The following is a 72089-nucleotide window of genomic DNA, read 5'->3' on the forward strand; positions in this document are numbered from 1 at the left end:
GGCATTTTTACCGAAAGTCGATCTAAACCCCTAAAATATGTCAAATTACTCTGAACACCTTAGCCGGTTTAGATCAAATATAGTTGTAACAAATTATCAGGTCCCTGTGATCTTAAGCAGCGATGCTACAGTTCAAAGTCAACATATATACAAATATGAAATGGTCAATAGTTCCATGAGAGGGAGTTTTATTTTAAAGATTCCTCATATAATATAGATGGCCTTGGCTTTGGCTTTATTTCTCAGATTAGAATCTAATTAAGGCTCACTTGAATTGTTTCAGAGTGCCAAATGATTTTTTTTAAATTCCAATAGCTACTTAAAATTCAGAAATTAAAATATAAATTTGTAATTAAACTCCTTAGGCCGTTTTCGTTTAAACGGTTGAACCGATCAGACCACAGTTGTTCCTTTATTAAATAGGTCGGACCTAGTAATCTGACAGAAGCTGCTTTCAGGCGAGCCTTGACAAAGCCTTGCAAGGCCTGCATTAACATGTGCAGGTCCGCCAACATTTATATCCGAAATTATAACATTTACAAACGGACAAACCGGTTGTTCCGCATAAACGAACAGGCCCAGCCTGTCTTGGACCGGTAGAAAAAAAAATCACCGGAAATTGTCTGACTTGTCTCCCTTATGCCGTCTTCCGTCAAAACATCAAGTTGAAAAAGGCGGGGCAGACAGGTATGTATTCGTAAGATTCATTGCGATATTAAATGAAATACGCTTCTCAAACAACTTTAGTAAAGTTCCTTCGATATTGCTAGACAAGTAAATAGGATGATTAATTAATGAAAAATTAGCTAAAAGCTTCACGAAGTTGAAAACGTGATGGAATGCTACAGTTGTTTATTCGGACAAACCTGTTGAGGGCGCGTCTAATTACCCAATACTACCCAATACCACCCAATACTCCCCAATACTACCCCATACGATCCAGTTATGAACCAAATACTTCTTTATTACTGTGAAATATCACCTTTGTAGACGTTATTTACTTCCATCTGCCATATTTATCGGGAAATATGCGATTTGGTGCCGAAAACATCACCGAATTGCCGTGACTATGACCCAATACTACCCAATACTACCCCATACGACCCAATTATGACATATTCCTCTGCTGTCAGGTCTTATACAACAGGCACCTCCAAATTGTTCGGGGTTCATTTCCTTCTTTCTGTAAATAACCAAGGATGGGAGATTGAAGTATGACCTGGATTGAGACATCATAATAAGATAATCTCTTACCAAGTTTCATGTTTGGCAGTATCACATTGATGTTATGAACTTATAAATCTCACAAAATTTGTGTTCAATTTATTTAAATCTAACAAGATAAAAAAATAATACAACAATTTGTATCAGGTGATTCTATTATTCAAATGCATCCATATTTTGATTTTATCATTTTCCCTTGCAATAAATGATCTATCTGCATCTCATCCTTACCAGAATAGGCCAAACTTAAACCTATGTTCTAGTTCTAGTTATAGTTATTTTCCAGTACAGGAATCGAACAATATGTTCCTCTACACCGGACTCTATTATACATGTAATATGTTCTCATGTTTAAATATTAGAGTTCACTTCCATCTATGGTTGCCTTATAATTATAAAGTATTTCCTGATTTTTCCATATGTCCAGTCTATTCTTGAAAGTGTTTATATTAGGTGCCGATACAACGTCCTCGGGAAGAACGTTCCACATTTTTACAGTTCTAATACCAAAGCTGTTTTTCCTTAGTGTAGTTTTGAATTGTTGCGGGAAGATTATTTTTGAATTCCCCCTACTGCTGTGACGCCTTGTTACATCCTTCCAAAGTTTAATAAAATTACAGGATTCCCTGTCGTATATTCCGCTTATTATCTTATATAGTTCAATCATATCCCCTCTAGCCCTTCTGTATGATAGTGTTGGGAGTTCCAGCTTTTGTAGTCTTTCTTGGTATGTTAAGTTTTTCATCCCCGGTAAACTCCTAGTTGCTCTGCGCTGCACGGCTTCCACTCTATCAATATCTTTTGCTTTATACGGTGCCCAAACAGAACTAGCATAGTCAAGTTGTGATCTTACTAAACATTTGTATAACGGGGGAAAGGTGGTATAATTCATAAAATTAAAAGTTCTTCTTAACAGTCCGAAAATTTGGTTTGACTTTTTTACTTTTTCGCTGATATGGTTTTCAAAACTCAATTCCGAGTCTACAGTAACGCCAATATCTTTTTCTTGTCTGTTTTTTGTAGATTGTTCCCAAGTAATTGATACGATCCCGTTGTTCTGCTTCGAAGTTTGTATTTCTCTAAATACAAATTATATATATATATTGTAATTGAAACCTTGAAGATTAAATTCAGTTTATAATAGAGGTGTATGTGTTGAAACTGTCGTTTCAGTTTATGGGTATACATACTTCTTGCATTCGGCATAGAAGAACTGCTCCCGGTTTCTTTCAAGAGCAACATATACCAAGGGAATTAACTCTGTTTTGCCTTTACCTTTATATATAAGCATGTTTATTACCTTTAAAGAACTTCATTCGGTTACATGTGGCATCCTAGAGCAACACTCTTAAAACATACAAGTACCCTGTACGTATTTAAGCTTCATTGTCAAGCAGTAACAAATCAACTATTGTATTGGAAGAACCTATAGGAAGACTATATATATATAGCTATATACCAGTTAACAAGAGTGTAACTGAATCCTCCCTGTTACAACAGCTCCAAGGCCGTAAAAAGGGCAGGTTCTTGATGCATGTATTAATTTCTAATTAATTTCCATATACTTCTACTTTTCAGATCTGAGCTTTGTTTGTAGATCTGATTGAGTAGTCTCCCCTTTTGGCCTGATTGAGAAGTCTACCAGTTGAACTCACAACAACAAGCATCAGGATGAACATCTTGCCTTGTTTTGGTTCCATGAAGAAATATAAAAACCAAGACTATGTAAAGCTGAAAAAGGAAAGCAAAGCTAAAGGAAATTTATTTATAGATTTGGAATTCCCACCAGATGACCGTTCCTTATTCTATAGTCAGGGGAAGTTGGCTGATGTGGTGTGGAAAAGACCGAAGGTAAATTAGCGATGTTGTATGCACATACACAGGCCACCAGCCAGCTTACTCAAGTGTTAATTATGCACTTCAACATTCACAGATATTTTTTGGACATCTTGTGCAATTTTTCAAAGGGCTTCATGTATTATTTCACATATAGACCTTCTGACCACATGTATTTTACTATATTGTACTAGTTAGATATCCAGGGTTCCAGATGTAGTCCATTTTTTTCCTGCAAAGTTGATATGTTTTGTATTTCTTTAACTTATATACAAATATAAATAAAACTTTGACAAACAAAGCAGTTTGTGTGAGAGTACCTATGTGGTAGTAAATGCGCATCTGTTTCCCTGCCGGGGAAGCACATGTACAGGGGACAATGGTATAATTTCAGCAGCTGTTGTTCATATATACTGATATCTATCTCATACTGTCATTAAAATGATAAGGATTAGTGTTACACATCATTTCACACTAAGCCTGTGCCACGGATAAATTATATATTAAAAAATGTATGCAACACAAATACACTCTCCCAACACAATGATTCTTTGATTGACCTAATCATTACAGGATTAGTGTAAGATGGTATCAATATGTTTCAGTTTATGCACATGTATATAAAACCTTTGTCTTACATGTGCATGTTTATATGTTTGATAAAGCTGGCGCTTTAATCATTAAAAATCAAGCTGAAACATTTGTGGTATTGCAATACACGGAAATTAAAAAATTTATTGAATTTAATATTTCAGTCATAAGATCTAATAGATTTTTAGGTCACCTGAGCTTTAGCTCAAGTGACCTATTGCTATCCGTTTTCGTCCGTCGTCGTCCGTCGTCCGTTAACATTTTACATTTCAAACTTAAAGTCAAGTTCTGCTGGGCCGATTGAACTGAAAGTTGGTAGGAATGATCGCCTCATGGTCCTGACAAAGTGTTGTTATTTTTTGGGTCGATCAGAAATCCAATATGGCCACCACGGCCGCCATTTTGAAAACCTATTTCAAACTTAAAGTCAAGTTCTGCTGGACCGATTGAACTTAAAGTTTGTAGGAATGATCGACTCATGGTCCTGACAAAGTGTTGTTATTTTTCAGGTCAATCATAAATCCAATATGGCCGCCACGGCCACCATTTTGAAAACATATTTCAAACTTAAAGTCAAGTTCTGCTAGGCCGATTGAACTGAAACTTTGTAGGAATGATTGACTCATGGTCCTGACAAAGTGTTGTTATTTTTCAGGTCGATCAGAAATCCAATATGGCCACCACAGCTGCCATTTTGGAAAACTATTTCAAACTTAAAGTAAAGATCTACTTGGCCGATTGAACTGAAACTTTGTAGGAATGATCGAATCATGGTCCTGACAAAGTGTTGTTATTTTTCGGGTCAATCAGAAATACAATTTGGCTGCCATGGCCGCTATTTTGCTACTAAGTTCTAATAGGCCGATCTCACTTAAAATTGGTCTAGGAATGATCAGCTCATGGTCCTGACAAAGTTAAGTTAACATTATACTTTTTTTTACTCAAATTGGTACATATTTCAACAACAAAAATAAATACTGTAGACTCAGGTGACCGTTAAGGCCCATGGGCCTCTTGTTAACTTCACTATTTATATATTTTAGTATTAATTGTATTACAAATACCAGATATATATGTTACCAGGTACTATAGCACATGATTGGTAGGTTATTACTTCATGCCTCCAACACTGTACAGATGTAGCTATATGTTTTGGTACAGTTTCTACAAAATACAACACTGTTTATTTATTCTTAATTTTCTTGCATATTTCATAACACAAAAATATTGGCCTGAAGATTCTGTACAGTAAAAGCTTGATATAAAGCCACTCATTCCATTTGCCACAATTCCCTTCACTTAATTGCCTAACCCCTTATAATGCCAAACTTTATCTTGACAAATGGTGGCCGTATAATGAGATTTTACTGTACTCTGTAGCTAAAACTTATTGTTATTTTCACTGCCAAGTGCTGATTTTACGTGCGGCTACCTGTCTGACGGCAACAATCTGAGTCAAGTCAATGTTTTCCTTCACACAGGGGGCTACAATCACAATTGATTTAAATACAAAGGAGACAACAGGCCACACTTACAGAGTGGGAATAAGGCATACTCAAATGTAACAGCTGGTCACACTATTATCATATATAGTAGTCTTACGTTAGATAACTATACTGAAGATCAGAAATAGTGATAACCTTACTACATCTATTGAGGAAGATCCAGAAAGAATCTCCATTATTCATAGTCACCTTTCCAGTTTTCTTAACATGTAATTTGTAGATTTCCCTCAATACATTGACATTTTAGCTGCCTTTATAACATCATCATTTTAACCAACAAAACCCCAGCTTTATAAAAATGAGTATTGTTTTTGGTTCCTGTTTGATGTATGTTTTGTACTGTTATATTGTATAACAAATTACACAAAATTTGATATCAACAGTCACTCTTTATCCAAGATTTCAGGCTTTCATCAGAGATTTAATGGTTCTGACCCTTACGTCACATCCAATCCCTGATAAAGGGCTATAAGCCTTGGATCTAGAGTGACTGTTGATATTTATTTTATTATGTTTCCTGTATTATGAACATTGTGATAGATATTTAGGAAAATTGTTTTTTTGTATATTGACAGCAAATCACTGACAACCCCAAGCTATTTGTGGAGGGAGCCAGTGCTGGGGACGTTACTCAGGGTCGCCTTGGTAACTGCTGGTTTGTCGCCGCCTCCTCTTGTCTATCAGCAAACAAAGATGTCTGGGACAGGGTGAGATAATGTTTTATCACATAATTCTTTGCTTAAGAAGTTAAGACCTATGTATACCTATATGTACACATACCAGGGACTTATCACACACCTTTCTAAGCCAGTTAACAAACACTTTCACACTTATTCACAGTGGCGAAAAATGTTTTAATCAACTTTGTGAAAATAACTCGTATGCTTATGATGTACTTACTAAATCACTTTAAAATCACTTTTAACTAACTAGAACCTCCCATTAAGATTTGACATTTTAAAAACTGATAAAACCTTTTGTTATTTGTTATCAACATATGAAAATTATCAATTTTCCCAGTTTTGTTGTTGAATTTCATATTCTCATCTATAAGATGTCATGACATATTGTGTTATGGTATTTTCAACCTGAACGGCTGGCTGGCTGGCTGACTGGCTGGCTGGCTTTGTGTTGATACATATTTTGAATATGATTATCAGAGTTTAATTAAATCGGAAAAGGGAGACAATCCCTATACAGAATTTTATTGTACTTTTGCTTGAAGTTTTGACCCAAGATCAATTTTCTAACATTCCAAAAAATCACAAATGTGAGAATATTTTGGGTAAGGGAAATTGTTCTCCTGTGCTTGAAGTGATCTGTTGTTCGTACTCTGATTTTACATGTGATATTTCTGTACAGGTAATCCCAGACTGGCAAGACCAGGAATGGGATGACAATGATACTGACAAGTATCAGGGAATATTTCATTTCCGGTTCTGGAGGTATGGAGAGTGGATAGACATTGTCATTGACGATATGTTACCCACCATCAACAATGAACTGGTCTTTATTCACTCCCAGAGTAAGAATGAATTCTGGAGTGCCCTGCTGGAAAAAGCCTATGCGAAGTAAGTGCTAACAACCTAGTTCTATTAAGGGTCCCTGCCCCACTGCAGGCAAAACACTAGAGAGTTCCACTGTAGTTTTTCGTATGTACCGTGACCTCCCTATAATTTTGTTTTGGATATTATAATTGTAGCACGAGTGGGCCAGGGTACTACACCTGACTAGGTAGTTCAATTGGTTAGAGTGACAGTTTAATGATTGTAGCTAGAGTCCAGGCTTTGGATCTTGGTCTGGCTCTTATTGGAAATGATTTATCAAAGCTATAGTCATGCAGAAAAAAATGGTTTCAAATGCACTGCCAAGTTCCATTTTTCAGCATAATTTCTATGTTGTAGGCTATTTGGTTGGTATGTTGAGAGTTTGGTTGGTATTTATGGGTTTGGTTGCTATGTAAGGATCAGGTTGCTATGTTGAGAGTTTGGTTTCTGTTTGTGGGTTTGGTTTCTATGTATGAATCTGGTTTCTATGTTGAGAGTTTGATTGGTATGTATGGGGTTGGTTTCTTTGTATGGATCTGGTTGCTTTGTTGAGAGTTTGATTGGTATGTATGGGTTTGGTTGCTATGTAAGGATCTGGCTGCTATGTTGAGAGTTTGGTTGGTATGTATGGGTTTGGTTGATATGTAAGAAATATGGTTACTATGTTGAGATTTTGGTTGGTATATATGTGTTTCGTAGCTATGTAAGAATCTGGTTGCTATGTTGAGAGTTTGGTTGGTTTGTTTAAACATATTTTATTGACAACATATTAACAAAGGGATTACTGTTTTAAATTATTTAATTTCTGTTTTGTAGGCTGTTTGGTTACTATGCTACGAGTTAATTACTGTTTCACATTATTTAATTTCTGTTTTGCAGGCTGTTTAGTTGCGATGTTTTGAGTAAATTACTGTTTTACATTATAAACTCACCTGGCCAAGCGAGCTTATGTCGTGGTGCAACATCCTTCGTCCGTCTGGCGTCCATCTGGCGTCCGTCGTCAATATTTTACTTTAAACAACTTTTTCAAAATAACCAAAAGGCCTGGGTGATGATATTTGGCCAGAAGCAAACTGGGATGAAGGCCTAGGGCTTCCAAGTTTGTTCAAATAAATGACCTTCACCTATTTTCAAGGTCACGGGGATCAAATGTCTTAAAAAATCTTTAAACAGTTTCTACTGAATAACTAAGAGGCCTTGGCTAATAAAATTTGGCAAGTAACATGCTGTGATACAGGACAAACAAGTTTGTTCAAACGAATGACCTTGACGTATTTTCAAGGTCACAGGGGTCAAATATGTTTGAAACCTTTAAACAACTGAATAACCAAGAGGCCTAGGATAATGATATTTGGTCAGTAATTTGCTAGAATGAAGGGCTACCAAGTTTGTTCAAATGAATGATCTTTACTCATATTTAAGGTCACAGGGGTCAAATATGTTTAAAACCTTTATACAACTTCTTCTGAATAACCAAGAGGCCTAGGGTTATGATATTTGGCAAGTAGCATGCTGGGATAAAGGGCTACCAAGTTTGTTAAAGTGAATGACCTTGACTTATATTCAAGGTCACAATGGTGAAATATGTTTTAAACCTTTAGATGATTTCTTCTAAATTAGCAAAAGGCCAAGGGTGATGATATTTGGCCATTGACAAGTGAGATTAATACCAGGAGAGCGATTCAGGCCCATTGGGTCTCTTGTTTAATTTCTGTTTTGTAGGCTGTTTTGTATGTTGTGAGTTAATTACTGTTTTACCGTTATTCCTTTTCTGTTTTGTAGGCTGTTTGGTTGCTATGTTGTGAGTTAATTACTGTTTTACCGTTATTCCTTTTCTGTTTTGTAGGCTGTTTGGTTGCTATGTTGTGAGTTAATTACTGTTTTACCGTTATTTAATTTCTGTTTTGTAGGCTGTTTGGTTGCTATGAGGCCCTAGATGGGGGAGAGCTGGGTGAGGCTCTGGAGGATTTTACCGGTGGTGTTTCTGAACAGGTTGACCTAAAAGGTCTGGACCTAGCAAACAAACCAGAAGAGCGTGCTGACTTGTTTGAACGAATGAAGAAACAGATGGACAGGAAATCCTTGATGGCGGCCTCTATACCAGTATGTATTTTATCCTGTAACGCTAATCTTTTGTAATATTTGTCTGTCCAGTCCCTCTTTTATATTGTTTATATGAGAAGAAAATTTTCAGTTAATTGTGAAGGCAAATTTTGTAAATAATTATTGTAGAATATCTATGGTTAAATGTCCTTTGAATGCCAAGGTTTTTTATTAGCTCACCTGGCCCGAAGGGCCAAGTGAGCTTATCCCATGGTGCAGTGTCGGCGTCCGGCGTCCGGCAACTTTTTCCTTTAAAATGCTACTTGTCCTGAATGGCTCAGAGGATTTTGACCAAATTTGGTCAGGAGCATCATTGGCCAAAGGGTTCTCAGTTTTGTATAAACGGAGGGTATAACCCCCCTGGGGGCAGAGGGGCGGGGCCAAATAGGGGGAAAATAGGTAAATCTTTAAAAATCTTCTTCTTCTCAACCAATAGAAGGATTTTGACCAAATTTGTCCTAGAGCATCTTTGGACAAAGAAGACTCAAGTTTGTATAAACGGAGGGTGTGGCCCCTCTGGGGGCGGAGGGGCGGGGCCCAATAGGGGAAATAGAGGATTTTTTTTCTCCTGCTATACAAGTGAAGGGATTTTAACCAAATGCAGTCTGAAGCATGATTAGGGACAAAAGAATCAATTTTGTATAAACTGAGGTGTGTGGGCCTCCTTCTAAGGGCAGATGGGTGGGGCCCATTAGGGGAAATAGAGGAAAACATCAAATATCCTTCTCCTTTTGTACCGATGAAGGGATTTTGACCAAATTTGGTCTGGAGCATCATTGGCCAAAGGGTTCTCAGTTTTGTATGAACGGAGGGTATGGTCCCCCTGGGGGCAGAGGGACGGGGCCAAATAGGGGAAAATAGGTAAATCTTTAAAAATCTTCTCCTCAACCAATTGAAGGATTTTGACCAAATTTGTCCTAGAGCATCTTTGGACAAAGGAGACTCAAGTTTGTATAAACGGAGGGTGTGGGCCTTCTGGCGGCATAGGAGCGGGGCCCAATAGGGGAAATAGAGGATTTTTTTTCTCCTACTATACAAGTGAAGGGATTTAAACCAAATGCAGTCTGAAGCATGCTTAGGGAGAAAAGAATCAATTTTGTTTAAACTGAGGTGTGTGGATTCCCCTTCTTTGGGGCAGATTAGTGGGGCCCATTAGGGGAAATAGAGGAAAACATTAAAGATCCTTCTCCTTCTGTACCGTTGAAGGGATTTTAACCTAACCAAACTTGTTTTAGAGAATCTTTGGGCAAAGGGAATTGAATATTTATAAATGGAAGATGCAACTTTGTTACTTGTACTCCTTTGATAAACCTGAATGGTACTCAGCAGGTTTTAAATTGAAAAATAAAATACCAGATGAGCTATTAAGGCCCCTGGGCCTCTTGTTGAATATTGTGTTCACTATAAACATATGCTTACTGGACTTATTTATGTCACTGTAAATTGAATTATCATGTGTAGAAATATTCCCATGGTGATTCTTTAAGCTGATTATGGTATGAACATTTTAACAATGACAATGTTTTTCGATCAATACATTCTTTACATCTCTAATCTATAAATTAATATTTCCAAATGGATATTTTTGTGCTAATTTACTCAACACAAGAAATAGCATTTCCACACCACCAAAATGTCCACTTTTAAAATACAATCTGGACTTGGTAAAGAGAAACTTTAAAAAAACAAAACATTATGCAGTTGTCTGCATAAAAATGTTGGTACCAATTTGTTTTGTTCAATTCAAGTAAAATTCTTTTTGTATTTGTGCCTCAGGCAGAGAGCAGTGAGGAGATGGAAGCATCGACAGACATTGGATTGGTAAAGGGCCATGCTTACGGAATTACTGCTGTCAAAAACATTCACCTTGAGGGGTCTTCTGGTCTGTTCAACTTTTTCAGAAGGGAAAAAATCCCCATGGTCCGTCTAAGGAATCCCTGGGGAGAGAAGGAGTGGAAAGGAGCGTTCAGTGATGGGTAAGCAAGTGGAAATGTTGGGGCCCTCAATGATTTGGGGGGAGGGGGGTGTTGCAGGTGGCCCACAGTGATGGGTAATGATGAAAGAGTAAGCCTTCTATGATAGGTTGGTGGGGAGGGGATAGGGCCTGATGTAATGAGGAAAGAGTAGGCCTTCTATGATAGGTTGGTGGGGAGGGGATAGGGCCTGATGTAATGAGGAAAGAGTAGGCCTTCTATGATAGGTTGGTGGGGAGGGGATAGGGCCTGATGTAATGAGGAAAGAGTAGGCCTTCTATGATAGGTTGGTGGGGAGGGGATAGGGCCTGATGTAATGAGGAAAGAGTAGGCCTTCTATGATAGGTTGGTGGGGAGGGGATAGGGCCTGATGTAATGAGGAAAGAGTAGGCCTTCTATGATAGGTTGGTGGGGAGGGGATAGGGCCTGATGTAATGAGGAAAGAGTAGGCCTTCTATGATAGGTTGGTGGGGAGGGGATAGGGCCTGATGTAAATAGGAAGGCTGTAGGTCTTGGTAATTGGTAGGGGAGGGGGGAGTGGTGGGTAAAAACTGTAGGACTTGGGACTTCAATGATAGGCAGATTGTGAGAGATTTAGGAGGAAAGCATTTCAGTGAAGATTACATAGCAGGATTAGCTCCTTTCTAGAGGCAGATATACAGAAGGAGTAGCCAGGTCCTGATATTTTATGGGAAGTGAAGGGGTACCCATATAAATTTACTAGTAACACTGAAGTAGGGTTTTATGGGAAGTGAAGGGTTACCCATATATATTTACTAGTAACACTGAAGTAGGGGATGGAGTGAGGACTTCCAAAGGGATGAGGAGAGAACACATAGCTAGCTATTTATAGACATTTATATACAAACTTGAGCTTTGGTGAGATGCTATCATTGTGTCTCAATGTTAGAGTGAGAAACTGGATTTTTCTGTTTAGCACAGCTACTGCCGACTTTTGGCAATTTCTGATACTTTTATTAGTCACCATTGGTACTACATATATATAGCTAACAGAGGGGACCATAGTCCTCTAGTTTTCATCTGGATTGGCCTCTGTCTGTTCGCAGGCTATCTTAAATATTTATGGACCGATTTGTATAAATCTTTGCCGTAAGATATGTCATTTGAGATGATACAAACTGATACTGATTTTGAAGATTGCCTCGATCTGCATGAATTGGTAATTAATGTTGCTGAAACAGGAAACAGATTTGTAATTCGTTGATCATTTTGTTGGCTAACTTAGATATAAACTGACTAGAAGACTTGATATAAAGTTCTTGCAAAGATGTCATGGATCTTTGCATGATTAATCTAATCATGTTAACTTGCATAGCTAGCTGATTTTTGATTGACAATGTCAAAAAAGTTTTATCATCATCAATGTCTGATGTATTTTTGCGATCTTGATCCCTTCTAAATTTTACATTCAGCTCTGCAGAGTGGAACAAGATCTCTAAGGACGACCGACAGAAGATCGGGCTTACATTTGAGGATGATGGAGAATTCTGGTAAAATTTGGTACAAAATAACTAACAAGAAGTTGAGATTATAAATATTTGGCTTCTGAATGTTTTAAAACTTTTGAATGTTACAAAGAAGCATTTGTTGATGCAGTTCATCAGAAAAATCTGTTGATCTTCACATAATTCCTAAGTGATGTAATGTACTTATTTGTATTCAGGACCACTGAGGTTCTGTTAGTGCTTTGTGTATGCAGGAAAGCATTGATGCACTTATTGTTAACTTCAAAATGACAAATTTTGTGTCCTTCCCAAGAGGTGTCTAGGGACATGAAAACTCTTCAATAAATCACCAACACCTATAAGGTCCTCTGGGGTTCACTATAAATCACAAACACCTATAAGGTCCCTTCGGGTTCACTCTAAATCACAAACACCTACAAGGTCCTCTGGGGTTCACTATAAATCACTAACACCTATATAAGGTCCTCTGGGGTTCACTCTAAATCACAAATACCTACAAGGTCCTCTGGGGTTCACTATAAATCACAAACACCTATAAGGTCCTTTCGGGTTCACTATAAATCACAAACACCTACAACGTCCTCTGGGGTTCACTATAAATCACAACCACCTTAAAGGTCCTCTGGGGTTCACTCTAAATCACAAACACCTCTAAGGTCCTCTGGGGTTCACTATAAATCACAAACACCTATATAAGGTCCTCTGGGGTTCACTCTAAATCACAAACACCTATATAAGGTCCTCTGGGGTTCACTATAAATCACAAACACCTATAAGGTCCTCTGGGGTTCACTATAAACATGTTTACTACATCTGTATTTTGGTTAGACCAGATCAATTTGTTCTGTTAACAGGATGCAGATGGAGGACTTCTGTCGGTACTTTGTAAAGGCGGCGATCTGCTGTGTTGTCAACACGTCCATATTTGCCTTCAGTAAGACCTGGCACGAAGGTCTGGCCCACAGTAAATGGGTGAAGCCAAACAGGGCTGGCGGCTGTCTCAACCACAAAGACACATTCTTGAATAACCCACAGGTAACTGAATCATTATTGGTCGATTATATCGGTAGATAAATAACACCAGCCTTTCAGGTAATCTTTCCCTATGGAGTATATGAGATTAATCGAACACCAGCCTTTCAAGTAATCTTTCCCTATGGAATATATGAGATTAATCGAACACCAGCCTTTCAGGTAATCTTTCCCTATGGAGTATATGAGATTAATCGATCACCAGCCTTTCAAGTAATCTTTCCCTATGGAGTATATGAGATTAATCGAACACCAGCCTTTCAAGTAATCTTTCCCTATGGAGTATATGAGATTATTTTATGGGTCACCTCAGCCAACTCCATGAGTTCCTCTTGTGACAATGGATAGTAACTTTCAGAAATCAGGTCTTATGCCTCATATTTTATAGAGTAATGGCCCTTTGTTTAAGTTAGATACCAAAGTGGATCTGAAGGTAAGCATTAGGGACAGTAACATGAGATTTCTCACAAAACTTATTTTAACTATTTTAACTAGTCACAGATAGAGGATTTTTTTTCTCCCAAATGCAAATTATATTAGACTTGTCTGTGTTTTCCTGAGATTAGTTGACTCATGTCATTAGTATTTATGATATAAGAAATTGAATGAATGTTTTTACTCAACCAAAAAATTACAGCATTCCTGGGAACAAATGTCTCATAAACATCAAATTTTGTTTATCCTGAGAATTCATTTATCCCAAATATTTGATGAAAACAAAGGTGTCTCCTTTTTAAAAAGGTTCGCCTGTACAAGAGACCAACTGTTAATGTGTGATATGCTCTCTGCTCTCTATATTGTAGTTCACATTTGAGATCACGGACAAGGAAGATGAACCAATGTTCCAGCTAACACAGAAGAGTACTCGTGGGTCAGGTGGCAGTCGTAACATGACCGTTGGCTTCTCCATCATTAAGGTACAGCAGTATATATATATATTGACGTTCTGTGTTGGATTTGCCTATGTGTCGTTAGTAAACCAAATTCCAGTATATGAGACTGTATACTGCAATTTACAGTGATTCGGTCAGTGTAGGAACATAGTATATACATGGCCACCAGATACTTTCGGTATCAATAGGCCTATAGTCAGATAACTTTCTGGGTTCGTTATAGCATTAAGCAATAAAGGTCATCGCAAAAAAAAGCAACTTCACAAATAATGACAATATCAATTTATTATAAGATGTGTAGGTACCACAAAATTATTGTAAGTGCCATTCTAGATATGAAATTACCAAGTTTGTCAACGTCGTCACACAGGGGCTCGGTTTCGAGATTTTGAGTTATGCATAACATCAGTGAATAACCACAACACTAAAATTCAGCATTTATAAAACCTTGTAAAAGTCGAGGGTATTGACAAGGTTTTAAAATGTGTATAAATACCTTTTTAAGTGTTTTGGTTCTTCAGTGATGTCATCCATTACTCAAAATCACCAAACCGAGCCCCTGTGAACGTCGTCTGCTAGCGATGCTAATCTTACCGATAAGACATGGAATCTGTTTCAAACGAAATGTCCTTGGAGTCGTTATCACCTACTGAAAGGACCACTTTAATTATAAAAAGATATGCTTCCGAAAATAACGTAATATTCCAGTTGATGGAAACATAAGCGTTTTTGAGGAAACAATCAAGTCCGTTCAGCGCCGCATCACTTCCAAATACCCCCGGTACATGTAATCTATCAATGCGCGAAAAACAGCTTTAATTTTAAACAAGCAGAAGTTATGCAATTATTAACAATTTTTCAACATATGTACACTCATACGAAATAAATAATAAAGTTAAGTTTGTGTTAAAACCATTTTATGTGCGTGTGGTTTGCAATGACACGAGGGACTATATTATTTCTTCTGAAAAATTTGGCTGTTCTGGGATTTGAACTTACTGACGTCACTGATATGATAAGCGGGAAATTCAAACGTATTTTTGCTTCAGTTACTATACAAAACAAACTTTATAAATGTAAATATAGGCATTGAACTGTTACAAGATGCAGTATACAGTCGACATTCTATTTGTCTGTCACCCAAATTGCACTCATATCGACTGTATACTGCATCTGGTAACAGTTCAATGCTTAAATAAACTCTACGTGTAAATCATAATATGCATGTAATACATTTATTGCTCTTGTAGTAGGGAATTTTTTGTTTCCCTTTGATTAAAAATTATGTTTCATTAGGGCACACCACAGGTGAAACAAGATTGATCAAGGGGAAACTAAGAAGTATGTTTCCCTAAGACAAGGGTTTTAAACTTGTTATTACATTGCAATAGAAAATTCACACAGCATTAAACATCACCAGTCAGGCTTACATCCCATTGCTACAATCTGCTACAGCTACTCAGAACTCAGATGTGATACCTCTCGGTTTTAGAAAGGACCAAAATGAGGGAAATATGAACAGGGAAACTAGAGCATGAGAGGGAAGCACAAGTATTTAGATCTCCTTATGTTCATCTCAATCCAATCAGATATGTCTTTATATAGATACTTGTAATAAAATTGGTAGGTAGTGTAAGTTACTCTTAATAGGGTGAAGGATTAATTCACAGGGTTATGAGAATCACTATTTACAGTTAAAGAGGTATCTATTATATTCTCTACATTTCTAGTGAAAATGCAAAAAGAGAAGCTCGCATCCCATTCATTTTCTCTACCAAACAGGAAAACAAACTAAATACGATGAGAACATAGTGATAGATAGCTTAGTTTTAAAACAACTGGAGAAGAGTCCAACAAAGAGTGAATTCATTTTAAAAAGTAAGAGGGTAAAAATTGTAATATTTACAGTATCACTTGTGTAAACTTAGGTGGAGGAAAACCGACGCTATCGTATGCATGACATGAGTCAGCAAGAAATGGTCACCTCTAGTGCATTCAGGGACAGCCGGGCAATCTTCCTGCGCCACAAGCTTACTAAAGGTCGTTACGCTATTGTGGCCTGTACGTTTGACCCTGGGAATGAGTGCGACTTCCTTCTGAGAATGTACACAAGCTCTGCTAACAATTTCAAGTAAGTTCTCTGATTACCAAAATAAAATAAGTAAAACAGACAATGGCTCATCTAAAAATGAATACATGTATTTTACATCATAAGTAACATAATTTTTACCTGGCTTGGCCTTCATTGTCAGGTTTCAGGCTTTTCTCATATGTAACTCTAGATAAGGTCATGATGCTATATTACTTTGTCATCAACTCGGGGTACATATAGATATCTATAATAATGTTATGTTGTCATTGTTACAGGCCCCTGATCTATGAAAAGCCACAGAAAAACTGGTGGCACTGTTGCGGTGGTAGCATACAGTTGGTGACGAGGGTCAAGGTCATGAGGGCAGAGGGGCTAGAGCGCCAAGAAAGGACAGGTGAATGAGGATTTATCTTGCACATTTCTTATAATGTAGAACAATACCAGTCACATCATTTCGTAAACTTGTCAGCACCAGTGAATTCTTGTGTGGAGTGACTCCTCAGCACCAGTGAATTCCTGTGTGGACTGACTCCTCAGCACCAGTGAATTCTTGTGTGGACTGACTCCTCAGCAACAGTGAATTCCTGTGTGGAGTGACTCCTCAGCACCAGTGAATTCCTGTGTGGACTGACTCCTCAGCACCAGTGAATTCCTGTGTGGACTGACTCCTCAGCACCAGTGAATTCCAGGGTGGACTGACTCCTCAGTACCAGTGAATTCCTGTGTGGACTGACTCCTCAGCACCAGTGAATTCCTGTGTGGACTGACTCCTCAGCAACAGTGAATTCCTGGGTGGCCTGACTCCTCATTTGTAAAACAACAATGCTGTAGTGTGGTAGAGAGAATGTGACTGTTGTCTTTTATGTTTTTATAATTTACTCCTGTTAATTTTCAAGTTTTAAGATAACAAACTTAAAGAAAAATTTGGTAAATATGATAAGCAATTGTATTCTTTACATTCATTATATAAACTGTAATTGAAGGACAATATCTTAGGTGACTTTCACTTTATATACCTGGTAATAAAATTAATATCATACAGATGGTTAGACTTACAGGGAAACAATTGTGGATGGAAGCACTTCCCTTTCTCCTCTCGGCGCTCCCCACCACTCACAAATATTTCCAAAACGACTGTTGTATTCATTTTGTATGTTTGAATGTTGTACACAATAATTTTTGATATTTAATATTTTATTTTGTGTTTGAAACGTTTCAGGTGCTGACCCTTACTGTGTGATCTCGTGTGAGGGTGAGAAAGTCACTACCAAGGTCGTAGATGATACCACATGTCCTGAATGGAACTCTTCTGCCATCTTCTACCGAAAAACAGCTCTCAAAAAACCTTTAAAGATCCAGGTCAGTTCATCTAATAAAACAAGCATTTTCTGTGGGTGATCAGTTGATTCTTTGACAGATTTTCACAATGATGTGCCTTAATAATGACGGTTTAGAACCATATTGCATTACATAGTTAGGGCCCCGTATCGGAGATCTATATGGGTGCCCTATAGTAATCACTCTGTCTGTCTGTCGGTCTGTCTGTCTGTCCGTCCACAAATTTTGTTCCTGGCTGATATCTTTAGTATTTATTGACCGATGTGCATGAAACTTGGTCAAGATGTTCAGTTCATAAAAAATACACATTGAGGTAAAAAGTCAAGGTCAAAGGTCAAGGTCATTAGGTTCAAAGGTCAAGGTCAAATTTTGTATCTTTTCACTGGTGAACATTTCGCTATGACACTTTGAAGCAATGTTGCTCAGAATTAAACAAGGAGTTAATTGACCAAAGGTCAAGGTCACTTTGTCAAAGGTCAAGGTTAAAATGTTGTACCTTTTCCCTGATGAACATTTTGTGTTGACATTATGAAGCAATGTTGTTCAGAACTTAACACAGAGTCAACAGACCTTAGTTCAAGGTTACTGGGTCCAAAGGGTCAAGGTCAAGTTTTATTTTTTTCACTGATGAACATTTTGTTATGATATTAAGAAGCAAAGTTGGTCTGAATTAAAGAATAAGTCAACTGACCAAAGATCAGGGTCACTGGGTTAATGGTCAAGGTCATTTGGGTCCAAAGGTCAAAGACAAAGTGGATCTCTGACTTTGACCCTGGCTCTTGATGGAGAAGGTATATAAGGTGAAATAAAAAAAATCAAAGCTAACAAATGAGTATTGCACCGGTAATCATATTTCTGTTAGCCCAGCAAATATGGAGGTGGAAGGAAACACATCACATCATAGTACATGTAAAATGTATATTTTTCTTCCTTGCGATTCTTTTTGAAGTCCAAATGTCAAACGTCAAGCTCAGCTATATGGGCAGATTGCTTCTTGATGATTATGGGGGATATAATTGCCACAAGACGGGGCCCTTACTGACCTGTCAGTGTTCTAGTTTGATTATGCCTGGCAGTGAAGCCAGCTACTTGATTCTGTGATATATTTTTACCAAGTATTTTATTCATTATTTTTAGATCTGGAACAGCAATGTGCTCCGGGACACCTACATGGGCAAGCACGTGTTCACCAGCGTTGACGAGTGTCGCGACAAGATCTCCGCTGTTGGATTGGTACAGCGTGGGAAGCAGGGAGACAAGGTCGCCAGTGGACAGCTCTACGTACAGATAACACAGACAAAGAAAGTCATGTCGCTGTAAATAAAGGGAGATAAGGTCGCCAATGGACAGCTCTACGTACAGATAACACGGACAAAGAATGTCACGTCACTGTAAATAAAGGGAGATAAGGTCGCCAATGGACAGCTCTACGTACAGATAACATGGACAAAGAATGTCACGTCACTGTAAATAAAGGGAGATAAGTCACAGTAATAAACAGATCAGGCATACGAAAGAATGTCATGGTGTTACCAATAAAGGGTGATAACTCACAACTACGCATAGTCACAGTGACAGTTTTACTGGTCAGACAGTATTGACCTCTTGTAATATATATAACACATTGTAATACAGGATCATTGCAGATTTTGGAGGGTTTGAAAGTATCTCAATTCAGGAAAGGTTTTCTAAAAACCATTCCTAGCGTTTTATAAATATCAATATTAAAACTTTATTTCCCAAATAAAGATATTTCTTAGATGAAATTTTCCATCTAGGAAGGAAAATTTATATTTTAAAATGTCAAATTACCTGTAAAATGGAGAAAAAGGAAATAGGTTTATCAACTTCTTCGGATTATCAAGGGTAAAATAATGGTGACCTTAAAAAGTTTACTGTCTTTAATTTCTTACAAAATGTTAGGTATCCTAGGTTACTGGATACAACTGTACACACAGGTCCTAGGCCTGGCTGCCATGTATGATTTAGATACAGAGAATAGTCTATGCCTATCGATGTATTGTCCTTTACATTCTTCAAAATTGATGTTTCGCGAAAGAAGTTGATACCTGTTGATATTAATAGGCTTTAGAATGCAATAATTAGGTTGTATGGTGGATATTTAGATGTTTAACATATTATTTACAGCTTAAAGCTGAGTGTGTTCATGAAAGGTATTTTATAATGAATTTTGATTCACTATGTGAATTTATTGATCTTCAAAAGTCTATTCATTTATTATGAATCTTCAGTAAAATATTAATATTTCAAATACTTTTCGTGTGCTTGCTCTATTTGTGTGTCACAGCACCTTCTATAATAATTTCCTTGGATATAAAATTAAATTAAATGCTAATGTCAATCTTTCAATTTTTTTCATAATTTTACATGTAATTTGTTTTAATAATGTGTGATACTCACATTTACATTTTGATGCTGCTGAATTGGAATATTTTCCTGCTGTTGAAGATATTTTGTACAGTACATGTTTGTGTTTTTAAAAATGCTCAAGGAAAGATCAAATAAAATGAGATATATTTTATTAAATAATAGATAGAATGTTTTTAAATAGATTTTGGAAATGAACAAACTTTTTTTGAGGCTATTTTCTGTGTGATCTTTGGTGATGCGTCTGGTGTACTAGTTATAACAACATGTATAATGACCTTTAAGAGGTCAGACTCCTAGAGCATTCATATCATCTTACATAGATCATTTAAAATCACCAGGGATTAACAAATTAATAATAATAATTGGAGGTCCTTATATACCGCTTTATCACAGCCTAGTTTGTAGGTCGTCTCAATGCGGTTCACAAATTATTATCCATGGAATATAGCGCTTTGCAACCAGCCAATATCTTTCTCAACTCCCTAGGGAGCATGCAGGCGGTGCTGCCATTTTGGCGCTCACAGCTAGCATTCAACAATTCTAGCACTGCCCAACCACGTACTCTTTACAGCTTAGTAGACTGGAACAAGCGGAGTAAAGTATTAACAATAATATGAAGCCTTGAAGTGTAATGATAACTTGAGTTCACATCCTCAATTGTCATTTAAACATCCAGTCTTGATGTGAAAATGAAATAAAAGATTTAAAGTAAACAAGACTAGGAATGTAACTATTTCACAAATGTCTAGTTAAGATCATTTCAATAAAAGACATGTTTCTGCCAGTATTCTTATCATGGGTTAAAATACATTTGTACTAGCAAAATATGCTGTTTGACGAAAAGACCTCAAAAAAATTACATATATCATTATGGATAATAAAACGGTTTACAATGAATCTCTTTGTATACATATAAAGATCAGAAATCAAGTGTTCAATTTTACTATGCAAAGTATTTTTAGAGGAAAACATGTTGCATGTTCTATGTTCTTGCCTACAATGATATTTTTGTATAATGTCTCAACTATGATTTTCCTATTCAATCGAAATAATAATTTTGAAATATAATGTCTGCATATATGTACATATATTTTGTGACATTATTGCTGATTCTGTGTTTTAGTTTAACCAGTTTAACGTTTCATGCTTCGTACCTTGCATATACCTACGCTACCTTACCCATTGTATATACTTACCAGGTGTGATTTGTATTTGAGTTAAGGTTGTATGGTACCTTAGAATAAAACATATAATTTGTACTTGAGTTAAGGTCGTACATGTATGCTACCTTAGAATTATACGTATAATTTGTGAAACAACTTAAGGTGGTATGCTACCAGCTGATACTCCCGGTGATCAGTAAGAGAGTTAAAGTCATATATGTTACCTTACATATTATACCTATGATTTGTTTTAGAACTTTTTCCCTTGAATGAAGTCAGGCATTGATGTTTCTGAATTATTGTAATGTCATCAATGAATTCAATTATAATAAAATAAAAATGTATCATTGATCCGTGCCAATTGCTTTTTACGATAGACCTGTAGTATGGTACTATCTTGGATGTAACAGTCAAGTAGCATATATCCTGAAGTTGTTAGAATTATAACAAATTAATAAAATATCTTATATTCTTTTTATCATCTGATTCTGGAGAAAAAGGGGGATATTAATTTGGGTGCATCCGTTTGCCATGCATGTCTTCCGTGCCATAACCTCTTAAAATGGTTCATTTTCAATCAAATGAAGCCTGCATATTCATAATTGTATGTATCAAGCCAAGTTTGATTGACAGATCAATGCATATTTACACATAATGAATGAAGTTACAATTTGATGCGTGAATAATTTAATTGGTTTACATGCAATAACTCCCCGAAAAATGTTTAATATTAACCAAATTTGTTTATGTATAATTGATGAGGCTTATGACCTCTGGTTGGTTTCTGTTCAATAAATCCTCTTACAACTGATCAATTTCAACCAAATTCAACATGCAAATGCTGTTCACTTGGTGTCAAGAAACGCCCATGACTGTTTGCCAGTTTATACGTTTTTGATAATCATACATACAATTTCCTTAGAAAACTGGATATTTCCTCAGCATGTCTGCTTAAGATTCTCAATTGAATAGTATGTCTACACCAAATCGCAATAATGAACATTGTAACGTACACAGCAGGTCTTGCAAGCAAGGGATAGAATCAGAATTTGTTGATATGGCTTTGACGTTTAATTTGATTATGTTCAGACATGTATATCAATAACAAACTAAAAGTAGTGTAAACGTTTAGGAAGGAAGTGTTATTTTTTCTAGGAAGCAGTTAAAAAAGATGTTCTAGTTGATGATGAGATGACATATAACAGCTTTTGAAATACTTCCAGAATAACCTAAAATATAATCAACAGTCATGTCTTGTTGGTGATCCTCTAGCTGGCTGTACATGTACATGAGGATCTCTTGGTACTGTGTTTTTTGCACCATCTTGCTGCTCTTGATATTTGTGCATGATTTGTTGTATTTTTTTATCATTGGTTTCCATGTTTCTTTAGTAAGATTTTGTAAATTATATACCAAATTTTATTTTATTTTTAATGTAGACATTAATAATTGTATACATGAGTTAACTGGTAGAGTGTCTGCTATTTGTAGAAGCATAAGATTTGGTGTCAGAATTTGAAATGGTTGACCATAAAATTTGCTTGTCAGAAGGAGTACCTGCATTTATCTTGAATTGATTGCTTTATGTTGAACTTCCTATTAATATTAATTTTTTAATTTTAATTGCCTGGTACATATTGCTGATTTGTATTTAAAATTGCTTGATATGTATGGACTACTTTGTATTTACTACAAAATGTATGAATAATTATATAACTCCTTTGTCATTTATGTATTGCTATATATGTATTATTTTTCCCACTTTTGTGAACATTTTTGTAATACTACGTTCATACCCTTTTACCTACAGCATGCTATTATATTTATTTTTACAATAATATCCAATTTATTTATCAATAATTTCTGCTTTCCATTATAGTTCAAACACAATGTCCCTATGTTTAAGTGAGTGACAAAAGAGAAATTTCAAAGAATTTTTGGATGCCCTTCTTTCATTTCAACAAATTTTATTAGATGGTACATTGTCCTTGAAAATATTGTTCAACACACTGACCCTATCAGTTCTCAGAGGTGCTTGTTCACTATCTAAAAAATGCTTTTTATGTTATTCTCCTTTTCGTGAAGTTAGTTGTAATCTTTGTTTACCAAACAATAACAGTGGCACCATAGAGAAAGATCCTATTACATATAAAAGCAGGGTTTGCTTCCCCTCTATAAAAGTAGAGTAAGTCAGCCTGCCGGGATAACTGTAACAACATGTAGGGCCGCTGTACCAGTGTATGGTGAACAAGTATGAAATGGAAAGAAAAGCTTTTACACAACAGCTCTGAGACTTGTACGAATTGTATGTTAAATTTGATGTTGAATATTTTGGGTCATTAAAGACCGCTACTATAGCTGTACAATATGTTTACTGAAATGTTGTATTCATAGTTTGGGTAAATAGCAGTATTTAGAATTTTTATATCAGACATCATACAATGTGGATAACTAAAGCACAACCTTATTGCTGACAAAGTGCAGGTCACAAGGATGACATTTGATGATAAGATGAAAGTCATAATAATGACATCATTTTTGACAATGTGAAGGTCACAGTTATTACCTTTAGCCCGAGGTCCTCTGATTCTTATAGATGTCTACACCAGACATCTATTATTACCTAATACTTGTGTAAAATAACCTTGTGTTAAGTGACTTCGGACTTCTGTGTTGTGCGAGAAACAATAGATCTAACTTGTGATAGACGATTTTGACTTGTATCCATTCTAACTAGTATAGTCTACATGCAGCAGTGATGCTGAATCTTGTAGGTATAATATTTGATAACTCGGTCGAATGGATTCAAATCAGAATCGTCCCTCACTGGATATTATCTATACACAAGAATATATATTTATAAACTTCAGTGTTTTATTTGAAACGTTATACCACGGAATTAGATTAGGTCTAAGTCCGTGGTTATACCTTCAAGACAAAAACAAACAATTACATGAATGTAGGATATACAGTGTATTAAATTTGTCAATACTATATTATAGCTAGTAGTTGTTAAAACACATTAAATAATGTCCATTTAGATTTATACTTATTTATTGTAAGTCTATGGTGTGTTAAATCAGAACACATATAACAAGTATGCTTTGATAGAACTGTATAACAAACATACCGTATGAGAATTATATAGCAATAACTTTATGGAACAGGGTAAAAATATAATTATCTGTACCTCTAGCAGTTATACGTACATATTATAAGCTATAGCATGCTGAAGTCATTCTGATTTGTAAATACTAGTCGTAACTTAAACAAGAGTTGTTCAGTCGTCTTTGTTTCCTAGTTTATGTATTAACTGTAGTAGTTTAACCCAAAGATGGGCCAGATACACCTCCTAACTCAAACATGTTGTTTATCCTGGCTGTTTCCCTGTATAAACTTTGTTGACCCAAACGAAAATGAAATTACACCTGCTAACTCAAAGAGGTACTGGTAATGTGGTCCTAACAGTTTCCGTGTTTTTCATTCCAAAACTCTAATATATAATTTACCTGGTTTTCAAATAATGAATGAAAAAATGTGCAATATGTGAAATTTGTGAACAAAATAACTGCATTTTTTTTTTAGATTTAAACTACAATGCAGGACATGTTTACAGTCGGGTTGGTATAATCTATTTTGTTAATATGTTTATGAATTACAAATTTTGAAGTTTAATCCACTAGTGTTTAACGTATATTGTAGGAAATTTCCTGTATCATTATCTTCTACCTCTCATTTATCTAGATTATATCTCCCTTTTTTTATACAAATCCAGTTACCATTGGTATTGTCAAGTTTGAGTTTTGCTTAACAAAGGCTTTCTTGATATCTATTGTTAATTTAAACAGTAATTTTACTTTATTAAGACATGACATTGTTTACTAAATACAGATACGTCCAATTGAACATTATTGTGATAAAACGTTGACATAAATCATATAATTACTATTTGTTCTCAATTCCTTTTATAAGAATTAAATGGAAGATTTACACAAACATTGCATTGTGATTTAAATACTATTATATAACCTGTGTTTGAGAGTTGAGCCCATCATTACTAGGAGTTTTATTGGTATTTTGCTATGGAATGTATAACAGATATATATATCCCATGCTTGGATGAAGGGCATCTAATTTCTTTGTTCATAAGCTTCTTTAATAAAAAGTTACAATTTTCTTACGTCTTGCTTCTGATTTCATCGTTAACAAATTATCAGGAGGTACTGTACAGTATCATATGAAGGATCTGTATAAGGAGACAATAATTTGACATTAGTAATTCACATACTTTGTTTAAATTATAAGACCCAGTAGTAAAATATGTAAAGAACCATGAGTGAAGTAGAATTCTGCATTTACCCATACTCATGTGAATGTCACACAATTGAAAGTCTTTAAGAGAAGAATTATATATAGGTTAAATTGTTTTTGTCCAATAAAATTTGTTGGAATAAAAAAATGTCACAAAATCTGTAGTCTAGACATTTTACTTATAATCATGTGTATGTCACACAATCTGTAGTCTAGACATTTTACTAATAATCCTGTGAATGTCGCACAATCTGTAGTCCAGACATTTTACTTATAATCCTGTGTATGTTGCACAATCTGTAGTCTAGACATTTTATAATCCTTTGTATGTTGTACAATCTGTAGTCTAGACATTTTACTTAAATCATCCTGTGCATGTCACACATCTTTAAATGTAAATGATTGGTAATCATGATAAGTTTCTTTTGTCTCTGATTCCCATGTCATTGTCATGGTTACTAGATATACTAGTTGTTTGGTTACAGCCGTCACACATGGCTTTACTGTAGTAGTTTGACTTTCTTACCCGGTTCCCCAAACGCTACCCATAAAACATCCTCCCTGTCTATACCTACAGCCCATGTATAGTCTGGGTCAGTGTGTATGACCCTGAGGGACTCGCCACCTCCACTGATGAGTAGGACCCTGTTGTTGTTACAGTCCCCTATGATCAGGTTCCCCACACTGTCATACACCACACCACAGGGGTTAAATGGTTCACCTCTTGGTTGTGGTGTTGGTTGATATCTACTGATGGGGATGTCACCTCTAGATCTATATACAAATTGTTCCTTGAAATCAGAGTTCATGACAACAACACCTCGTTTTCCATCACCACCATCTGTTTCACTACTGAAATCAGCGACTGCCACATTGTGAGTGACAGGACACTCCGAGATGCTGCGTGGTGTACACACTAATGGTTTCTCAGTCTCTTTAGCCATAGTAGTAGACACCATTTTACCATTTGTGGTAAATTTAGAGAATTTGGAGATGTGTTTGGTCATCCCTACAATGACATGGTTACTGGCTGCAACACATATACACCAGGGTTCCTCCTTGGTACTGAATCTGTGTGTCAGTCGTCCCGATACCAGCTCTGTGATGTTGTTGTTATGATCACAGACCCACAGTGTGTGTGTGGTGGGCGACAGACTGATATCATTGATACAGACATTGTGTGTGACCTCCTGTATTACTTTGCCCTTCCTGTCAAGGAGAGTTAATTTGTTTCTGTACTGGGTCCACACCTGACCATCAGTGGTGGGACATATAGAATAAATGGCACATGGAGACTTCCACTCCTCCACCACCTTGGTCTGTGGCAGTAGTTTGTACGTTGTCACTGCTTTCTTCCCTTTTGCTCCTGACCATTCTTGTGTAGAGGATCGTCCTTGATCATCTGACCAATACTGGTCAAAAGTTTGACCTTGACCTGAAGTGATAACTTTTCCCAAGGCTTCGTTCAAGTGATCTTGAGGATTTTCATTCTGAGTGAAGTTGGCAGTACCCAGGACAGGTTTTACAGGGAGACTTTGTGTAGGAGAATGGATCTCACAAAATGCATCATAAACCTGTATATGAGAACCAAGCTGGAGAGCTGCTTTACATTCCTGAATTTGCTGTTTGAGTTGTTTCTCATACATCTTCAGGTCCTGTTTGTATTTCTTTATCAGCTTGGTATTATCCTCTTCCATTTTGTGATAGAGAGAGAGTGTCTGTGCTGTAAGTATGTCCAGCTCTTGTTTTAATTTATTCGTTTGCATTTTTAACTTTTGTGACAGCTTCTCAAAACTACTGGCATTGTCTTTAAGGAGCGTATCAGTAGAGTTGATGTATTTCCCAATTTGCACAAGGTCATTTTTTTCTGTTCTGTCTATAAAGTTTCTTATGTCTGGTTCTTTCTGAGAAGTGATTTCACTGAGCTCACAAACTGCATGGATTTTGTGAATAGAAGAAAGGCATTTTGGACAAATCGGTTCCCGACATTTTTCACAATAAAATTCTAATCTTCTCCCATTGTGGTGAATACATGTAGTTTGACCTTCGATACGGAGAGGCATTTGGCTATTAGGGGTTGCCATTTTGATGAAGAGCTAAATTATTTGTTGAAATCTTGCAAGATGTTTGCTGTTCTTGTATAAATATATTGTTATCAGTTAACACTCGCAAATAAATACATGTAAAAACATGAAAACTGGACTAATAACTGTCCATTCCAGTAGTATATAATTGCAAAGTAATGCAAAACATTATAGAATAACTACCTTATGATCACCGTCGCATGGCTACTGTGATGATGGATCCAGTTCCACACTTCTCAATGTTCACTAACTTTAATTTGTCCATATTTATTCAGCATTTGTAGTCACAATCACATGATGAATTTCCGTCTTACTTTGTTGATAAATCTGTCATTTTCCTGCTGACATTGTATGTTTTATCAGAACTTGAGTATGTTCAGCGGAATTTGACAATGCTGCTGACTATTTAGTAATAACAACAAATTTCTGCGCTGGATACCATCAATGCACAAGACCTGCAGTTGTACGTAGTAAATAACTTCCCCGTTGCGCGAGGTTACCAACAGATATACAGTGATAATAAAGAAATAGATAGTAAAGTAGGTCAGTGGAGGTTGTGTTTTAAAGCCATAGCATTTACATACCTGGTGTGTTTGTCTAAACGCTATGTAAAATCAATAATGTGATTCCTGTTCCTTGGGTAGGTACACCGGTGTATTTGGCAACATGACATACCAGTTCTGTGGGTAGATATACCTATATATTGGGTTACTAAGATATACCACAATAACACCATATATGACGACTCCAGCACACATGCAGGCATTCATACATAGGGAGATATTAGCCAGGTGGCAAATGGGCTATTAGTTAGTGACTGAAAATTGTATTGATTAATGTATATGCTAATTTTATCGATTGTATAGATTATATATCCATGTACCAGGAAGTGCTCAAGAGTGGCTTATTCTAGCTAGATAAGGCGCTATATCAAATAATTATACCGGGTAGTAAAAAAAATTTAGAATACTACTACTACATTGTACTGAAGTAGAATTCCACATTTCGTAGTTGAATTTAACTTATTACATGTATTTGACTTCAATTAGCAGTACCATGCATGAATAATAATTTTCAGACATAACGCATAGGGCATAGATTTTGATCTTTATGTAGAGCACATTGACTAAAGTAATAAGATTCATATGTATTTTGACATTGACTCCAGCAGTACATAATTCATCCCCGATATCCAGGCGTTACGCTCACTTTCGCTCTCTGCACCCCTGGAATATGTCATGGCAAAATTGAAGGCAGGAAGATAGCTGTTCGATTTGTCTCGGGTAAAAAAACCTCACCAATCGCTAGGCTGATACCTTTCCTTTGAAGATTACAAAGGAGAGACGCCCAACTTCAAAGCCCGTTAATTTTTACCTATGACCGCCAGATTCTTTTGATGTACATCAAAGGATCGAACTAGTCTTCTCGTCTCATCAACAAGGTGGCGCACACCGAGCCTTCAATTTTTCCATGACATATTCCAGGGCCCAGGGGTGTAGAGAGCGAAAGTGAACGTAACCCCTGGATATCGAGGATGTACAGAATTTGACCCTTATGTTATTCTCATTGATGTCAAGAGTTAGACTATGGCTTGACCTCGGTAGGCAAATTCTATTTTATCATTCCTTTACTGATACAGTAAAAGTTTTCACTCTTTTAGTCCTTTTCATTTTGAGACTGCTTAGAAAACATGATGGCTACTAGGTAACCATCTTAAAAAGGACTTAGGCAGTTCATGATTTTTATATTTCCCCAAATTAACTTGCAGGTCTTTCTGAAAAATCATCTGTTGGTTCCAATCAGTTCTTAGTTGTGCCTGTATTTTTCTATATTGATGGAAAAAGATGTTTTTTTTAATTTTGAAAGTTCAGATTTGTCATGTTTTTCCTTTGACCTTTAACACAAGGTTAAAATTTAAATAGATTTGCACTGCTGACCCACCACCTTAATAGTCATTAACATAAGGAAACATCATAACTTATTGTTCTGTGAATATTGCAGTCCAAGCTATACCTGCTTCAAACTAACATGTTGGATCTGTATTTTTAAGTATTCAGTTGAAATATGTCTGTTAGCAGTTTTGGTCTACATTTAACTCAACCAAGATACATTGTGTATGTTAGAGTATAAATAAAATATCAAAGTGTCATGATTCTAGACCTTATGGTTATCCAAATGTTAAGTTCTTAATAGACTTGAGACCTCCAAGCTTCAAATTAGGTCAAGGTCAGCAAAATCAGAAGGATTAATATTGGAATGGTTTCAATGGTGAATAATCCAAATTTAGGAAATGAGGAGTACACAGAAATAAAAGACTAATGGATGATGAGATTATCTTCTGAAACAGAAGTGTGGACGGACGGATGGAACACCATGATCACTATAGGGCACCCTCACCTCTAACGTGGGAGCCCGAATTAAAAACAAAAATTATTTTAGATTTTTATTTTTTTTAATGTACATACATGGCAGAGAATTAAACACTGGATGGGTACAGCATCTGAAAAGAGAAGAAAACCATCATCAGTAACATTACAGGTATTTAACATTATGTTCTAGAACAAGTTATTTAAAATACTGACCAAATCTTTCTATTGATTAAGTATTGATATATGTGAATATTTCTGAGACCTGTTTGAGCATTTAACATAAACATTCAACACAATTGTAAACATTTTTCATAAAGTAATTGTAGGTGCTTGCATATTAGCCACCTAATAGGGTAATTATTAGAATGGGAGTATTTTTTCAACATTTGTCACTTAATAAATTGCAACTAAGAACCGAGTTCTGATTGAATATTTATAATCTTGGAACAGTCTGAAACATTCTAATAGATCTATTGAATGTAAGCAGTCTTTGTTGATATGCAGTATCAAACACTTTTCTACTAAAGCACACCAATAAATTTAAAATTATAATCTTGAACTACTTTCACTTTTTTGGGGAAATGTACCCGTGACTTTGGACTTGGAAAGCTGCGTGTCAAGATATTTTTAAATCCAAAAAGGAAAGTTTCAGAATTTCAATAAATTAGATGATTTCAAAAGAATTCGGGGAAATTTACCACTATGTCCAAAGGGAGTATGGCCAAAATAAGACTACAAAACAAACTAGCAGTCTATGTGCTTCAACCGTTAAAACTTAAAACTTTGAACAATCATTCTTATTCCACATTAGTGTATACTTACAATTCTGATCCTGCGACCCATGGCAGTGGCTGGCAAATTCTTCCTGAACTTGGCTCTTACAGATCCGCTGTTACCGTGTGGTCGTGTGACCTTCCCCCAGACAACACGGATACGGCTAGCATTTTCATGACCGGGACATGCAGTCTTCCTGCAAAATCAACAATAATGTGGCATAAAATCTAGAAGGTTATCACTGTGACACACCATGTTATTCCATCCGAATAAGTTAGGGTAATATATTATAAATAAAAGTTTTTTTATAGAAGAAAATATGTATCTATTTGTGAATGTGATAAAAGATCCTTTATTGTCAGGCTTACAAAATGTTATTTTCGGATAGTGGATTATTATATCCGTGTCTACTAATACTAACTGCAGGCAAGTAACTGGGGAAAAACCTTGAACACCCCTGACCGGTATGGGTATTTGTTACAAATGGTTTGTAGACGACTGTTTAGTTCCAAGCTTGGCTTTAAACTCTTAACATCTTCTATATCCACTTTCGGGTAAAACTTTGCAATCTAATATATTCACTATTAGATTTACCTACAAATATTTTGCGTATGTATATACTATTAGATTTACCTACTTACAAGTACTTTGCGATCTAATATGTATACACTATTAGATTCACCTACAAGTAAGCATCCTACAAATCTATGTTCTAGTATGTGACTGTACCTAAGACATAAATATTTGCAGAGCTCAACAAAAATCTGAATGCAATTTGTAACTGTATTACATTAACTTTAATAACCTCTACCATAAATGGATCTGGATGATTCCATTACGGTCTACAGTGTTGAAAGGGTTAAGCAATCCAAAACAAGAGCATGGAAGATTTTATGATATATTTCTTTAAAATGATAAATATATTGATCATTGGTTACTGTTCAGTAAATATTAACCAATGATTGATCATAAAAATCTCAAACGATTCCCACCACTACAGTTAAGGTAATGAATCGGACATGTTTTACAAACCTCTTTGCCTTGTACACATATGCACATCTCTTTCCAAGGTAAAACCTGGTATCCTTGAGGTTAGTCACACCTTCAATCTTCAGAAGAGCTGTGTTTTCATGCTGATTTCTTAAACCTCGCTTGAAGCCAGTGAACACAGCTTTGGAGTAAAGCCTGGAAGATAATCATTGTAAGTTAACCCAAGCGAGATTTGTTTATTCAGGAAAGGAAAAATGCTTGGTCAGAGTAAGATTGGAACATGGGACTAGGGCTTCAACGGAAAGAAAAAATGCCACAGAGATAATCTTGTGTGCTTATCCAAACTGAAACTGGGTAACCATGTTTTTTTGTGCAAGGAAATATTAACAGCAACGGAATTTAATTTTCGATCAAAATAGAGGCATCACAATCCACTGTACCATGATTATTTATGTTCGATTTGATTCACAATGCATTTTTCCGGATTTTCGGTGCGTTACAATCTGGATATTAGTGTATGCCACTTCGGCCAAAATGTCTGCGAGAAGTTCTATTTCATTGACTGATCTCTAAACCCTCAACCAATAGGCTGCGAGGAAGCATTTTTTCGAAGAATTCATAACAAAATGGCAGACTGCCGAAAGGAATTGAAAATTTGTGATGCTCCAGCAAGCTTCAAATCAAAAGTGGAAACACTGCAGGTTTCCGTGTATCAACGGCTTATATATCTCATTTTTTATAATTTAAAATAAAGGTGTATCGAATCGAAATAATCGAATCGTGGTACAAATATCGAGATACGTATCGAATCGTGGCTAAAGTGTATCGTGACAGCTCTAGATAAAAATATCATTACTTAATTCATGAAATGCTGATCAATATGCCTTGTGTATACTTTGTTCAACAGAATGTCAGTCGATATCATACTTCTATTCAAAGTTTATTGTTTACATGCAATCAATAGTAAAACAACTATACTGATCACAAGTGTTTTCGAGGTCTGTCAAATAGCAATCATGAGCGACATTTCTGCTCGGGAAAATAAAAAATATTGACCTACATTTTGGGACAGTTTTGGGTCTTGTACATGTATCTTGCACTTAATGCAGACTCAGGGGTTTGTTACAAATGTATGAAATACACATGCTATACTGTATTTCAGACATTTGTAAATTGAACCCCTGTGGTGTAGGTTAGGAAGGCAACTTAACTTAATCTTCAACCAAAGTTTTCATCAGACTGGTGTTTTTTCAACAACCTGCAGCAGTAATTAGGGCAAACACTTTTCCTGACCACATGTGAGCCATATTGGGCACAATCATGTCGGATTATAAATAAAATAGTTGACCAACAGTCTCCAGTACCGTATGCAGACCCCAGATTTGGACACGACTATGTTCCGGAAATACATACCTCCCAGACTTCTTCTGTGGGTTAGCAGTTTGGTTGGCCTCTGCCATTATGAGCAGATCTGCAAAATCACAAAATATTCAAATTTCATTAAATTAAAGAGCATCAAAACTCTGACGATGAACGCAATTAATTCGCTTTACAAATGCGAATAAATTGTAACGTGGAATTGCTAGCTCAAGTTGATTTCAGTCGGGATACCCTTAAAGACAATTTGTTCATTACTAGCTTGCAGGCCTCTTGTTCATTACTAGCTTGCAGGGAGGCCAGTGTTCGATTTTAAACGTGTTCCGTATGAGCTAGGAATGAGATGCCCCGTGTAATGAGCGTGGAGGTGGTTAGATAAACTGTTAACAAAGTGACAATATCATAATGGTACCGGGTATTTATACTTTCACACATGAAAACATACTAAATGCACGAAATTTCTTCTGTCAACATGAGAAGCATCGATGACCAATCTATCAATATCGTAACTAATATAGTTCATCAAATACAACAAAATGGCAACATGTGTAATTGTGTTATTGTTTAAGACGAACAGTTGAAATTCGTGTACGCAGACATCCCTATGTTGATGTAAACAATAATTTATTTTGGTTCATATGAACAAATCAGCACCTTGTAATCGTGATGGCCGAAAAAGGAAGCGGAAATGAGTCTTCGCCGGAACTTCCGTTTCACATGCGCATGTGTCATAGCAACAATAAACAATATGGAGTATCGCCTGTAAATTTATTTTCACTGTGAAAATTGCATTATAAACAGGTGAGTCAGCTAATTTAGGGCGATTCTTTCTCCAGTTTTGTTATTGTCGTACCAGGTGTACGATATATTTAAAGAAACAATGTGAAAATAGAATACTTGAGTACAAAGGAATGCGAAGTTTTGAAGTTGGTGTAAATTTTTCTTCAACGTTGTGTCACTCGTCCCTTGATTTGATCAATTAAATCTTATCTGTTCTCATTTGTCACTCTCTGTCCACAGGGCCTTGTTAACATTTATTAGTATGTATTGTTACATTAGATATCTTAATTTTCTTCCCCGATATTAAATACTCAAATAGCATAATCATCCTCTCGGCATAATGTGGCAGTACCCAAATCAGATCACTTTTTGCAAAAATAAATAAATGTGTCAACAAATCAGTTATAACAATGATGTAGTCTTAGAATAATTAGCGATGCACCAGTTTTTGTCTACAGATGATTATTTTTTAAGTTCAAATAGCACAAGATTCAAGAAAACGTAGTTCAAACTCAAATGTCAATGTTTTGATTACGTTTTTAAAAAATGGCGCGTGCGACGACTATGCACTCTGTTTTGGACTATAGGAATAAATTCACACTATAGAAATACTTTTTGTCATATAAATTCTTAAGGTCATCATTAAATGTGAATATGCTGACAAAAAAAATATTCATTTGAAGCATACGATTCTGCAAAATTCAAGCATTGATCCATTTCGGGTCCCGACATTTGCAAAAACCGGAGATTCTGATTGGTAACTTCAGAGCGTTCTATAAATATCTCAAGTGAGCCCCGGGTGCTAATTTTGTTTGTAAGAACACCCATCAATATTCTTTCTTTGATACAACCATAAATGAATATAATTTTTCAATGATTTAAAAAAATAATGGTTTGGTGATCCAATTTGGGTACTGTCACCTTACAGCTTAACATGAACATACAAACAATATCAACAAGACCCTGTGATATGCAACTTCGTATTTTCAGTAACATCCCTGCCTCTCCAGCACTTGACTACTCCTCACTACCTTGTCCTGCCTACCTGTGTCCTCACTACCTTCGTCCTGCCTACCTTTGTCCTCACTACCTTCGTCCTGCCTACCTGTGTCCTCACTACCTTGTCCTTCCTACCTTTGTCCTAACATAACCTTTAGACTCAGCTGCTTCTATCACATTATACAGGAACTTTGTGTAAGGATGCAGGAGGACCCAAATTGGATCAGTACCAATATCAGATCACTTCTTGCAAAAATGCTTTTTGAAATCAATAAATGTGTCAATAGATCAGTTATAACAATAATGTAGCCATAGAATAGAAATAGCTGTGCACCATTTTTTTGTCTGCAGATGACTATAGATTTTAACTTTATATAGCACCAGAAAACATTACTTGAACTCAAAAGATAGTGTTCTGTATCTTATATTGTTTTTTTAAATGGCACATATGAGGACTATACATTCTGTTTTGAACTAGTGGAATAAATTCAAAATATAGAAATACTTATTTTCATATAAATTTCAAAGGTCATCTTAAAATGCTAATTTTGTTTGTAATAACACCCATCAATTTTCTTCCTTTGATACAACCATTAATGAATATATATAATTCATCCTCAGAATTTTCAATGAATGAATAAAATGATGGTTTGGTGATCCGATTTGGATACTGTCACCTTATTCTATAAAGTTATGATTTTTTACAACCACATCAAAAGGAATGGGTAGGATATGTAGTAAACAAGAATAGTTTTCTAAATGAGAGGAGGAAGAAAATAAGGAGAAAGGACCCAAATCAGATCACTTTTTGCAAAAATACTTTTTTTTCTTTCTACAGATGATTACTAGTCCAAATAGCACCAGAAAACATAATTCAAAATCAAAGTTGGTGTTTTGTTTTATGTTTTTAAAAATTGATGAGTGCAACGACTATGCGTTCTGTTTTGGAAACGCTGATTGGTGACTTCAGAGCGTTCTATAAATATCTCAAGTGAGCCCAAGGTGCTTAATCTCTTTTATAAGAACAATCATTAATATTCTTCCTTTAATACATCCATAAATGAATATAATTCATGCTCAGAATTTTCAATGAATGAATAAAATGATTGTTTGGTGATCCGATTTGGGTACTGTCACCTTATCACCTACACTGACCTTATATTTAAAAAATAAATATTTTAAAGTTTGGTTTTAAATTGGTGTAATTCATGAGGAGATCACTAACAAGCCTGTTAGGAAGACCCATTCTATCAGAATTTTAGTGAAAAGTCAAGTATTTCAGAAATGTTGTTTGCGATGTAATCTTAAGTCAATGATGCATATCCATGCACTATCCAGTTGCATTTTTTTTTTATTATTTTTATTTCTAACATTCAGGATTCTCAGTGGCAATACTTTATACAGGAATTTGATCTGTAAAATAGAGTTCAGTGTGCCAAACATTTTAAATATATCGTGTTACAGGTTTTACACATCTAAAGAAGGATGGGGAAAGGAGAGGAAGGTCTGCACATTTCTTTTTCTATACCTGCTACTAACTGCTTACCGTTGTTTGCTTATAACCTAATTACAAGAGATGTACTCTATAACTCCTTTTTCTCCCATGGCACTGTGCATTTTTCTCCACATTTGGGAAAAAGTAGATGTATTGAGGTCAATAAAAGATAACAATGGGTTTCACATATATGTATATCAGTTTTCTTGATAATTTCTGCTGGTAAATATCAGAAATGGGTTTCGCATATATGTATATCAGTTTTCTTGATAATTTCTGCTGGTAAATATCAGAAAATATTATATGAAATATTTAGCAGGAGATCGCCAGTGACTCCACAAATACTGCATTTTCTCTAGGTATTTGATTGATCATCACAATTTCTTATCGCCTTTGTTTTGTAACATCACAATCAACTTGATACCTTCACTGCAGTGAAGATATTACTTATGTTATACTGATTATTCACCATAGAAAAAAATAGAAATCTGTATACTGATCTTAACATATTAAGGGGATACACACCTATTAACTGACCATATATCACTATCATCTCGGGTCACACCAGACATTCCAGATGTTTGTGGGAAAAATTACCTTGACCTACATTCAAGGTTACAAAGGGTCAAATATATCAAAAACTTCAAACAACTTATTCTGAAAAACTGAAAGACTAAGAGTGATAATATTTAGTTTAGCTACCAATGAAAGTGCCAAACAAAGTTTGCTTACAAAAATTACCTTGAGCTGTTTTTGAGGTCACACACGTCAAATCTGTTAAAAACTTTAAATAACTTCTCTTGAAGAATCCATACACTATTTAGGCCCCTGGGTGTCTTGTTTAGGTTGGTGTTTGTTTTTAGTAACATTTGTAGTTTGGGTATTACATGTACTACTTACCAGGTATTTTTGCATCTAACACTACTGCTGTGTAATTGCATTCATGTTTGATAACTTTGTGAAGTTTTGAAATTGTGCAAAGTAGTTATAGTGTATACCAGCTGTCTTAACTGTTATTGCCTTTTTAGCTCGCCTATTCGGAGAATAGGGCCGAGCTAATGTAGACACCCCGGAGTCGGCGTCCCACTTGAACTGAGTTTTTGGACAAGTTTTATCCAGACAGTGTACATGTTGGATCATAACTCTCAATACACTGTTGTCTAATAGTAATATAAGGTTGAAGTATTTATATGGAGTGTAAGCAATGTGCTGAACCATATTTTTATACTTTAGGGGCTAAAACTGGTTAATTGGACTTGGCTAAAGTTTAAGTTGGACCACCTTCATCAATAGGCTGATGTCTATTCTAAGGTTGAAGTATTTATATGGAGTGTAAGCAATGTGCTGAACAATATTTTCATATTTTAGTGGCCAAAAACAGTGTAATTAGACTTGGTTAAAATATTTTACAGCAAGTTTGTATGAACAGTGTTGGATCGGTCACCACGATCAATACGTTGTTGACTATTTCACATTGTCTGGTCGTCTCTTCAACATGTTACGGTACAAGAAAACCTTATATGCCACCATTTATTCAGAGAAATATTGGCATTATAAAGGGGTTTGGCAATATATTGAGGGAAACATGTAAAGGAATAGGCTAGCTATGCTGTTCTCAAACAGCTCTTGTTTCATTAGCCTTAAGTAACCTAGATCAAATTCTGAAGCATATATTAGCATGAAATTTCAATGAAGAAAGTCAAACACTGATGTATAAACAAAACCAATCCAGCTTTCCCCTACCAAATTTAAACAATTATTTGCAATCTTTAATTCAGTATCCCATTTGAGATTTTTAGAACCTGTAAGTTCTTGACAGATTCTTTTTTTCTAAGCAAGTTTTGGACTGTCATAGTCTTGTTAAAGGGCAAGTATGTAAGAAAGAAATAAGCAGTAGTGAACGTATCCTTTGGTAAGCTATACACAATATATACTAGCTATTGAAGCATTGAGTAATTTTAAGTTGAATACAAAAAATGACATATCTGTTGAAACTGTCAGAAAAGAAAAGCAAACAAAAATTGTTTTCCTAAATAAACATTAAATGATCAAAAACTTGTTACACTAACATAAACTTTTAAAACCCCAGAAAGGTTTAAAACACATTTACCGGTATCTGTCTAAACCATAAACACCAATTCAAGTGATTATTATTTATCAGAATTGACTGGTTTATAATGTTGAACCTATTAAAGGCATGTGACTCTAACTTAGCTAAATTACATGGTGAAGTTATATTTGATTTCTTTATTTTCAAAATTTAAGCAAATATTCTGAGAATTTAAAACAATCAGCAATAGGCAATATAGAAAGAAATCAGTATTTTTGAATTTTAATACTGTATTTACTTTCAAAAACATGCAATTTGGAAATTAAACTGAAATGATCATAAACTCTATACAAATTTGGTTATTCCAAATTTTCATGTAAATGCATGGTGAATCAGATCTTAATTTGTTATGCAAAACAGCTTAGGAATATTACATTAACATGTATCTTATTGCAAACTATATAATTTGAAAATATTTTGTAAAACACTGTTGTCAGTCTATTGGTACTATCTATGGTTGATTGAGTTAAAGTATTTACCCGGTTCCTATTCCAGGTGTCACGATGTTGGAGGGTACGTCAGCCATCCATGTGGCCACCATACTGGAGGACTGCGTGGACCAGCTCTCTGTCCTGGGGCGCATCATGCCTGCTGCTTACGAGGGCAGGTTTGATGCTGTTGAGGTGAGTCATGACAAACACCTAAAGTTTGATGCTGTTGAGGTGAGTCATGCTGTAGACTAATAGAATCTTCCCCTACATGCTTGAGGGTGTGACAGAGAAATCTCCAACCTGAGGGGTGATGTTTATTGGTTGTCTAACCTGAGGCTCTGCTGAGGGTTAGAAAACCAAAAATATCACCCAGAGGGTTTGAGATTTCTCTGTTATACTCTCAAGGTAGGGGATGATTATTTTTCTCCAATCCTATAATTTCAGTCACAGCTCCACCGACAGTAGTCTGCCATGTTTGTAAACAAAAACACATGCTGGGTGTGCATATTGTTATTCACTTTTGATGACGTCACAATTACCGATAACACATTTTAATGACGTCACAGTTGAACACATGCTAATCGGCTTGAGGCTATCTACCCCTAGGGGGTGACAAGCTGATCTTTTGCAGCTTAAACGGGAGACACACCTGTGGACGGTTGGAGAAATAATTATCATATCTGCCTCTGATGAGAGAAAGGGTTGTAGACACAATTCATGTCCATAGCTAATGAAGGTAATTTTGTATGATACAGTAAGGTACTGTCAGGGTAACTTTATCTTCATTAAGTTTTACTACCAGGTTACCAACCCTATACAAATAAAATATGCAAATTTTCAGACATGCATACCAATTCCTTTTAAAAAGTAGAAGTTTATATACATGTACCTTATTTTTTTCTTGATATTCCTAAACAGACATACAGTATGACATTTTGTTTTGCCTCATGTTTACACTGCAGAGCGACTGCAGAGTTGTATACATATAATAATTATATAAGTAAATAAATATCTGTATGGTTTGTGTTTTGACAGCTGGTCCAGAATGAACTTAACCAGTTAGTGATGGGGCAAAAGGAACTTGAACTTAAATATCAGACAATTCTCTCCAAAAAACTTGACCTCAGAAACACCACAAAAAATGCTGCCAAGCTCAGCGAAGTCGAACAGGAAGTCATGGATGCTGGACGCGACCTTAGAAACAGTACACATGTTTTCGGCCGAAGTTTACGCCAGAATCCCCTCACAAGCGACAACACAGCAAAAATCCAGGCCGATAGGTAAGGCAGATAATTTGTTCTTTACCAGGTATAAAAGTAGGTGATGAGTATTATCTTCAAATCCATTCTAAATGATGTAACATAATGATTTATAATAGCTCTGTGGTAGCTGCACCAAACTTAATACATTTGTATCTATACTTAAAAATTTGAAATCATGCATAAGACCTCTGTTTTATGGATTATTCTGTAGATTGATTTTGTGACATTTTGTATTTGAGTCTTACTAATCAATCCCACTCTCATATCCCCCCCACGAAAAAAAAAAATGCCCCAAAAAATTGATATTTGAAATTAATCTTTACTACATTATGGTTGTTGTGAAAAACTAGCCTGTTTCTTACGTCAAAATTAATGTTTAATGGATGAAATCATTTTGAAGTCATTAAAAGAGTCGATAAAAGACAGTTTTCATCACATGTTTGACGGAGTTTGTAGACATATCTTTTCATTAAACAATGTTTATCATGTTATCAGGGGATTTCTGGAGGGAGTAACGAGTGACACACTGTCAGAGCTGATCCAGAACTGTAGTTTCCAGGCCCTGATGGAAGCAGTACGGCTACAGAAGGAGCGTAAGGCCCGGCTACAGGATACCATCCTTAAGTAAGTACCTGTACTGTAGTCCTAATTACAGTGTGGGATACACTTTTGAATATTTAGATATCGGGACCCAAAAAGAGTGATAATTTGGCTGTATATTATCTTTTTAACTGCATGTCATTTTCACTATACTTCACAGAGATTTATTCAGATTAGATGTGGAATTCTTTTAATATTTTAAAATTTTCACCAATAATTATGTCTGTATGAACTTGTACTGAACTTTCTAAACATTTATGTTGCTGATATACTCTAAACAATTAGGATGATAAGAAAGTCTCTAAAATCTTATACAGAATGTTAGACAACTGGGAAGGAAGTCTCAAACATCTTGTTCAGCACACTAGCTATAGACAATGGTAGATGAAGAGTTATTGAAGCTGAATATTCGAACTGAAAATCTCTCTTTTTCAAACTTTATAGGTGCTGTTGATGTTTAACCAGGTTAGGTTCACTATAGTAATACATTGTGTTTATAGGGAGGAGAATGGCCGTAAACGAGTGAAGCTTCTCAACAAACAGCTCCAGGACATCAAGAAAGAGAAGGAGGTGGAGCTACAGCAGAGGAACAATATGATCGCCCACTACAAGGACCAGCTGCAGGAAATGAAGGCCAAGACAAACATGGAGGGCAAGTACACCAAGAAGTCGGCCGAGGTGGCTGTCGCCCAGACTCAGAAACGCTGCCATCTGTCAGAGCGAGAACTACAGACGGAGATAGAGGTAAGGCCAGTCAAAAAAATGTCCGTCTTTATTCTAATAGTAACATTAATTTATATCATGCATAACCATTGTTTATGTTTTGGTAAGACAAACTTTGTTTTTTATATAAAATTGAATTTGTAAGTAACCAAAACCAGAAGTTATATCATGTTCAAAAGGTTGCTGGTATTTCATATATGGATTGAAAATTAACATCTGAAAAAGTTTTTACTTAAACCTAATTTAAAGTTATTTAAAATTATTTAAGAATTTAACCAAGATGCTTTATTGTACAATTTCCATTTTCACAGCAACTGAAACACAAGATTGATGAAGAGAACCGATGTAACATCGAAATAGAATCCTACCTAAAGACTCACCAAGAGGTAAGCACAATATACCCCCCCCCCCCTACACACACACACACACACACACACACTCACTCACACACACACCTACACCTCCAACAACACCCTGCCCCCCGCCCCCTCCCAATTACCCTCATATACTGGGACCCCCTAAGTTACATTGTTAAAACATTTTAAACTGCAACCATTTGTCCAGCAATATACTGGTGTTAGAAAAGCTGTTTGGTGATCAGAGGAGAATTATTTCAAGGAACTGTTATAATTTAAAAAATATGGTAGCAGTTATGAAACTTTAGAAGATGTAGGAAATTTTAATGGGAGTAAAGTTCTTGGATTAAGATAATTTTTTCATCAGTATATAATTGGGTTTCTTGAAAGCTTCTGGTGATATGTTCAGGCATGTACACCTACAGGAAAGTTTTCGAAGTAAAGGTCAAGCACACTTGTCCCTGTTATCTCCAACACTTTTGAACCTGTCTCAAGTTTAGCTCACTTTTGATTTCCAATTATATACCGATACTTAACATGCTGCTGAGACTGAAGCTTTCATTCGTATTTCTCTCACTGTGGAACAGGAACTAGAGAAGAAGGTGGATTATTGGCTGACCAAGTATGACAAAGACGTGGAGGCCAAACAGCACGAGCTGGACGTCCTCAAGGCCAGTAAGGCTAAAGACCTTGATCGCCTACAGGAGCTGACCAAGCAGTATAAGGAATATGAACAGGTTGTTGTGGAGGACCGTATAGAGAAGGAGAAGGCTCGTCGTAAGGCTGACCAGGAGGGCATCGAACTCAAGGCTGCCATCAGGGTAAGCATCTCATTGGCTCATTTCTTAAAATGGAAGTATTCAACCAACCCAATTAAAAAAGAATCATTTAGTCCTATAAATTATTAAAAGGTATAAGGTATGACATTACCATTTAAGAGGTCATGTTTTGGTAACATTCTACTCTCAGCAGTCAGTGTAGTGGCCATCGCTTGGAGAAAAACACATGAGCAGTGAAGTCCCTTAAATATATCATCCTTCTTTCCAAGTAATGTGACTATATTGAATTATGAGATTACTGAAATACTTGGATAATTTTGTATGCAGTGAAAGAATAAAAGGTCATCAGTATCAAAGCATGACCTCTTGCATCGTGTTTTTAGATACCTTAGAGTGTTGTTAAATGATCCAAGAAATTACCCATTACACAGTAATTTCCTTGTAATATCACAACAAATGTACACAGATAACTAAGGTTTCAGAGGTCTCTGGAACTGTAACCCTTCTTCTCGCATCATCAATATGCATGGGCATCTCCAGATTGAATGTTGTTGATATTTGATACTTTGTTTGTTTGGCTCAGGACTTCCTATCAGGTTCTATATGCATAATGACACAGTCAAGTAAAATTAAATCGCTAATATTTCTTTTAATCATTGAAATTAAGACTTATAATTAATTTGAACAAATACAGTTTTCCATGTGGTCACCTGTTCTCAGTTTCAAAGGACTGAAGTGGAAATCTGTAGAAAGAAAAATTCCCTTTTTCGTCTAGTATTAACAGTGTCTCTCCTTGGATATATATTTAGTGGTCACTGTGGCAAAAACAAACAGGTAAATCAAGCAATGGCAATGGAATGGTTCCATTAGAATTATGCACAATTTTTATTTATTATACGCCCGTCAAATTTGACGGGAGTATTATGGTATGGCATTGTCCGTCCGTCCATTTTTCAAAGAATCTCTTTGAAACTTGGTATACATTATAATCATGATATGAAGTTGGGTCTCCCTCAAAAGAATTTTGATTCAACAATTTTTGCAAAAGTTATTGCCCTTTGTTCATTTCAGTATTTGATTTTTTTATCCAGAAATTTCTCCTACATTTTTATAGCATGTCAGCTAACTACTCTTTGAATGATGCAGATCTTATTTCAATGTAAGAAAGTATTTAACACTATATGGCATTCGACGGGCGTATATTGTTCTGCCCCCCCGGTACTCTTGTTTTTTAAATATCATGTGCAAAACTTTTGTGTTCAAACAAAACAATTCCCTATAAGTCAATACCTGAAATGATCTTGGTCACCAAATTATTAGTTACAAATGTTATACAGGTAGATCTTTCTATATTACAGGTACAAGCCTGGTGGAGGGGCGTCATGGTCCGGAAAGGTTTCGGACCCTACAGTAAAAAGAAGAAGGGAAAGAAAGGCAAGAAAGGAAAGAAGGGCAAAAAGAAGAAGTAGACTGTTGACCTCAGCATTTGGCTGGACTTATACTATTGTTGTGTCCGTGTGTTTGATCAAATGTGACCACACTTCTCTGTGATCCAGAAATGACTGAAGAACTAGTATACTATATAAATCACTCAAGACACTAAAATTGTGCTGAAGACAATATTCTGTTGCTGGGTTAGCAACCTCTGTGGTCTAGATATGACAGAGGAAACTTATGGATATCTCCCATTTACCATCAACCAGTCAGACATTACAAAAATTGTATTGATGAAATTTTTGAATTATTTAGGTATGAAAATACAAAAAATAAACATTACCGTATTTCAATGTGAAGATCTTGTATTCAATCTTGGTTATAGACAATTTTAAAACAAAGTTGTACATATATATAATTTAGATCTCACTAGACAAAAAAAAAATGTATAATATGTGTGTGTATTTAATGTATTTCTTTCATTAAATGCCCTGTTACCATAAATTGCATGTTGTTTTTGTTTATCATACCCCCTACAAACAAAGTTTGAGGGGTATATAGGAATCACCCTGTTCTCCTAAACTGTTTACAGGATTTGTTTATTTGATTTTTAATTTGACATGGTTAAAAGTACATGGTAAAACAGCCCTCAGCATATGGAAATGCCTATGAAGAAAAGAATTTGCTATTCAGTTATTTTTCCTGGAGTTATGGCCCTTGAAACGTGTGCTTCCTCCTTAATTAAGGATCCCTGCACCACTGCCACACACTGTAACGAAGTGTTGGAAACTATTTTTCTGGCTTGATTAAAGTTTTGATAAATCTTTCCTGATATGCAATTGTCGACATCATAAGATTCACTGAAATGCTACGGTCATTCTACTCAAAATAGGACAAGGACCAAGAACGTGCAATCTAGATATCTCCTTCAGGCTGGTTCTCGCTTGTCAGTAAGTGTACTGCGCTACAAGGACAAGGAGATCATTGAAAAATGTACTTTTCCGAGAGAACGTATTTGAAAGACACCATGAAGGCCGGCCCCGGGCATTGACACTCTTCAGACAATTTTCACGGAAACATTCACCGTAAACTCCCAATTCCAAATCCTCTGGTAAACCAAGACCGAACTTAAAGCAACCCAACATGCTAAATAATAAATGGGCGGAGATATGTCAATGTTGTTCCAATATTTAAGAATGACGAGTAAGGTGCAGTTGTGTGCAACAGTAACGCATAACGCTTCAATTGGATCATATTAAGGTACCGTATAGCAGGATCGGGGGTGATATATTGGCGATTTCGCGGGTCAATACCGTGATCGCGGAATAATATGACAAGCGTAAAAATAGTACAGAGCGCATGTGGTTGTAACGATCCATATACATACAGAGTAATGCTGATTGTAAATAGGTTATACCATACTTCTTATAGTTCTCACTTGTTGTTGCTCGATATCCTGTGATAAAACGCATTCATATGACTATTTAACACTTTATATGCAGAGTGTCCCGTCTCTGTGTTAGGACACCATGGAAATCGAGTCCTTTCACACGTCTAGATCGCGAAATTATAATCAGTGTAAATGAAACTTTCTGCTTTTGGGTCAAAATCGCTTAAATTTACACCTCGCGTAAAATGTAGGTATAATGCGCAAATTGGGTGTATGGCCTGCTGTTCCTGTGAGAAAGCGCTAATTATCACCATTCAAAGGACCTTGCCAACAATATTCATGTGCGAAATACTGGAAGAAGAATACAAACAACAGCTAGACACTCAACAGACGTCGTGCTGCTGGACTGTTGGTGATGAACTGAATGGCAGACTCTTACAGAAAAAATGAAACACTATCGAATCTGTGATAATCAACACAGCAGAGACCAAGACTTTCTCCACGACCGATACTAGAAGAAGCTATCCTGGGGGTGCCTCAACGGAAAGTTGTTTATCACTATTATTCTACAGATTAGATTAATATGACTGTGTACATTGTAAGATTTAATCTCTTACTGTCTTTGTGTTCGTCTATTTTAAACAACTCTGCCATCTTCATCAGACAAACAACCAGCCAAGCGAAAGCACATTACAGTGCAAAATATGTACAAATTGGCAATAAAGTCTCGTTCCCAGTAAAATGGGGTATAGTTAACATTTTCCTTAACGAGCAGGACTGAAGTAATATCCCAATTTCCTGTTGAATACTACATAATACAGCTTTTTACACGAGTCTTTTAATCCAGACGCTGTTAAGACATATTTTGACTGTCTTAAAAGGTGGTATCTTATCCTTAAAATCTGAGTTCATTGTTCTGAGCTGTCAATTCTTGCGCAATATATAAAGGATGAATGAGAGAAAGACCTTTCCGGCATTTTTGTACTTATACAACCTTTTTTCCACGCAATTATATCATGAAAATAGCGTTAATGTAATATCTCTATATTTAGACATTTACGTCATATGTATCCTGGTTACCATGGATAGCGATCCCGCACTTTAAACACACAGCAAGAAAATCGATCGAACTCAAATTCGATAAAACTAGGGCAAAATATGAACAAAGGAAATATCCACAAAAATGGAAGGAAAATGTTACCGGTAGGATAAGCTTAAATAGCTCAATTTGATCATAGAACACCAATCAGCGTCATAAACACGCCTTGCTGTCTAGGCCAGGATTGGATCTCAAATAAATGTGATACTTTTAACATCTGTACCATCATAACCACCAGCTATGTCTTTGTCTGCATCAAGAGAGTGCTATTTCATTCCTCTAAATATAGTACAGTTAACATACATGTATGTGTATATTTCATACACCACTTTTATAGCAGCTATTGTTGACATTTTCTGGACCATTGCGGGTATTTTGATTCCGATGATTTTCATCAAAATATTGTTTAATAAGTGGTTTGACAGTTAAGGAAATAAAAACTTCCAAGCCTATCTAATGCTATTTGTATCGCGTAAAATACGTCCATCAATGCAAATCTATGTAACTTTATTTTTATTTTTCGAACTGCTTTGTTAGATGTTCCTGCCCTTTGCATTTTTCGGCTTAAATTCTAACATTTCCTATTCATTATCGTATCATGCTTGGTCCAGCTCATGCCGGAAGTTCCTTTTTGTGTCTATAGAATATTGAGTCTTAACGTTTTCAATGTTTTGCCACGCGGACGTTGAATAGCTATGTACATCGTTAACGTTTTGTCTCCAGCAGTTCCATATTTCTGATACGGCTTTAAATGTCTTTTTTTTTGTATAATGTAGTATTCAACAGGAAATAGGGGTATTACTTCAGTCCTGCTCGATAAGGAAAAGGTTAACTATACCCCATTTTACTAGGACCGAGTCTATGCACCATTTGATCGTATTTCGTAAAACATTTTATTGTACATACGTTTACAGAGTAGTTAAATCGACGGCGATTGTATCGCCAATTTGTACATATTTTGAACTGCAATGTGCATACGCTTAACTGGTTTTTTATTCTACTGGACGGCTATATGAACCTATATACAGGTCGTTCCTACCAACCTGGAGAATAGGTTCAGAAATGACCACGCGGTGCTTTTTAGTAATCTTAAAACATCTTATCATCCATCTTGAACACATACATCACTACGCCAAAACCTTGTTGCATAGACAGCGTGGCGTAGTGTATTCGTACGCACGCAGATTGTGACTGAATTATAATTACTCAATTAGCCGGAGTAGGTTGAATACGGGAAGTTGTTTAGTACCAAGCAAGCTAAAAGTGTGCATGTTTTCCTAGGCTACTAGTAACTAATTTGCGGAAATCTATACATTTCCATAAGTCTAACACATATATATTACTTAATCGGGCTGGACAGGAAGGGAAATCATGTTATTCTTCAAAGTATCAGTTAACACCAAGTCAATCCGATCAGGGGGCTCAATATCGGTCATTGTAGCCACTACATCATACAAGCTACTACACATGAAACAGCCACCAATCTACACCGAACTTACTTCAATCATGACTCATTGACCCATTGACTGTTTTCCCTATGCGACCGGCATTCAAACACTAATACTATTAGGTACATGGTAGTAAAGAGATACCTTATGGATGGCTAGTAATCATTAATCTGTATTTATACATTATACATAAGTACAAACACGCATATATATGCCTATATGACGAAACGCATGATATTAAAGATATGACCATCTAGCCCGAGGGCTGATAAGGTCGAGGGTTAATACGATGTAGGATATTGAAATGGTCATGCTTGAAACTTTCTATCGTGTATTGTAATATTTTAGTACAACATCCAAAGTATCAGCAATTACCAAATACATTGCATATACATACCTTTGGGTTATGCCGTCAATATACATACCTTTGGGTTATGCCGTCAATATACATACCTTTGGGTTATGCCGTCAATATACATACCTTTGGGTTATGCCGTCATAATATGATATGAAATTAGGGTCAGCTTGGAGACCATCCGTGATGTGAGGGGTTAAAGGGGGGATCAAAATTACAAATGACCTCTTTTTGACAAAACCACGTTATTTTTTTAAACATTCTTTGTATTTTTATGTATTGTCTAACACTGAAACTTCCAAAATAATAAAGTATTGACCAAAAAGGTAGCAGATATATGATAAGTAGGTCACAGTGACCTTGCTATATATTCATTTAATTGTCAACGGTACTCTCTTTTGGAAAAATATTTTAACCAAAGATTTTTCTTAACGCTTCAGCGATGCTTCCCAATGAAAACAGCTAATCAAACATTCTCCTGAAGTTAAGGAATGTTCATGAATTTGCGTCCAAAACGCTCATATAATGTCATAAACAAAATTACGTATGATTCTAGTATCCGACCGAGAAGAAATATCTGCGACTGATGACGTCACAATGCAACTTTATTGTGTAAAGTCTGTGTTTTGTCCGTCACCATTTAACATCTATCATAGAAATCATGATAGTCTTGTGAACACTGTCAGTTGGAGAAACAGGAATGATATTTGAAGAGAGTGAAAATTTAGGATAGGAAAATCGAAATCGCCCTTCAGACAAAAAAACAGACAATTAACAGCAGTTTCAAGATACTTTTAACAGCAATATCAATCACACTCATTCATACATGTTTTTGCACTTCTTTATAAAGGTTATACGTCCATACATATTGTATTCTGTAAGCATTCATCATCCATATTGCTGAAAATCATCGTTTGATACCGACGGAGAACGCCCATTCTACAAAATAAGAAGAAAAAAAGGTAATAATCTAATGGTTGGTCTTCATATGATGTCATTGGTATCAGTAACACATTGTACGGATCACTGTGCAATACAACTTCAACATATATCACAAGTTCTATTCCTGTATTATTATACTGCCCGACCTCAGTGAGCCCGATATCACATTAGAATTTCTTTTTGTTGCAAATGTCATAATTTGCGTCATCAGAGTGCCGAAGCATAAAGAATGTCTTATGATTAAAGTGACGAAGTGGGTTTAAAGCTCTGTAGTTTACCAATGCTGGTTCTATTTCAGAATTCAATACAACTCAACATTGAGTTATACCCTCAACACATGATAACGGATAATTAAAAACACTCAAATATCAATTATAAAAGGCTTTCCTTTGGTAATACTAATTCCAAGTACTTTAATCTTAGCTGCAGAAGATACAATTTCCCATTTTTAATACTCTTCTCTTATGTAAGCATTATTCTAATATCGTTGACATTATTAGTCATCGATGGGTTGTAGGAAACAGCTTTGGAAGATCACGTTATGTTGATTAAATGTTACGTAAACGGTTAAACAACCACACATGAATCTCTTAATTAAACAAGGATGCGTCATATGTACCTTTAGACGTTTCAGGGGTTTTAGATCGGCAAAATTCGTACAGATGGTACATAAGGCCTACTAGAAATGTTGAAAAAAAGCGCTGGAACCAGCAAGCTCACCCCTATCTAACATTATCAGATCAAAAAGTCACATTTAAAGTGGATGTGAAGTGACTGCTAAATGATAATTTCCCTTCCTCTAACCCTTTAGCACAAACACAAACAAACCAATCATGAATACTGTGGATACATTTACCGACTATAAAGCTTACGCCAGGTGATCTGTGTTGTTTTGTATGGTTGGAATGTTTTATTTTAATCTGTCGTCTTATTTGAATGTAATGACATTTGCATTGCTAACATGTGTATTGCACAAAAGGCCAAATGATACCTTGCGCACATCGACAAATATGTAGCAAGTATACATAGGAAAAGAACAATCTGAAAAATAGTTCAACTAAGTATGCAATTATGTATTTTACTTATAGAGCACGTCGAACTTCTAAAGGATTAAGACATTCTGTGACAATACTTCTAGGCACTCGGCGAAACTGGTGATACGGGTGTTGATGTTTTTGATTACGCCCATTAGTGAGTCTCGTGATTTTTCTGTCACCAGCAGAATTCTTGATGGGAGGACGTGACAACCCCATTAATTTGTCCTTTACTCGACGTGAGGACGTGACAATCCCATTAGATTGTCCTTTACTCGATGTGAGGACGTGACAATCGCATTAGTTTGTCCTTTACTCGATGTGAGGACGTGACAGCCCCATTACTTTGTCCTTTACTCGATGCGAGGACGTGACAACCCCATTACTTTATCCTTTACCCGCTGCGAGGACGTGACAACCCCATTACTTTGTCCTTTACTCGATGCGAGGACGTGACAACCCCATTACTTTGTTCTTTACTCGATGCGAGGACGTGACAGCCCCATTACTTTGTCCTTTACTCGATGTGAGGACGTGACAATCCCATTACTTTGTCCTTTACTCGATGTGAGGACGTGACAATCCCATTCCTTTGTCCTTTACTCGATGTGAGGACGTGACAATCCCATTACTTTGTCCTTTACTCGATGTGAGGACGTGACAACCCCATTACTCTGTCCTTTACTCGATGTGAGGACGTGGCAATTACATTACTTTGTCCATTACTCAATGTGAGGACGTGACAATCCCATTCCTTTGTCCTTTACTCGATGTAAGGACGTGACAATCCCATTACTTTGTACTTTACTCGATGTAAGGACGTAACAATCCTATTACTTTGTCCTTTACTCGATGTGAGGACATGACAGTCCCATTAATTTGTCCTTTCCTCGATGTGATGACGTGACAATCCCATTAGTTTGTCCTTTACTCGATGTGAGGACGTGACAATCCCATTAGTTTGTCCTTTACTCGATGTGAGGACGTGACAATCGCATTAGTTTATCCTTTACTCGATGCGAGGACATGACAATCCCATTACTTTGTCGTTCAGTTATTGAGTGTCCATAACATTAACGAATTGTGTCTACTAGGAAAATTCATCTATGAGGCAAACAAATTAACAAAACAATGGAATATGATTGTCTTCATTCTCTGTACATTGTCCCAGATGCGTGTATAATATATATTGCATACTGATGGGCCAATGGCCTAAAGTTTGAATAAAACAAACTAGAACACACCAAATCACCTACCCATGAAATATCCACAGCTCCTACCACTACACCATCCGCCGGGGGGTTAGAGAAGTGTCGAGGATGCCACCATGCTCCTGAGGATATTTCCGGCTATCACTCGAAGCGTTCTGATATAAAGACAAAACCTGGCAAAGTGAAAAACGGGCAGACGTTGACGAACAGTTTGTTTGATGATTACGACTTTTAATTTTGCGTTAAAACGAAAAAGAAACAATTTTCTTTCACAAAACTAATTATGCTCTATGGCAGGGCGAGTTTTCCCCGAGTTAATCCACTTTTGAAAGTTTAGAATTAATTTGTTACCATATTTCTAGGCTAGGTGATTAGGTGTCGTAGGTCGTGAGTTCGAGGCCCGGAGAGGAGGTGAGGAGGATATTTCTAGGCTAGGCGATTGTATGTCGTAGGTCGCGAGTTCGAGGCCCTTCGAGGCGCTGAGGATATGTATAGGCAAGGCAATTAGATGTCGTAGGTCGTGAGTTCGAGGCTCGGAGAGGGCACGAGTCATACAATTGTTTCCCTTCTGTACAAGCTAATGTTTTACTATACGATATATTATCGAGAAAACTAGGATAGTAGTCACTACATGGAGTACACCATTTTATTATTTGTTATATTTAAGTTCGTACGTGTACTCCAATTCCGTGATGAATCCCCGTACCACTGCGAAAAACTGTAGACATAGCCTGGATAAATCATTCTGAAAAGAAAAGAATACCTTGCGTTTTTTTTATGAGAAATAATAAAGATAAAGATAAAGATAATCAACAAAAGCGAAGTCCAGGGTTCGAATCCCGGTCTAGTTACCGCTGACTGTCTTACACTCGGAACACTGTTGTTGGCTTTATTTTGCTTATTATATCTGTATTATTTTTTCATGAAGGTCCCACAAGACATGGGTTTCTTTTCAGTTTTGGGGCAGACGTACGTGGGTCCGTCATAAAACTATTAGTTGACATCGAAATTGTAGTAAATATTACCCCTCATTAAGATGCTATGAATGATCCAAGGGTGATGAATTAACAACCTTCAGTCAACACCTTTTTGGTTCAATTCCTTGAATGAAGAGCATTTGAATGAGTCTAGCATATTTGGGTATAAAAAGGAAGATGGTTAAAATTGTAGCCAATTATTTAGACCCCTAAGGTGTCTACGCACATAAAACATGAATTATTCGTCGCCTGAATACCTGGAAACAGAATTTCAAACTGGCGACACCTCGATTGCTAGCCTGATCACAGGTACATGAGAATATGTAGCTTATATTTATATGCGGTATTTGGACCTAAACTACAAGGGTTTCAGAGTAATTTTACATGTTTTAGGAGTTCTGATTTAACTTGTCGGTAAAAATGCGCCCACCCCCTCCCAATTGAAGAGGTGGCATTTTTGTGTTTACCGAAACGCGATCGTAACTCCTAGAACTTGTAAAACTACTCTATGTGTTCTAGCCGTAAATAACATGCCCCTGAGGCCTGATATGTTATCCACCGAGCAAATTTTCGCCATATAAACATTGTTGTAGAATTGGAAGGAATATAAAGCCAGGCAACACGCATTACTTGATACGGAACATCATTTTTTTTAATTTTTTTTTACTTTTAACATTTCTTTGCACTATCGTCAACAACTGTAAGAGCAAACTAGTATATATATTCTAAAACATCCGCCTGCACATTGAAATTGGTTTGCATGGTCGCTATAGCTTTAATGAATCCGCCCAGCGACGTATATATTACGTCTCTGATCCGCCATATAATTATTGAAACATATCAAACTTGTTGAAAACATTAAGCGGTACAAGTATGAATTTTAAATAGGCTGATTCCTGCCCTTTGAAGATAACAAAGGAGAGGCGCCCGTCTTCAAAGCCTGTCAACTTTTACCGTTAAGTGACCGCGAGATTCTCTTCATGTATATATCTCATCAACAAGGTGGCGCATTTTTTAGCTACATGCTTTTGTTTCTATGTGGCTACCACCCATCACAACATCCGCGCTTACTTATATCAATTAATAAGGCCTCGAACACAAACCGATGTCGCATCACGTGTCCAACTTCTTTTATAGATCTGTAATATAGATCTGTGAAAAATACATCTAATTAAGGCTTGTCGTTGAACAACGTGCAACGACAAACAACACGGGGACACGTGAATTTGTGTTGCATGCTCAGATCTACACGTGACTGTAAAGCACGTTGTCTGATCCACAGAAAAATATATGCGCAATGGACTAATGCGCATAAATATGTTGTCTTTGCGACATGGCGGCGAAGTGTAGAATGGACAGACTCTGGTTGATATCTAGCTGATTCACAATACCCAGGAGGACTTGAGGAGCACACACATATCGTAGTAAGTTTATTCCAATTATTTTCCTGATATTCAAAGTATGCCACCAACGACAATTCTTCAAGATTAGCAATTTCGTACGTAATGGTGACAGTTTCACGCGATTGTGAGATGTTGTTACGTATAGGTGAAGACGTTTCGTCATTTCAAATAAATGGACACATGTATGATATTTCTTTAATATTACAAGTCAGTTTGCTATTCCGACAAGCTCTTCATTAAATATAGATGACTGTATCAATTGTATATATGTATATGTGTGTCTAGATGTTCCAAAATAGGGTTTATTAGACGTTTCGCACTATTGAATATAGTCAATGAGACTATTCGCCCCATATTGGTTCATATAGGTCAGCTGTATCTATTTACATCAGTTATATAAGCTTCATCCTATAACGCTCCTTAATATCTTTTACTCGATATTTATTTATATTCTTGATTTTATGCTCTATATGATGCACCTCATCAGTGCCTGCTGTATATTCAACATTAATTTATGTACAATATATATATATAGTTCCTGCGTGACTTAGGTCACTTGGGTTGAACTTTGCTTCAAAATCCTTCCAATGATGGTTCAAAGTAGATTTAAAGCCATTCACTGCATTCCAGTCATCTTTACTCTTACTCCTATAACATAAGACTGTAAGAGGCCACTGGTCGGCCTTTTTCTATCGGATATAATTTTGCCGACTGCGACGCACAAGGTAATTCTTTGATGCAGATTCTGCCCGAAATCCGGGCGGAACAAAATCGGCTTGAAAAACTCAATTAAGTGGTGAACAGTTCATGACAACGATGTCTACTCACAGTTCATATAATATAGATCTCATATGTATGCCACAGACACAAATATATGGTATATTACGGGATATAACACTCAAAATACATGTCCATGTCGTTGTTGCACTTCTTTGACCTACTTCTACAACATGGCTTCCTGGGTTGATACAAAGTAGCAGGGATAATTTCGAACGGAACGAAATGAAATTGAGTTTGTTTGTATTTCGCTTGAAGAACATTACATGTAATCCATTTTTGTATTAATCGGAAAATCATGGCAAATGTTGTCTGCTTCACTTCGAAAGAGGAAAAACTCATTATTTATGTATTTGACACGAAATTATTCTTACCTAATTATGGATTTATAGAAAGGAATATTCATTGGGCCCTGTTGAAAATTGAAATGTATGTGAACACACTGGTCCCGGTGATTTTTCTCCATCTAGTTTTGCCAAATTTTTGAAAACTGTACTTAATGTATCTTGGTTTATTGTGAGAATGGATGTTACTACATTGATTGAATTTTCTACTTCTGGAATTTTCCTGGTGTCTTACTCTGTACAAACACTACTTAAGAAGTAGTTAAGTATTTTTGCTTTCGCACATTGATCTACTTCCAAGTTGCCTCCATCCGTTTCTAGACTTGGTACTGTTTTCCTTTACTTTTGTTTTTGATCAGACATATTTCCAAAAGTTTTTCGGGTTGGCCTTTAGATCTTTTGCCACTTTTTCCTCATATACTCCCCAACTCCTTTCCTTTGAGCTATTTACAGTTGCTCTATTTCTTGCTAACCTGTAGTGTTCGTAATTTTCAGGAGTTTTATTTCTCGAGTATTGTTGCCACGTTCTCACATCCTTGCGCCATCTTTTGACCTAATATTGGTAAATTTTCGCTTCATAGTTGTCGTAGCTCACTCGGACGCGGTCACAATTTTCACTCACCATGGCTAGTCATTTTGTTTACAATGAAATGGCGTGCTATGCGCATGTGTTGTAGGAGGGAAATCCTTGATAAAACATTGATCAGACAGGTAGAAATCCCGATAATTATCTTAGAATTATTCTTTTTTTATGAATATATATCGGCCAAATCTGATCGTTATTTTTCATAAAGACTCGCTTGATGTTAATGTAGTATTTGAAAAAAAAAATGAAAAAAAAAATACACTTGATCATGTTGTCACTTAAAAAATGATATATATTATGCCCAATTTTATTTTTAACCAGATTGAAAATAAAGTGAATCCATTGTTGCATGTCCAAAATGTTGTTCACAAACTTTTCTCCAAGTTTTAATTTCTTAAGTTGACATGTATACTTAATGTGATTATTATTACCCCAGCCCATCAAAGTCAACGCATTTATCGGGACAATAACAAACTGTTAGTACATTATTCAATCTCGGCAAATATGGAAAATCTACCCATTGATAAATCCAACCGAAAATTATTAGGTGGTTTGAAAGGGTGAATGATACGAACCCAATTATATCTACCGTTCCCATTTTCCGTAATTCCAAAAGTGAAACCAAACCGCCAACTACCTTCAAGGAGACCTGGAACCACGGTAGAGACGTCAAACCCATCTTCAGAGTGGTACCGGCGAAGCACACGGAACTTTAATCCATTTGTTTACCTACCTGGACACTTCAGCACCATTTATCCAATGAATACTGTTATCTAATTACCACTAGTGTAGTATACATGTACTTTACAATATCCATTTTCAAGTAATGATAATCCATCATTGTTATCATGATCTTTATTTACTACTCACAATGCATTCATCATTAACTCTGCCATAGTCATGTGTTAGCTTGGAAAAGTCTGCCAAATTATGGACTCATTAACTATGACGTCACTATTTACACCTTGTGATCGTTGCCAGGCAGAGGCACCGCATTTCATACTTTAGGTCTGTTTTTAATTGTATACAATTGTTCTGACGACGGATTATCTAATAAGCTGAAACTAGTAAACTGCAATAAATTTGCCAAGTAACTTCAAGTGGATGTTGTCCAGTCATCTTTTTACTTCATTTCCATTACCCCCTGGACTGGACTATCAAATTCCATAGGAATCCATCCCTTGGAGGCGCTGAACCAATACGTACATTCATTCACGGACGTTGGATCACCCCCCCCCCCGTATTAATGAGATTATGAAAACTTTTAAAGATAAATGTACTAAAGTCAGTGTGTAGCTAAAATTAACTGGGTATATTTGCTGGCATCCAGGTACATCATCATCACTGGCGATAACTCAGATGGTAAAGGGCTGGGTTTGTATCCTGGTCTATCCATGCATTTGGCATTGTGAAAATTAACTATAGCTTTGTAGTGACTTGTTAGCTGGTAATCTTATGCCAGAAGATTGTACATCAGTGTAAGCAATCAGTCTGTACATTGACAATACACCAGCTACATATGCAATATAGTTAATGCATATATATGTATGTATACCAAATCAATCAAGACAATCCTTTTCTGTGCATGCGACTCATATTGTAATTTCTATTACAGATATATGCTGCAGAAAATAGATTTGCTGTATTAACACATCTGAAGTGAGGATACAGATCTAGTCAAAATGGAGTGGCATATCATGAATGTTGACGGGCTGAACAGCCTGTCGAGTAACCTGGGTATGGTGGAGGATGGTGTCTATATCCCGTCCTGTAACAGTCAAGGTCAGTACATATCTCTTCAAATCCATTTGCATGATATGTTAAATGCTAATATTAATGATTCCACTTGAGGATCTCGCTGCCAGAAACTGTAACAATACCCTTTAACTTTTTTTCCAGCATGACTATAGCTTAAAAAAATCCTTTCTGAAATGAAAACCATCCTTTGCAGGACTTTTCGAGAGAAAAACGAAAATTGAAACCAGTTAAAAAATATCAGAAATGTTTTGACAGTAAAAATCGACAGGGCTGGACCAGTATTAAGCCTGGACCTCCAATCATCATATACTGCCTGTCTAACCAGCTGAGCTATATATACCTGGGCAGTGGTAGTACCATGGGCCTGTTGCCTTATATTTGTTATATTTCCAATTTGCTACAATACAACTGAGAATAATATTAAATTATTAAAACTCCCTGAAAAGGCCAGTAATAATCTAACCTATACATTTCTATGAATATACATTTAAAGCAGATGTAACATATAATGAAAACGTTTTTTGATTCAGGCTTGTATTTATATAATACTGTAGGAAAGTTGCGAGACTTTATACTTTAAGGATGTTGAGGTGTACGTACATGTTTATACATACACAGGGGTTTCATTTGTAGCAAGTTTAAATTAGCGGCTAAAAAGAAAAGAATTCTATACGTCAGAAACATGTATTTCACCGGCTATATTCATGAAAAATACTGGAAGAGTGCTAATAGGGTACTGTGAAATGTGCGAAAACACCTGCATACGTCAGGACAGAAACACCTGCATACGTCAGGACAGTAACACCGACTTTTGTTTCCCACAGAGATACTAGAGGAGAATGTAGAGTTCCTGATGAAAGACACACTAGAGAAGACATACAGACGACTGCTGTTTAATAATAAATTCCCCGAGAAGGTAATTCATCAAACAGTGTGTCATGCTTCAGAAACTACTTCCATTTCTCTACCAGTACAACAGTATGAGATTCATGCTTGTAAATAGTTAACTGACTTGTTACCTATGCCTATATAGTAGTCTAACTTTACATTGTTACTATTAATCACTTACCTGATCATGATGTCACTGTTTTATCTTCCCCTGATATTACATGTTATTGTAATTATATATTTAAATAACTGACTTACATTACTGTAACCAATGTTAGAAATTTTCACAACAAAGTTAGGTAGCCTGGGATATACTGTGTTGTAATCAGCTTTTCACAAAAGCTGTTCAGAATTTAACAAAACTTTATACGAGTGTTTGTTTATCGAGAGGTGTGTGTTTAAGGCCTTTCCAATTTGTCATCGAAGATGGCTGCTGTTGCCTCTGATTGGTCGCAATTAATATATTGACTAATTTGTTTAAATTTGGTATGTAGTTGTATAATCCCAGGGGAAAAAAAGGTACATTTGAGGTACACTTTTTGGGGTACTTAAGCCATGCCTTAGGTACATTTTTGGTAAGAAAAAAAAAGAGGACAGAATAAGAGGGGTTAAAACCTGTTCAATATAGGTACATTTTAGGCACATTTAAGGCATGCCTAAAATGTGCCTTTTTTATACCTCTGACTGAGGTATACCTAAAATGTGCCTAAATCGTACCTCTGACTGAGGTACGTATACCTTAAATGTGCCTAAATCATATCTCAGGCAGAGGTATACCTAAATCGTACCTCAGTCAGAGGTATACCTAAAATGTACCATGGTACTGCTAAATTAATTATAATCTATAGCATAGTTATAATCCTACATCATGTACATGTATCTAATTAACATGATAGTGTATTTTTCACCTGACTACATTTTGGCTACAGGAATTGTTGCCCCTGATAATGTACATCCAGGATGACCACACTAACTTGCAGGAAGCACTTAGGTGAGTTTTCTCTATCTCGGCTAGAATCCTAGTGTTACCAAATGTTGTAGTTTGTTAGCTTATAATTATAATGTAAGGGGGATTTTTTCAATATCTTGATCTAAGAGAAAGTCAGAATTCTGTATTAGGATTGTAAAAAAGCAACTTCTAAGAGAGAGAGTCAGAATTCTGTATTTGGATTGTAAAAAGCAACTTCTAAGAGAAAGTCAGAATTCTGTATTAGGATTGTAAAAAGTAACTTCTAAGAAATGTCTGAAATTGTAATTATTTTGAAAATCAATCCATCTTGGAAATATTCCTGAATACTGAACTTATTTATCGTGAGTGTTTTCATTTAAATTTTGCTAAATTTCACCTTTTATGCCTTGTGCCAGCTGGGATTCAAGTAATTGTAGTTAATACATCAACTTATTCCCTGTGATATTTATACATTTTGTTATCAAAGGTTAAAATATATCTACCAACCTAGCATATGTTTTTAAATTGTCAGAACCTTTAACAACCTTTTCTTTTTTTTACTTTAGAAGCTTTATTCCAATTAAAACAACTTATTCCAATTAAAACAACTTGTACATTATTGAGGTTTGAATTATGCCTGTAAAATATGAGTTTTGTTGTAGACTTATGATCCTGCTGACCAATCCTGTGGATTGTTATTTGGAGACAAGTGTGGGAGAGAGAACCAAACCTCCCTGGGCCACAGAGCTGGAGAAGGCCATCAAAAAGACCATCGAAAAGTCATTTTGTAGAGCTTTCCTCACACCCATCCTAGGGGAAGTGAAGCTCCTTCTAGAGGAGGTACAAATAACATCAAAACTGAAGTGCAGTATACTATAATTCTATAATTTGTGTATAAATAAGTGCAGTGTTCTCGTCCCCATGAGCTTTTTTTTGCTTTTATTTTGTTCCTTTAGCAATAAAACAAGAGTCATATATTTGGTCAGGATCTTACTGGCATGGAGTGTGCAACAGTGTTGATTACAGAGTATAGGACCAAAAGTTTTCCACAAAAGATTAATAATCCTGCATAATTGTTATGAACCATTTTCATTTGTTTGCAGTATTGTGAATTATTTTTGATTTTCTCAGGCTGGACCATACGACCTAATGGATGATGCAGTGCTGGCGATAAACAACTGTATTTTCATGATTCGCAATCTTCTTTATATGTACGAGTCCAACCCAGATCAGTCCACTTTGATTCAGCACATAGAACATGTGAGGTAGGTAATACTTGGCCAAAGTCACAACAAATCTGGTAGGCGTTGCTCTTACAGAATTATACTGAGTCCAGTAGGTCAAAGGAATTATTTTGGTGAAGTCCTAGACGATCTACATAATTTTCTGGACAAATTGGATATATGTTTCTTGTGTGTAAAATCATTGTCCCATTTATGACAGCAGTTGCACAGGAGTATAGGATATTTCTATCTTCCATAGCTATGGGTGTAGGATATCTCTCTCTCCAATACATGTTAGTGTATAATACATGAAGGATAGAACAGTCCCAAGCAGTCACAAGGTAATGTAGCATATGTAACGTTGATATTTTAGTTTTCAAAGTAAAGAACTCTTTTTTAAAGGAGATTAATTTCAGTAGGTAGTCTATATCCTTTAATACATGTAACAAACTTACTGATATACATTTGTTCTTCCATTACAGACTCCTGTTGGATTGTGGATATGAAGATGTCCTTGTTTCTCTTCTTCAAAAGAAAGAAATGGTATTTACTAATATTTCTGTTTAATCATATAATTTAGTTATTTAGTATAATACATCCAATCAACATAACCCAAATTGTAAAAGTCTGTCTTTTGTGTGTCACTAAACTGTTACAGCCTGTTTTCAGTATATATATCTTCTATATTAATGGTCTTTGGGCTTATTAACGAGATGCAGTGATGATAATTACAGATTGTGTATATATGTGTGCTGTTTATTACAGAGCAAGTGGAGTAGTGGTATCATGCAGGTCAGCTGGATGATATATAAAGGGAAGGTAAGTCTGTGTATGAGTATTCAACTGAATCTCCAGCCAATGATTCTCCACCTGTGTGTGGACACAATAAGTACAAATGATTCTCCACCTGTGTGTGGACACAATAAGTACAAATGATTCTCCACCTGTGTGTGGACACAATAAGTACAAATGATTCTCCACCTGTGTGTGGACACAATAAGTACAAATGATTCTCCACCTGTGTGTGGACACAATAAGTACAAATGATTCTCCACCTGTGTGTGGACACAATAAGTACAAATGATTCTCCACCTGTGTGTGGACACAATAAGTACAAATGATTCTCCACCTGTGTGTGGACACAATAAGTACAAATGATTCTCCACCTGTGTGTGGACACAATAAGTACAAATGATTCTCCACCTGTGTGTGGACACAATAAGTACAAATGATTCTCCACCTGTGTGTGGACACAATAAGTACAAATGATAACCTAAGGGACTCAAACCTGACAGGCTATCAATTTTATGGCTAAGAAATGTGAAAGAATAGAATCGGTGTTTGCTGTCATGTGTTTGTCTGAACATACATATATTGATGTATGGGATATTTATTATCAAGTGTGTTACAAAATGAATCTTAAAATGCCTTTTGTAAGGTCTTAAGGTAGTGTATATTTGTGTCAATTTCCATGACCAGATTTTCACATTGGCAAAATTTCTTCATGTCAGATGAGGTCAAATTCAGGTGAAGGTCAAATTTCCAAGCCAATTTGATCTGAAAGGAGCAAATAAGTCATTTTCAGGTTAAACATTTGACCAGAGTTTGACCTTAATTTGGCCTGAAAAATGTCTTCATGTCAAGTTAAGGTCATATAATATAAATTATGTGTCTTGAAAAAGTTAGTTTCTTGTCAAATTTACCTAAAATAAAATTGTCAATGTACAGATTCAAATCACATTACCGGTAAATTTCCACTGATCTTATAATTTTTGAAATTCTATTACAGACAAATGGACTGTTTTCAAACCTGACCGACAATAAGGTGCATTGGGAGCCAATGATCGAGTGTATGCCCATGGGAGGAGGACGAATGTCCGACCTAGATGGGTCAGATACGTGTGGCCTAAATCACGTGTTTGATAACACCTGTAGCATCCTAGACGGCAGTGAACAGGGTAGCCAGAGTTCAGACAACTTTGATAGCTTTCTCCTTCGCCGAGAGTCCAACAATCTCCTTAAGATCACAGCGACCATGTCACTTTGGACGTCGGAAGGAATGGTAGAATTCAGGTACGTTGTGGTCTTTGTTCTTTGTCTGGGTTTTTTCTAGCCCTTACTTTTGGAAAGAGATTATTTTTCTATTTTGGAAATTTATCAACAAACAATTTTGTAATTGTGAAATTTGGAAGATCACTTTTTCGATGTAGCCTATTTCTTGAAATATTTGTACATATGTATACTTTTTTTAACATATCTTAATAACATTATGCATGAATTGCAAAAAAAACCATATAATTTGTAAATTGGTAAAAATAGAAGTTAATTTTCGTTGGGAAAGGGTCTGTTTGCTGATATTGATAGTAGAGGTCTGAGAAAAGTCATTACTTCACAAGTTGTCTCCACAAATCAGATTTCAGGTTGCTCATGTGTAATAATAATTATAATATTTCTTTAATAAGTCGTACCATCCTGTGATCTTTTCTCCAGAGACAAACTAACAACGTTCACTACAAGGATTTTAAAAGGTGGTTTCATGGCCGTCATTTCTGACATAATGGTAAGCTAATTTATTGTTAACATTTCAGACCTAATAAACTGTTTAAGGGCATTGCTCTATTTTATACTTCAGACCAATTTCTAGTCTAAACTAATTTTCAAATAGCGGTAGCTGGTTCATGATTGGTCAGACATGGCTATAATTGATAATACTATTACAAAATGTAAAACTCTTCTTCTGAACTGAATATGTTATCATGGTTATATGTGGTTCAGTGTGATGAAATTATTCTGTAGTACTTGGAAGCTGATGACCTCTGAAAAATTGTTTATAAGATATGGTGTCTTTTATCAAAGTAGGGGATAGAGTGGCTTATATATCAATTAGTTCTGTGTAAAAGATACATTATAGCTGTCTACCCTCCCTCATTTTGATCAAAATTTACCGATCTCCGTCAAAACTCAAAATTTACATCCTGTGTTCAAATGATCTCCTAGTTAGTGCAGGATGTGTGTAACAGGTGTGTTTGAATCAAATGAATGTTTTTTGGAGTTATTTTGATAAATAAAAAGGGAAAGATAAATTTAGCAAAGCAGTTTCAGACCTGCTTCAAACACTTTCTCCCTCATTGGAAATGTGGAATGAGGAAGACCTCCCTCATTGGAAATGTGGAATGAGGGAGACCTCCCTCATTGAAAATGTGGAATGAGGGAGACCTCCCTCATTGGAAATGTGGAATGAGGAAGACCTCCTTCATTGGAAATTTGGAATGAGGGAGACCTCCCTCATTGGAAATGTGAAATGAGGGAGACCTCCCTCATTGGAAATGTGGAATGAAGAAGACCTCCCTCATTGGAAATGTGGAATGAGGGAGACCTCCCTCATTGGAAATGTGGAATGAGGGAGACCTCCCTCATTGGAAATATGGAATGAGGGAGACCTTCCTCATTGGAAATATGGAATGAGGGAGACCTCCCTCATTGGAGGTTTCAGAGGTTGACACTTGTGTACATTATGTTCTCTTTGGACTTGTAGAACCAGTTGACATCTAAAGACATTGTGTTGGACGAAGCTTACCTGTTCTGGATGTTAGCATTGTTCATGAGATTTGCAAAAACAACACAATTGCCAGTAAAATCTGTCAAGTAAGTGTTCAACTGAAATAGATATTAGGTGCTTAAACCTTGTTAGTATCTACCAAGGAGATAGGCTTGAAATTACAAGTCACTCTACTGAAAATGCCACAATATCTACCCACAATTATTCATACTTAAACTGGGCCATTTTCGTTTAAACTGTTAAACCGGTCGGACTGCAGTTGTTCGTTTATTAAATAAGGTCGGACCTAGTAATCTGATGCTGCTTTCAGACGAGCCTCGACAAAGCCTTGGAAGGCCTGCATAAACATTTATGTATGATTTATACCCGAAATTGTTACATTTATAAACGTGCAAACCGGTTGTTCCGCATAAATGAACAGGCTCCAGATAATGACTCTGTAGTCGATCAATCAGTTCAATTAATCAAACTGAACAGTGCTTGTTGCTTGGGTTTAGAGACAATATACTGATGTTTGTAGATGATGTCACTTCTAGGTTAAATGTTCATACATCCCAGTTATCTGTGAATGAACTTTTTTTTCATGCAGGATGATTCTTTCATTGTTAAGTTGTATACTTCTCTTCATTGAAAAATATCATTTTTAACAATTGGAAACATTCTTTCAGAGTGTCATCAACAGAAAGCAGTACTTGTTTTAGTATAACAGGCATGTCATTATTGAAATAAGATATAGAATTGAAGTTTTTAATTAAAAGAAAATTGGAAACATTCTTTCAAAGTGTCATCAACAGAAAGCAATACTGGTTTTAGTATATATAACAGCCAATTATTTACCACCCATAAAAGTAGAACTGGTAGTTAAAAAAAGAAATAATGATTCCTACAACAAGCTGATCATGCTAGCTAGTACCAAGCATTATAGAGATACACTTTTCCCACAGAGTGACATGAAGTGATCCAGGGAGTGATGTGTAATTATCCAATGAGCTTTGGCAATTTTTTTCATGTGATATATATACTTATATCCAATCGTTTGTGACTGTTGTAGACAAGTTTTGACAAAGGACATGGTTGGTTATCTCACATACCAATGCTTCATCAGAGCAGAGGACATCTTTGTGCACCAGACGTTTACAAAGAAAGAGCCCCAGAAGTAAGTGTGTGTAGTGACATTACCATATTGATTGATACTTCAATGATTCCACTTGTTCTCATAAAAAATGTGGTGTAATATTTTACGGGAAGAGGAAAGTTTAGGTCTGACTTAAGATTCTAAATTGAAATATCACAAGGTGTTTGATTGACATTGGAAAGTCCGTTATTTACCAATTTTTGGGTATGACTGTTTTTATTATATATATATATATATAAATAGCTGAAACGCATTTAAAAAATCTGAAAATATATTTTCATGAAACAATATGAGCTCATTTGTAATTTTGGCCATCAGATGTGTTGTAGATTATATTTGATTTTGTGTGTGCATAATGTCTGTTGTCAATTACACCTGGGCTCATATTCATGAATCATTTCTCATTCCCAAGCATGCATTCTGTACTCAACCCAGCTTTTTAGCGCACCATCATCTGAATGTGGGCTATTCAAATCGCCCTGCTTCATGTTCCGTAGTCCCTCCCTAAACAATTTTTGTTATCGATATTTCTCAGGAAGTACCAGAGAGATCTTTCTCAAAGTTTATATGTAGGTTCCCCTTGGTCCCTAGTTGTGCATATTTTCTTTTGAGACTGATCAGTATATCAAAATGGCCGACAGGCAGCCATCTTGGATTTTGACATTGGCTATTTCTCAAGAAGTACTTGAGAGATCTTTCTCAAATTTTATGTGTAGGTTCCCTTGGTATGTAGTTGTGCATGTTTAATTTTGAGACTGATCAGATAAACCAAATGGATGACAGGCCACCATCTTGGATTGTGACATTAAATTTTGTTATCGCTATTTCTCAGGAAGTACTTGAGGGATCTTTCCCAAATTTGTTATGTAGGCTCTCCTTGATCTGTAGTTGTGCATGAACAAAATGGCCTACAGGCAGCCGTCTTGGATTTTTACAGTGAAAGTTTGTTATTGCTATTATTTAGGAAGCACTGGAGGGATCTTTCTCAAATTTGACATGTAGGTTCCCCTTGGTATATAGTTGTGCATGTTTTCTTATGAGACAGATCGGATACACAAATCTTTGATTTGACAGTTAAGGTTTGTTAGTGCTATTTCCCAGCAAGTACTGGAGGGTTCTTTCTCAAATTTCATATGCAGGTTCCCCACTGTCCTTTATTGGACGAGTTAACTTTTGAAACTGTTCAGATAAAAAAAAAAGGGCGACTGGCAGCCATCTTCGATTTTTGACATTTAGTGCTATTTCTTAGGAATAACTTGAGGGATCTTTCTCAAATTTGATATGTGGGTTCCCCTTGACCCCTCATTGTGCATGTTATATTTTGAGACTGATCATAAAAACAAAATGCCAGAAGGAAGAACTAAACAGATCTTTATTATATTGTAATGATCGGTTCTATTTCTTTCCCATTACTGGTAAGTACTGTACTAGTAAATATGTGAAATGACAAACTCACTTTGAAGGTTGTATTTTATACACAGCAGTACACTATATTAAGTTTAGAACAAAAGTTACCTCAAGGTGAACTTACTGTTAACATGACTTGATCAAACAGATTAGAGAAAAGAAGAAACTGACAAAGAACTAATGAAGATGGTACAATGGTGGGTGCCAAGATCCCTCTGGGATCTTTTGTTGAAACTTGCTGAAATAAAATGTGTCATGGTCAAAAAGTAAAATGTAAACTTTGAAAATGATATTCAGCTTTATGTCTTTCTGAATTCTTCCAAATCACTGACACATTGTGTAGTTTTATTTATCATTGGAATAAGAATTTGGTCTTAGCCTAGAATCTGAGTTAATTAGAGGGAATAGATTTCAAGAGTACATTCCTGTGGTCTCCATGTCACTATTTGATTTATACATCGTGTCTTGTATTTTAGATTACACCTGGCACTATGTGCTCTGAAGGAAATCTTGGAGTTCCTGTATAATGTTCAACAAGTGGACAATCTGAATGAGGAAGAGAAACAATACATCCAGGGCCTCAACAGTCAGTTTTACATAGAGAATATACTGTAACTTCACAGTCAGTTTTACATAGAGAATATACTGTAACTTCACTGTACACTTTACATAGAGAATATACTGTAACTTCACAGTACACTTTACATAGAGAACATACTGTAACTTCACAGTGCACTTTACATAGAGAATATACTGTAACTTCACAGTACACTTTACATAGAGAATATACTGTAACTTCACAGTACACTTTACATAGAGAATATACTGTAACTTCACAGTACACTTTACATAGAGTATATACTGTAACTTCACAGTGCACACATGAATATTAAAACTTCACACATGACAATACTATTTCATGCACGAGAAAAAATACATTTCAGTCATGAAACATGAAGTTTTCACATACGAAGGAGTAAAAACATAACCATAAAACTTAACTTATGAAACAATCAAATTTCGCACTTGAAACATTAAATCTTCACAAATGAAAAAGGAAAACTTCACATGTTAGAAACAGTAATACTTTACTCAAAGGAAGTATTAAAATTTCATAAATTATATAGATACTTTGCAACATTTTGTAATTTCCTTATGGGAGCCTCCGCATGCTGAAAATTACAAACATTGATAGAATGTGTGTATATACTAAATAACGCTTTATAATGGCGTCTTTTGAATTGTTCTTTCCGATGAAGCAATTTGATATTAGAATAGGGGAATAGTTTTAAAGCAAATTTACTGGTTGAAAATGTTAGTTTTAAGGTCCAAAATAAGGTGTCTCCCTCCAAAATGTGGGCTAGTATGGATATAGCAAAAATTCTCACTTAGAAAGTAAAAGTACACATACATGAAATAGAAAAATGTCACACATTAAATAGTAACTCTTCATACAAAATTGTTACAGATGCCATCTGTATGTGTTACAGAGACGCTGGCAGCTATGACAGACCTGCCCCAACTGATGGTATACCTGGTACGCCACTGCTCCATAGAGCTACTCGGCGGCTCCTTCCTTGAGGACCTGGTCTTTACAAATCATCTCCTGATGCTGCATCTGGATAAATGGATCAACACTGGACTGACTCGGAAATCCTTCAGCCTCCTCACCCATGTCCAAAAGTAGGTTGTCAATGTACATCAGAAAAGCTTCTTTCACTTTTGGTCAATTCCTCTCTGTTTCACTGGATTAGTGGCTTGCTTCTAGGTATAGTCAGTATAGGTTCTTTGAAGTAATAGACCTAATGTATTCCAATGCAAGTTATAGAAGGTGACTACGGTAGTAATGTACCCCCCAACCCCTCGGGGACATTTGAGAAACCATTAATAGAGATGCTGTACCCTAAGGCATGTGTATCGTAAGAGGCATCTGATCTGGTATTCCTAGTTGAATTTTACGTTAACTTTGGTGTCCTCTGCTAAGAAGACATAGAAGAGACCCTTATTGACCTGGGTATTCCTAGTTAAATTTGACGTTAACTTTGGTGTCCTCTGCTAAGAAGACATGGAGAGACCCTTGTTGACCTGGGGTCCCTATTACAACACTTGGAATTTCTATGTTTATGGCAATCTCCTCCTACATTTTTCAACGGATCTCTTTGAAACTTGGTATACATTATAATCATGATATGATGTTGTGTCTCCCTTAAAAGAATTTTGATTCGACAATTTTTCCAAAAGAAATTGCCCATTGTTCATTTCATTATTTGATTTTTTGTCCGGCAATCTCCTCCTACATTTTTTGACGGATTTCTTTGAAACTTAGTAGGCTAAATAATCATGATATGTTGTGTTTCCTTGAAAAGAATTTTGATTCAACAATTCTTGCAAAAATTATTGCCCTTTGTTTATTTCAGTATTTGTTTTTTATCCGGCAATCTTCTCCTACATTTTTCAACGGATCTCTTTGAAACTTGGGTTACATTATCATCATGATATGTTGTTGTTTTCTTGAAAAGAATTTTGATTCAACGATTTTTGCAAAAGTTATTGGCCTTTGTTTCATTTCAGTTGAGATTTTCTCCTACATTTTTTATAGCATATCAGCTAACCACTCTTAAAATGATGCAGATCTTATTTCAATGTAAGAAAGTATATAACGCTATATGGCATTCGACGGGCGTATATTGTTCCGCCCCGTAGTACTCTTGTTCAATTTTACCTTTTCCTGTCTTTAACGATGTCACCCTAGGCACCCATTTCACCTATATTTGAAAATATACAGAGGGGCCCTTGCTTTAATACCTGTCCAGTGTTTTAGTTGGATTAAAACTTGCAGTCAACACAAATTCAGTGTAACAAAATAAGACTGACTGTAGCTGTTTTATATTACTAGCTATGCTACGTTTGGAATTATGGGGAAGTATGGCAGACTACTGGAGCAGTTCCTAGACAACCCTATGGAACTCAACAACTGTCTGTTCACCATGATGCACCATGTGGCAGGCGACTGTGGCTCACCAAGCGTCCTCCTGCAGAAACCCATCCTCGACACATTTCTGGAGATAAACGACCAGGAGCTGTTTGTGTCAGATGTAAGCTATGTAGCATGTCTTGATGGTCTTGTAACCATGATTGTCAACCAAATGATATGTACACTACTGAGAATGTTTAGCTTGTGAGGGGGACCACATGGGTTTTTATTACCTTGATTGTGTTTGTGTTGAAATGAATTCAATCTGTAATGTTTAGCTTAAATTTTTTAAAACATGTTTTGATTTATATTCATTGTATATGTAATCTATGTAATATTATATATTACAGTATTTACCTTGTGTTGAATTTAATGTGAAACAGGGACGAAATTGTCACGTGTTACAGTTTTCACAACAGATATTTGAATTTACTTTCAAAAAATATTCATCTTCTGACAAATGACTGGTTTTGATAGTGGATAAAGCAATGAACTCCTTCCATTTAAAATATTTGACAAAAGATCATTTTGAGAATGCTAGCACAAACTGTCAGTTGTTAGCATGTCAATATATATATACATATGTATATGAGTAACATGACTGTGATTTCACCCTGTAGGAGGTAGATGATCTCATTGAATTCATCATCAACAAGTTCATCACTACAGCTGAGGATGATCCCTACCAATGTGCCATTCATATGTTCAGCGAGCATACAGCCAGTGACTGCGATAATTTTGATGCGTAAGTTGTCTTGTGTGTAGCAGATTTTAATTGTACATAGGATTACCGTCGCCTTCTAGCACGAAAATCTTGATGCTTAAGTTGTCTGTGCATCAGATTTTAATTGTACATAGGATTACAGTCACCTTCTAGAGTGAATTTCCTTTAAGCTTGATAGGCAGAGCAAGGGACTGGAAAGCTGAGGGTCGCTGATTCAGTTTCTAATGGAAATAAACTTCTCCCTTTTCCTGTTACGTGAGAACTGGCCTTAAAAGTAATGTGCCACTTCATTTGGTTTTCTCGATTTTGAAAATTGTGATTATCAAAATATTTCACCGTTTTTTTTCTCTCAAAATATATGCCTCATTTAACTATCATCACCTAGTTGTTTGGGACAGAAAATAAGTAATCTTCGTTTTAAGTTAATGTTCTGTTGATGACTCGGTGAGCAAGTGAATCCTGGGATAACTTGCTGAGTTCGGTAAGATAGTGTAAGTCACAGGACAGCTCTATGAGCTTCAGAAGAGAATGTCATTCCAAGGATCACATACTGAGCATAGTTAATTAATAAGGCAGGTACTTTGATAACTTGCCATTCATAATAAAACAAGGCAAGTCCCTATATGACTCACGAAATGTAGCTATCGTACATAAGGTAAGTCCTTGATCTCCCGGTAAGGTACGTTTGATAACTCTAAGAGAATTGTGAAAATCAGTTGAATGTTGACAATCTTATAATAAATAAAGAAATAAAACAAAATAAAGAAATAGAACAAGTTAGGATTTACATGAACTTCAATGTTTATTTTCTGTAAACTTGTAATAACTAGAGGATAACATGATCAAGTATTTCAAAACAGAAGAAAATTAAGCATATTACCAATATTGTACCTGTATACATTTTAAAGCTATAAAAGTATGAGTGACATCACCCATCTTATTGGACATTTATTGAACCCTTTGATTTTCTGTGGTTTTAGAGAGTTGTTGAGCCAAGGCAGCACTGATGCTTCAGTAGAAACAGTTTGGTCCTCTGAGGACGATGACATCCTCATCATGGTGTACATGGAGTCGGAAGACAAGTCGAAGATTGTGGACGAGATCCTTCGTCACTTCCAGGAGGTTGATAAGAATAAGACAAGAGAACAGGTGAGTAAGGATAGATCAACTGAGGCCACACACAGGATTCTGTTTGTCTTGATTGGTGTCCTTCCCCTATTTTATCTGCCCGTCATTTTTGTCTTGCCTGCGACGGAGTCGTGAAGCGAGACATATATCTATATATGTCCATCCAAACACACATTTTAGATTATGAATTTTAACAAAAATGTACTGTTAGTTGGACTTTGTTAATTAATTGGGCCGTGTTAAAGTTTTCCGTTTAGCTCCACATTGAGCAAAATTTATATTAGGTTCTGATTGGTCGAAACTCAGTTACTGTTGGATTTCGCTGAAAATTAGTATATAAGGTTAGTGTATTTTTAGCATTGCAAACTCAACTGCAGCGTCCAGTTTGTGATTTGACATAATGGTCACCTATACGATACTGGCTTCTGATTGGTCCAAATTCAGTTATTGTTCGATTTCAATCAAATTTGGTAAGCACATGTATTTTGGCACTGCAAACTCAACCGAGGCATCCGTTTTCTGATCTGCCAAGACAGTTTTCGTATACATGATGCATGATTTGTTGAAATTCACATATATTTTGATTTTGCTCAAATTTGGTATGTACATTACATCCGTTCACCTATTTACATTTGTTTTTCTGAATGCGCGGTTAGTTTGGGGGACATCTGTAATGGCCAGCTCCCATTACAATTAGCACTTGTGCCTTTTATACGTTCATGTTGATGT

At 36.1% G+C, this 72089-nt stretch overlaps 5 protein-coding genes and 1 long non-coding RNA gene across 11 annotated transcripts in view; 3 read left to right on the top strand and 3 right to left on the bottom strand.

The window, feature by feature from the left end:
* The first annotated feature begins 630 nt into the window (after positions 1–630).
* LOC110464593 (calpain-5-like) lies at positions 631–20430 on the top strand. The gene is made up of 13 exons (XM_021519885.1): positions 631–687; positions 2803–3075; positions 5732–5863; positions 6519–6727; positions 8614–8806; positions 10583–10782; positions 12213–12290; positions 13121–13301; positions 14102–14215; positions 16120–16322; positions 16559–16677; positions 17503–17642; positions 18759–20430. Exons 2-13 carry the CDS (start codon positions 2896–2898, stop codon positions 18939–18941), a joined length of 1932 nt encoding a protein of 643 aa, XP_021375560.1. The 5' UTR covers positions 631–687; positions 2803–2895; the 3' UTR covers positions 18942–20430.
* A 5556-nt stretch (positions 20431–25986) lies between these two features.
* Positions 25987–27183, bottom strand: LOC110464578. The gene has a single exon (XM_021519856.1). It carries the CDS (start codon positions 27181–27183, stop codon positions 25987–25989), a length of 1197 nt encoding a protein of 398 aa, XP_021375531.1.
* A 2820-nt stretch (positions 27184–30003) lies between these two features.
* Positions 30004–33790, bottom strand: LOC110464587 (60S ribosomal protein L35a-like). The gene is made up of 5 exons (XM_021519872.1): positions 33735–33790; positions 33117–33174; positions 31746–31898; positions 30762–30909; positions 30004–30070 (listed from the first exon to the last, which is right to left on the bottom strand). The coding sequence occupies exons 2-5, from the start codon at positions 33161–33163 to the stop codon at positions 30047–30049; spliced, it is 372 nt and encodes a 123-aa protein (XP_021375547.1). The 5' UTR covers positions 33164–33174; positions 33735–33790; the 3' UTR covers positions 30004–30046.
* Positions 33791–33797: 7 nt separating this feature from the next.
* On the top strand, positions 33798–44321 carry LOC110464586 (IQ domain-containing protein G-like). Of its 2 annotated transcripts, XM_021519870.1 has the most exons (9): positions 33801–33881; positions 36324–36363; positions 38960–39087; positions 39931–40175; positions 40653–40781; positions 41258–41501; positions 41792–41866; positions 42424–42657; positions 43974–44321. In XM_021519870.1, exons 2-9 carry the CDS (start codon positions 36345–36347, stop codon positions 44082–44084), a joined length of 1185 nt encoding a protein of 394 aa, XP_021375545.1. In that variant the 5' UTR covers positions 33801–33881; positions 36324–36344; the 3' UTR covers positions 44085–44321. The 2 variants fall into 2 exon arrangements, with proteins under 2 accessions (XP_021375546.1, XP_021375545.1); XM_021519871.1 differs by lacking the exon at positions 36324–36363 and having other exon boundaries at positions 33798–33881.
* A 4802-nt stretch (positions 44322–49123) lies between these two features.
* On the bottom strand, positions 49124–55195 carry LOC110464589. 3 transcript variants are annotated; one of them, XR_002464517.1, is made up of 3 exons: positions 54816–55195; positions 51574–51683; positions 49124–49280 (listed from the first exon to the last, which is right to left on the bottom strand). It is a non-coding gene; the product is annotated as an uncharacterized LOC110464589 (long non-coding RNA). The 3 variants fall into 3 exon arrangements; XR_002464516.1 differs by lacking the exon at positions 54816–55195 and adding an exon at positions 52203–52273; XR_002464518.1 differs by lacking the exon at positions 54816–55195 and adding an exon at positions 51880–52189.
* The window catches only part of LOC110464588 (protein timeless-like), a 26570-nt gene continuing 8272 nt past the window's right edge, over positions 53792–72089 (top strand). For all 3 annotated transcript variants that reach the window (XR_002464514.1, XR_002464515.1, XM_021519874.1), the window contains exons 1-17: positions 53792–53929; positions 57231–57397; positions 58198–58289; positions 59191–59252; positions 59873–60050; positions 60342–60475; positions 60916–60976; positions 61199–61252; positions 62223–62506; positions 62924–62993; positions 63969–64078; positions 65044–65148; positions 67011–67120; positions 68025–68217; positions 69431–69629; positions 70129–70253; positions 71213–71381. Coding sequence is in view for 1 of the 3 variants with exons in the window: in XM_021519874.1 (XP_021375549.1) it covers positions 57298–57397; positions 58198–58289; positions 59191–59252; positions 59873–60050; positions 60342–60475; positions 60916–60976; positions 61199–61252; positions 62223–62506; positions 62924–62993; positions 63969–64078; positions 65044–65148; positions 67011–67120; positions 68025–68217; positions 69431–69629; positions 70129–70253; positions 71213–71381 (2046 nt within the window). In the remaining 2 variants the exon portion in view is untranslated. The remainder of the gene's footprint in view (positions 53930–57230; positions 57398–58197; positions 58290–59190; positions 59253–59872; positions 60051–60341; positions 60476–60915; positions 60977–61198; positions 61253–62222; positions 62507–62923; positions 62994–63968; positions 64079–65043; positions 65149–67010; positions 67121–68024; positions 68218–69430; positions 69630–70128; positions 70254–71212; positions 71382–72089) is intronic.

The sequence above is a fragment of the Mizuhopecten yessoensis genome, unplaced genomic scaffold (genome assembly GCF_002113885.1).
Source record: "Mizuhopecten yessoensis strain PY_sf001 unplaced genomic scaffold, ASM211388v2 scaffold11011, whole genome shotgun sequence".
NCBI classification, from domain to species: Eukaryota; Metazoa; Mollusca; class Bivalvia; order Pectinida; family Pectinidae; genus Mizuhopecten; species Mizuhopecten yessoensis.

What these genes read in the sequence shown, in the direction of transcription:
- LOC110464593 (XM_021519885.1), top strand. Translation starts at nt 2,896, where the DNA reads ATGAACATCTTGCCTTGTTTTGGTTCCATGAAGAAATATAAAAACCAA. An exon ending in CTGGAAAAAGCCTATGCGAA is followed by an intron (nt 6,728 to 8,613) that starts GTAAGTGCTAAC and finishes TCTGTTTTGTAG; the next exon opens with GCTGTTTGGTTGCTATGAGG. An exon ending in GAGGATGATGGAGAATTCTG is followed by an intron (nt 12,291 to 13,120) that starts GTAAAATTTGGT and finishes TTCTGTTAACAG; the next exon opens with GATGCAGATGGAGGACTTCT.
- LOC110464578 (XM_021519856.1), bottom strand. Translation starts at nt 27,183, where the DNA reads ATGGAAGAGGATAATACCAAGCTGATAAAGAAATACAAACAGGACCTG.
- LOC110464587 (XM_021519872.1), bottom strand. Translation starts at nt 33,163, where the DNA reads ATGGCAGAGGCCAACCAAACTGCTAACCCACAGAAGAAGTCTGGGAG. An exon ending in CCACAGAAGAAGTCTGGGAG is followed by an intron (nt 31,899 to 33,116) that starts GTATGTATTTCC and finishes ATTATCTTCCAG; the next exon opens with GCTTTACTCCAAAGCTGTGT. An exon ending in TATGTGTACAAGGCAAAGAG is followed by an intron (nt 30,910 to 31,745) that starts GTTTGTAAAACA and finishes TTGATTTTGCAG; the next exon opens with GAAGACTGCATGTCCCGGTC.
- LOC110464586 (XM_021519870.1), top strand. An exon ending in CTACAGGATACCATCCTTAA is followed by an intron (nt 40,782 to 41,257) that starts GTAAGTACCTGT and finishes TTGTGTTTATAG; the next exon opens with GGAGGAGAATGGCCGTAAAC. An exon ending in AACTACAGACGGAGATAGAG is followed by an intron (nt 41,502 to 41,791) that starts GTAAGGCCAGTC and finishes CCATTTTCACAG; the next exon opens with CAACTGAAACACAAGATTGA.